At 52.9% G+C, this 71,326-nt stretch overlaps 3 protein-coding genes and 1 pseudogene across 3 annotated transcripts in view; 2 read left to right on the plus strand and 2 right to left on the minus strand.

Moving 5' to 3' along the window:
• The first annotated feature begins 1,308 nt into the window (after positions 1-1,308).
• On the plus strand, positions 1,309-18,913 carry ptrhd1 (peptidyl-tRNA hydrolase domain containing 1). The gene is made up of 2 exons (XM_070870978.1): positions 1,309-1,574; positions 18,576-18,913. The coding sequence occupies exons 1-2, from the start codon at positions 1,371-1,373 to the stop codon at positions 18,744-18,746; spliced, it is 375 nt and encodes a 124-aa protein (XP_070727079.1). The 5' UTR covers positions 1,309-1,370; the 3' UTR covers positions 18,747-18,913.
• A 9,211-nt stretch (positions 18,914-28,124) lies between these two features.
• LOC139244112 (RNA-binding protein FUS-like) lies at positions 28,125-35,654 on the minus strand (annotated as a pseudogene).
• Positions 35,655-49,731: 14,077 nt separating this feature from the next.
• LOC139244113 (fibril-forming collagen alpha chain-like) lies at positions 49,732-54,117 on the plus strand. Its single transcript, XM_070870984.1, has 3 exons — positions 49,732-49,772; positions 51,388-52,387; positions 52,501-54,117. The coding sequence occupies exons 1-3, from the start codon at positions 49,732-49,734 to the stop codon at positions 54,115-54,117; spliced, it is 2,658 nt and encodes an 885-aa protein (XP_070727085.1).
• A 2,795-nt stretch (positions 54,118-56,912) lies between these two features.
• Positions 56,913-71,326, minus strand: part of LOC139244114 (nuclear receptor coactivator 1-like) — a 73,361-nt gene continuing 58,947 nt past the window's right edge. Inside the window, exons 14-20 of the mRNA XM_070870985.1 lie at positions 69,754-69,922; positions 68,556-68,858; positions 65,477-65,572; positions 64,134-64,500; positions 60,792-60,966; positions 57,956-58,133; positions 56,913-57,857 (exon numbers count right to left, since the gene is read on the minus strand). Coding sequence (XP_070727086.1) covers positions 57,690-57,857; positions 57,956-58,133; positions 60,792-60,966; positions 64,134-64,500; positions 65,477-65,572; positions 68,556-68,858; positions 69,754-69,922 — 1,456 coding nt within the window. The 3' untranslated portion in view covers positions 56,913-57,689. The remainder of the gene's footprint in view (positions 57,858-57,955; positions 58,134-60,791; positions 60,967-64,133; positions 64,501-65,476; positions 65,573-68,555; positions 68,859-69,753; positions 69,923-71,326) is intronic.

Raw genomic sequence — 71,326 nt, forward strand, 5'->3', positions numbered from 1 at the left:
GAGCCTGGGGATCAGAGAGAGAGAGAGAGAGCCCGGGGATCAGAGAGAGAGAGAGAGAGAGAGCCCGGGGATCAGAGAGAGAGAGAGAGAGAGAGAGAGAGCCTGGGGATCAGAGAGAGAGAGAGAGAGCCCGGGGATCAGAGAGAGAGCACGTGGTGAGGGGGTCCCGGGGGGACTTGATGGCTTATGGTGTTGTGGCGTACAGTGTTGGGGGGTATGGTGTTGCGGGGAAGTTGGAAGAGTGTCGGGGATGAGGGGATCCGAGATGAGGAGTCGAGGTTGGGGGCTCAGGGATGAGGGGGTCCAGAGGTTGTGGTCGAGGGATGAGGGGGATCCTGGGCTGGCTGCCAGTTGAGTGGGTCCGGGGTGAGGGGGGTCTGAGTTTGGGGGGCTCCGGGGTGCAGAATGGACTCTGACCCTGTGCCTTGTTTCCCCCAGGCTCAGTGTGAGCGGATGACCTCTGACCCTCTGCCTTGTTTCCCCCAGGCTCAGTGTGAGCGGATGACCTCTGACCCTCTGCCTTGTTTCCCCCCCAGGCTCAGTGTGAGCGGATGACCTTGTGCCTTGTTTCCCCCAGGCTCAGTGTGAGCGGATGACCTCTGACCCTGTGCCTTGTTTCCCCCAGGCTCAGTGTGAGCGGATGACCTCTGACCCTGTGCCTTGTTTCCCCCAGGCTCAGTGTGAGCGGATGACCTCGGACCCTGTGCGTTGTTTCCCCCAGGCTCAGTGTGAGTGGATGATCTCTGACCTTGTGCCTTGTTTCCCCCAGGCTCAGTGTGAGCGGATGACCTCTGATCCTGTGCCTTGTTTCCCCCAGGCTCAGTGTGAGCGGATGACCTCTGACCCTGTGCCTTGTTTCTCCCCCAGGCTCAGTGTGAGCGGTTGACCTCTAACCCTGTGCCTTGTTTCCCCCAGGCTCAGTGTGAGCGGATGACCTCTGACCCTGTGCCTTGTTTCCCCCAGGCTCAGTGTGAGCGGATGACCTCTGACCCTGTGCCTTGTTTCCCCCCAGGCTCAGTGTGAGCAGATGATCTCTGACCCTGTGCCTTGTTTCCCCCCCAGGCTCAGTGTGAGCAGATGGCCTCTGACCCTGTGCCTTGTTTCCCCCCCAGGCTCAGTGTGGCGGATGACCTCTGACCCTGTGCCTTGTTTCCCCCCAGGCTCAGTGTGGCGGATGACCTCTGACCCTGTGCCTTGTTTCCCCCCAGGCTCAGTGTGGCGGATGACCTCTGACCTTGTGCCTTGTTTCCCCCCCAGGCTCAGTGTGAGCGGATGACCTCTGACCATGTGCCTTGTTTACCCCCAGGCTCAGTGTGAGCGGATGACCTCTGACCCTGTGCCTTGTTTCCCCCCAGGCTCAGTGTGAGCAGATGGCCTCCCCTGGTCCTGCGCCCCGTCTGGTGCAGTATGTGGTGGTGCGAGGAGACCTGCAGCGAGGCCTGGGCTGGCCCCTCGGAGCGCTCCTGGCCCAGGCCTGCCATGCCTGCACTGCGGCCATCCACCTGTTCTACCCCGACCCTGACACACAGACGTACCTGCGGGAGCTCGATACCATGCACAAGGTGGTGCTGGAGGTGAGACAGGAGCGGGGTGGTCACTGCATTACTGCATTTTTGAACAATGGAGCAAGGGAGAGATGGAGGGGCGATACATCCAACGATAAAAGTAAGAGCAGGTGGTGACGGCTAATGGGCCCTTGGTTTGATGCAGGGTGCTGAATTTGGACAAGATTTACGTCCCAATTGCTGCGTTGTGTGGAGATCTGGCACTCCATTATCATCGAATGGTTACAGCACAAGAGGCCATTCGGCCCGTTGAGCCTGTGTCGACACTCTGCAAGAGCACCTCAGCCAGTCCCACTCCCCCGCCCTTACCCCATAGCCCTGCATATTTTTTTCTTTCAGGTACTTATCTAACTCTCTTGTGAAAGCCACGATTGAGTCTGTCTCCAGCACCCTCTCGGGCAGCGCATTCCAGATCCTAACCACTCGCATAAAGACATAGAAACATAGAAAATAGGTGCAGGAGTAGGCCATTCGGCCCTTCGAGCCTACACCGCCATTCAATGAGTTCATGGCTGAACATTCAACTTCAGTACCCCATTCCTGCTTTCTCGCCATACCCCTTGATCCCCCTAGCAGTAAGGACCTCATCTAACTCCTTTTTGAATATATTTAGTGAATTGGCCTCAACAACTTTCTGTGGTAGAGAATTCCACAGGTTCACCACTCTCTGGGTGAAGAAGTTCCTCCGCATCTCGGTCCTAAATGGCTTACCCCTTATCCTTAGACTGTGACCCCTGGTTCTGGACTTCCCCAACATTGGGAACATTCTTCCTGCATCTAACCTGTCTAACCCCGTCAGAATTTTATATGTTTCTATGAGGTCCCCTCTCATTCTTCTGAACTCCAGTGAATACAAGCCCAGTTGATCCAGTCTTTCTTGATAGGTCAGTCCCGCCATCCCGGGAATCAGTCTGGTGAACCTTCGCTGCACTCCCTCAATAGCAAGAATGTCCTTCCTCAAGTTAGGAGACCAAAACTTTACACAATACTCCAGGTGTGGCCTCACCAATGCCCTGTACAACTGTAGCAACACCTCCCTGCCCCTGTATTCAAATCCCCTCGCTATGAAGGCCAACATGCCATTTGCTTTCTTAACCGCCTGCTGCACCTGCATGCCAACCTTCAATGACTGATGTACCATGACACCCAGGTCTCTTTGCACCTCCCCTTTTCCTAATCTGTCACCATTCAGATAATAGTCTCTCTCTGTTTTTACCACCAAAGTGGATAACCTCACATTTATCCACATTATACTTCATCTGCCATGCATTTGCCCACTCACCTAACCTATTCAAGTCGCTCTGCAGCCTCACAGCATCCTCCTCGCAGCTCACACTGCCACCCAACTTAGTGTCATCCGCAAATTTGGAGATACTACATTTAATCCCCTCATCTAAATCATTAATGTACAGTGTAAACAGCTGGGGCCCCAGCACAGAACCTTGCGGTACCCCACTAGTCACTGCCTGCCATTCTGAAAAGTACCCATTTACTCCTACTCTTTGCTTCCTGTCTGACAACCAGTTCTCAATCCATGTCAGTACACTACCCCCAATCCCATGTGCTCTAACTTTGCACATCAATCTCTTGTGTGGGACCTTGTCGAACGCCTTCTGAAAGTCCAAATATACCACATCAACTGGTTCTCCCTTGTCCACTCTACTGGAAACATCCTCAAAAAATTCCAGAAGATTTGTCAAGCATGATTTCCCTTTCACAAATCCATGCTGACTTGGACCTATCATGTCACCTCTTTCCAAATGCACTGCTATGACATCCTTAATAATTGATTCCATCATTTTACCCACTACCGATGTCAGGCTGACCGGTCTATAATTCCCTGTTTTCTCTCTCCCTCCTTTTTTAAAAAGTGGGGTTACATTGGCTACTCTCCACTCGATAGGAACTGATCCAGAGTCAATGGAATGTTGGAAAATGACTGTCAACGAATCCACTTTTTCCAAGGCCACCTCCTTAAGTACTCTGGGATGCAGTCCATCAGGCCCTGGGGATTTATCGGCCTTCAATCCCATCAATTTCCCCAACACAATTTCCCGGCTAATAAGGATTTCCCTCAGTTCCTCCTCCTTACTAGATCCCCCGACCCCTTTTATAACCGGAAGGTTGTTCGTGTCCTCCTCAGTGAATACTGAACCGACGTTTTTCCTCATGTCGCCTTTGGTTCTTTTGCCAAACACCTTAAATCTGTATCCTCTGGTTCTCAACCCTTCTGCCAATGGGAACAGTTTCTCTCGATCTACTCTGTTCAGACCCCTCATGATGTTGAACACCTCGATCAAATCTCCTTTCGACCTTCTCTGCTCTACATAAGAACATCAGAAATAGGAGCAGGAGTTGGCCATATTTCCCCTCGAGCCTGCTCCGCCATTCAATAAGATCATGGCTGATCTGATCCTGGGCTCAGCGCCACTTCCCTGCCCGCTCCCCATAACCCTTTACTCCCTTATCGCTTAAAAATCTGTCATCTCCACCTTATGCAATGTCCCAGCCTCCACAGCTCTCTGGGGCAGAGAATTCCACAGATTTACAACCCTCTGAGAGAAGAAATTCCTCCTCATTTCAGTTTTAAATGGGTGGCCCCTTATTCTAAGACCATGCCCCCTAGTTCTAGATTCCGCCATTAAGGGGAAACATCCTCTCTGCATCCACCTTGTCAAGCCCTCTCATTATCTTATATGTTTCAATAAGATCACCTCTCATTCTTCTGAACTTCAATGAGTATAGGCCCAACCTACTCAACCTATCTTCATAAGTCAACCCCCTCATCCCCGGAATCAACCGAGTGAACCTTCTCTGAACTGCCTCCAATGCAAGTATATCCTTCCTTAAATAAGGAGACCAAAACTGTACGCAGTACTCCAGGTGTGGCCTCACCAATACCCTGTACAGTGTAGCAGGACTTCTCTGCTTTTATACTCTATCCCCCTGACAATAAAGGCCAACATTCCATTTGCCTTCCTGATCACTTGCTGTACCTGCATACTAACTGTTTGTGTTTCATGCACAAGAATGCAATTTCTCTCCATTTAAATAATAATTTGATTTTTTTCTGCCAAAGTGCATGACCTCACATTTTCTCACATTATACTCCATCTGTCAGATGTTTGCCCACTCACTTAGCCTGTCTATATCCCTTTGCAGATTTTTTTTGTGTCCTCACAACTAACTTTCCCACCCACCTTTGTATCATCAGCAAACTTGGCTACATTACACTCGGTCCCTTCATCCAAGTCATTAATATAGATTGTAAATAGTTGAGGTCCCAGCACTGATCCCTGTGACACCCCACTAGTTACAGTTTGACAACCGGAAAATGACCCATTGATCCCTGTTTTCAACTCTCTGTTTTTTGTTAGTTAGCCAATTCTCTATCCAACTCTCAGCTTTTATCTTATGCAGTAACATTTTATGTGGCACCTTACAATGTCTTCTGGAAATCCAAATACACCACATCCACTGGTTCCCCTTACCCACCCTGTTCATTACATCCTCAAAGAACTCCAGCAAATTTGTAAAAAATGATTTCCCTTCATAAAACCATGCTGAGTCTGTCCCACTACTGCTTCCTTAATAATGGACTCCAGCATTTTCCCAACCACAGATGTTAGGCTAACTGGTCTATAGTTTCCTGCTTTCTGTCTGCCTCCTTTTTTAAACAGGGGCGTTACATTTCCAGTTTTCCAATCCGCTGGGACCGCCCCAGAATCCAGGGAATTTTGGTAGATTACAACCAATGCATCCACTATCCCTGCAGCCACTTCTCTTAGGACCCTAGGATACAAGCCATCAGGTCCAGGGGACTTGTCCACCTTTAGTCCCATTATTTTACCCAGTACTACTTCTTTAGTGATAGTGATTGTATTCAGTTCCTCCCTCCCTATAGTCCCAATGATTATCCATTATTGGGATGTTTTTAGTGTCTTCCACCATGAAGACCAATACAAAATATTTGTTCAACGTCTCTGCCATTTCCCTATTTTCCATTAATTCCCCAGTCTCATCTAAAGGATCAACATTTACTTTAGCCACTCTTTTCCTTTTTATATACCTATCAAAATTCTTATTATATGTTTATATATTTATTGCTAGTTTACTTTCATAATCTATCTTCCCTCTCTTTATTATTTTTTTAGTCATTCTTTGCTGGTTTTTAAACATTTCCCAATCCTCTGGCCTCCCACTAATCTTGGCCACTTTGTGTGCATTGTTTTCAATTTGATACCATCCTTTACTTCCTTAGTTAGCCACGGATAGTTCTCCCTTCTCTTACAGTCTTTCCTTCTCACTGGAATATATTTTTGTTGAGAGTTATGAAATATCTCCTTAAATGTCTGCCACTGCTTATCAACCATCTTACACTTTAATCTATTTTCCCTGTTCACTTTAGCCAACTCTGCCTTTATACCTTTGTAATCGCCTTTATTTAAGATCAGGACACTGGTTTGAGATCCAACTTTATCACCCTCCAACTGAATTTGAAATTCAACCATGCTATGATCACTCTTTCCTAGAGGATCCTTTACTTGGAGATCATTTATTAATCCTGTCTCATTACACAGTACCAGATAAGAATATAAGAAATAGGAGCAGGAATAGGCCATACGGCCCCTCAAGCCTGCTCCGCCATTTAATACGATCATGGCTGATCTGATCATGGACTCAGATCCATTTCCCTGCCCGCTCCCCATAACCCTTTATCCCCTTATCGGTTAAGAAACTGTCTATTTCTGTCTTAAATTTATTCAATGACCCAATTTCCACAGCTCTCTGGGGCAGCGAATTCCACAGATTTACAACCCTCTGAGAGAAGAAATTTCTCCTCATCTCAGTTTTAAATGGGCGGCCCTTTATTCTGAGATTATGACCCCTAGTTCTAGTCTCCCCCATCAGTGAAAACTGTCCCTTTAATCCATTGGCTTCATCTTTGCTGGCAAACCTATTATGTGGCACTTTGTTAAACGCCTTTTGGAATTCCATGTACATCACGTCAACCCCATTACTCTCATCAACCCTCTCTGTTACCTCATCAAAAAACTCAAGTTGGTTTAACAAATCCGTGCTAGCTTTCGGTAATCAATCCACACTTGTCCAAGTGACTGTTAATTTTGTCCCAGATTATTGTTTCTCAAAGTTTCCCCACTACTGAGGTTAAACTGACCGGTCTATAGTTGCTGGGTTTATCTTTACATCCTTTTTTGAACATGGGTATAACATTTGCAATTCTCCTGCCCTCTGGCACCTCCCCCGTATCAAAGGAGGATTGGAAGATTAGGGCCAGTACCTCCGTGATTTCTTCATGTACCTCTTTATCAATTCTTATCCCATCCAGCATTTCCTCTACCTCCTCCTTTACTATGTCAGTGGTGAAGACAGATGTAAAGTTCTCAGCCGTCCCCTCTGCCTCCGTGTTGGCCCCTAATCGGCCCCACCCCTCTTATTACCTGTTTATTTACATGCCTATAGAAGACTTTTGGATTCTCTTTTATGTTAGTTGCCAGTCTATTCACACACCCTCTCTTTGCCCCTCTTATTTCCTGTTTCACTTCCCCTCTGAACTTTCAATACTCAGCCTGGTTCGCACTTGTATTCTCGACTTGTTATCTGTCATACGTGCTCTTTTTCTGCTTTATCTTACTCTATCTCTTATGTCATCCAGGAAACTCTGACTTTAGTTACCCTACCTTTCCCTCGCGTGGAAATGTACCTCGACTGTACCTGAACCATCTCCTCTTCAAAGGCAGCCCATTGTTCCATTACAGTTTTGCCTGACAATCTTTGATTCCAGTTTATCCGGGCCAGATCCATTCTCATCCCACTGAAATTGGCCTTCCTCCAATTAAGTATTTTTACTCTCGATTGTTCTCCCCCACCCGCCCCGTACAGCTGAGCCACCTGTGGTGCCGTAGACTTGGCTCTGCTTGTACTAGTTGGTGGCCTGTAGAGTTCACCGAGTAATGTGATGCCACCTCTATTGTTCCTTAACTCTAGCCCCTCCAGGACGTCCTCTCTCTCCAACACTGGAACATTCTCGTAACCAATACTGCCACACCACCTCCTATCCTTCCTTCCCTATCGTTCCTGAACACCCTATATTCAGGAATATTTAATCCCCAATCCTGCCCCGTTTTGAGCCAGATATTATTGCCACATTATATTCCCATGTGGCTACTTGTGCCTGCAGCTCACCAGCTTGTTTACTATGTTTTGTGAGTTCACAGACATACACTGTAAACCTATCTTAGACCTTCCTGTCTCCAGATGCTGCCTGACCCCCTGAGATTTCCAGCATTTTCTGTTTTTATTTCAGATTCCAGCATCCACAGTATTTTTCTTTTGTATTCTCTTAGTCTGACCCCACCTAATACAGCACTATTTCTTTAGTGCTACCTCTCCCAGCCCTTTGTGCCCTTTATTCCCCCTTTATAATGCTACACCCTGGTTCCCATCTCCCTGCCAAGCTAGTTTAAACCCTCCCCAACAGCACTAGCAACCGCCCCCCCCCACGAGGATACTGGTCCCGGTGCTGTTGAGGTACAACCTGTCCGGCCTGTACAGGTCCCACCTCCCCCCAGAAGCGGTCCCATTGCCTCAGGAATCTAAAGCTCTCCCTCCTGCACCATCTCTCCAGCCAGGTATCCATCTGCTCTATCCTCCTGGTTCTGTACTCACTAGCTCGTGGCACCGGGAATAATCCGGAGAGTACTACCTTTGAGGTCCTACTTTTTAATCTCTCTCCTAGCTCCCTAAACTCTGCCTGCAGGACCTCATCCCTCTTCCTACCTCTGTCATTGGTCCCGATGTGGACCACGACCTCTGGCTGTTCACCCTCTCCCCCCAGAATGCCCTGCAGCCGCTCATGACATCCTTGACCCTGGCACCAGGGAGGCAACGTACCATCCTGGAGACATGTCTGCGGCTGCAGTAACGCCTGTCTCCTCCCCTGACTATCGAATCCCCTACCACTATAGCTCTTCCATTCTTCCTCCCCTCCCCCTGTGCAGCTGAGCCACCCGTGGTGCCGTGGACTTGGCTCTGACTGATCCCCAGAGGAAACATGGCCCTCACCAGTACTCAGATCAGAATACCGGTTGGAGAACGAGATGCACTCAGGTGATTCCTGCACTACCTGCCTGCTCCTCCTCAGTTCTCTGCCAGTCACTGATTCTCTCTCTCTGCCTGCGCACTCCTTAGCTGCGCTGTGACTACCCCTCCTGAAATGTGCTATCCACGTCGCTCTCAGCCTCACCGATACACCGCAGTGACTCCAGCTCCTGCTCAAGTTCTGAAACCCGGAGCTCGACCTCCTCCAGCTGACCACACTGCCTGCACACGTGGCCGTCCAGGACATGGGAAATGTCCTGGAGTTCCCACATGGCCCAGGATCGAGGGGCCCTACCATTTCTTTATTTAGTCGACTTTAATTAACTTCACAGAAACCGAAGACTAAGTTGTATCTAATTCACGTTATTAACATAATACAGTATTAACAGTTACCAATCTCCAAATTTCTGCTTAATCCCTAACCAGCTATTTAACCCGGGCCCCTAACATGAAGAGCAAAAAAGAATAGAGCCTTAGAATGGGGACAGTGAGGAGTCACTGGAGCAGGACCAGGAATCAGAGCTGATCATGGACAGAACGGTACAAAAGACTGAGGCATTTTTCACCAGAGCAGGGAGTATCACACAATCCGTTTCTTGCCACTGACTCCAGCCGTCTCCCTGACCATTGTCTGAGGCTGAGCCAGACGCTTCGCAACAAAAGCGTCCTGGAGTTGAGCTCCCGATCCCTATCCTCTCAATCAACAAGACCACCGACTTCCGCCTGGGTAATATCACCATCTCCGGCCCTGCCTCAGTTCACAGGATTACACGGGATATACGGCACAGAAACAGGCCATTCGGCCCAACCAGTCCATGCCGGCGTTTATGCTCCACTCGAGCCTCCTCCCGTCTTTCCTCATCTAAATCTAGCAGCATAACCCTTCTCCCCCATACGCTTGTCCAGCCTCTCCTTAAATACATCGATACTATTCGCCTCAACCCCTCCCTGTGGCAGTGAGTTCCACATTCTCACCACTCTCTGGGTAAAGAAGTTCCTTCTGAATTTCCTATTGGATTTTTTGGTGATGATCTTAGAAACATAGAAATTTACAGCACAGAAGGCGGCCATTCCGGCCCATCGTGTCCGTGCCGGCCGACAAAGAGCCACACGGTCCTCGGTCAGCAGCCCTGAAGGTTACATATAAACTTATGAACAATGACGGAAAGGCAAAGAGCACCCAGCCCAACCAGTCCGCCCCACACAACTGCGACACCCCTTACATTGAAACATTCTACACTCCACCTCAACCGGAGTCATGTGATCTCCTGGGAGAGGCAAAAACCAGATAAAAACCCAGGCCCATTTAGGGAGAATAAATCTGGGAAAATTCCTCTCCAACCCATCCAGGTGATCGACACTAGTCCAGGAGATCACCCTGGCCGTATTCTATTCCCTGCAGTACTTACCATTATATCTGCTCTGTCCAACAAAAGGTCATCCAGTCTAATCCCAATTACCAGCTCTAGGTCTGTAACCCTGCAGGTTACTGCACTTTAAGTGCACATCCAACCATCTCTTAAAAGTGGTGAGGGTTTCTGCATCCACCACTCTTCCAGGCAGCGAGTTCCAGATCCCCACAACCCTCTGTGTAAAGAAGCCCCCCCTCAAATCCCCTCTAAACCTTCCACCAACCACCTTAAAACTATGCCCCCTCGTAATAGACCCCTCCACCAATGGAAATAGACCCTTACTATCCACTATGTCCAGGCCCCTCATAGCCAGGTCGCTCATTGCAGTGCGGGCAGGCACAGCAGGAGGGGCGAGGGGGTGGCGAGAGTTTGTAGATGGGATGTGACCGGGGCCCAGAAGAGGAGTGAGTCTGGGGCCCAGAAGAGGAGTGAGTCTGGGGCCCAGAAGAGGAGTGAGTCTGGGGCCCAGAAGAGGAGTGAGTCTGGGGCCCAGAAGAGGAGTGAGTCTGGGGCCCAGAAGAGGCGAAGTCCCAGGGGCAGCATGGCCCAGCCCACACTGCGATATGTGTGCACGCACTCAGTCCGTGCAGCAGAGCTGATCTCCTGTCTGGGTTAACCCTTGCCACTGGACCAAGACCTCGCTCTGTCAAGCCCGTGTGGTGGCTGGTGTGCAACGGTCACCCCATGTTAAAACAATCCACCCACAGGCATCTTCCACCCTTCAGGATGTAGTTCGGGATCCGGAATATTAGGTCCTTCATTGAAACACCTGTGAACTCATCCCTTTTTGGCATGGAAGCAAGTCATCCTCACTTCGAGGGACTGCCTATGATATGATGATCCAGGCCCCTCAATATATTGTACACCTCGATGAGGTCTCCTCTCAACCTCCTCTGTTCCACTGAGAACAAACCCAGCCTATCCAATCTGTCCTCATAACTAAGATTCTCCATTCCAGGCAGCATCCTAGTAAATCTCCTCTGCACCCTCTCTAGTGCAATCACGTCCTTCCTATAATACGGCGACCAGAACTGCACGCAGTACTCCAGCTGTGGCCTAACCAAAGTATTATACAATTTAAGCACAACCTCCCTGCTCTTATATTCTATGCCTCGGCCAATAAAGGCAAGTATTCCGATTGCCTTCTTAACCACCTTATCCTCCTGGCCTGCTACTTTCAGGGATCTGTGAACAAGCACTCCAAGGTCCCTCTGTTCAGCTACACTATTAAGTGGCCTACCGCTTAATGTGTATACCCTTTCCTTATTAGCCTTCCCAAAGTGCATCACCTCACACTTCTCTGAATTAAATTCCATTTGCCACTGCTCTGCCCACCTGACCAGTAGATTGATATCCTCCTGCAACCCATGACTTTCCTCTTCATTATCAAACACACAGACAATTTTATATTCATGGCCTCTAGTTATACTCTTCCCCACAAGTGGAAACATTCTCTCTGTATCCATTCGATCAAACCTTTCATCATTTTAAAGACCTCTATTAGGTCACCCTTCAGCCTTTTTTCAAGAGAAAAGAGACCCAGCCTGTTCATCCTTTCCCGATATGTATACCCTCACATTTCTGGTACCATCCTTCTCTGCACCTCTCCAGTGCCTCTATATCCTGTTTATAATATGGTGACCAGAACTGTACGCAGTGCTCAGTGGTCTAACCAAGGTTTAGTATAACTTCCCGACTTTTCAATTCTACCCCTCCAGAAATAAACCCTAGTGCTGGGTTTGCTTTTTATGACCTCGCTAACCTGTGTCACAACGTTTAGTGATTTGTGTATTTGTATCCGAGATCCCATTGTTCCTCTATCCCACCCAGACTCCACCCTCCCAGTAATAAGTGACCTCCCTATTCTTCCTACCAAAATATAATACCTCACATTTATCTGTGTTGAACTTCATTTGCCAATTATATGCCCATTCTGCAAGTTTATTAATGTTCATTTTCTGCTGAAACCCTCATCCATGTTTTTTGTTGGCTCTAGACGTAACTATCCCAACGCACTCCTGCCCAGCATTCCGCATTCCATTCTCCAAAAACTCCTAACTCGCACCGAGTCCCGCTCACCCATCACCCCCCGTACTGACCCGTGTCCTAACCCGCACCGAGTCCCACTCACCCATCACCCCCCCGTACTGACCCGTGTCCTGACCCGTGTCCTAACCCGCACCGAGTCCCGCTCACCCATCACCCCCCGTACTGCCCCGTGCCCTAACTCGCACCGAGTCCCGCTCACCCATCACCTCCTATACTGTCCCGTGTCCTAACTCACACCCAGTCCCGCTCACCCATCACCCCCTGTGCTCGCTGCCCCCGTGTCCTAACTCACACCCAGTCCCACTCACCCATCACCCCCTGTGCTCACTGTCCCGTGTCCTAACTCACACCCAGTCCCGCTCACCCATCACCCCCTGTGCTCACTGCACCGTGTCCTAACTCACACCCAGTCCCGCTCACCCATCACCCCCTGTGCCCACTGACCCCGTGTCCTAACTCACACCCAGTCCCGCTCACCCATCACCCCCTGTGCTCACTGCACCGTGTCCTAACTCACACCCAGTCCGCTCACCCATCACCCCCTGTGCCCACTGACCCCGTGTCCTAACTCACACCCAGTCCCACTCACCCATCACCCCCTGTGCTCACTGCCCTGCATTGGCTCCCGGTTAAGCAACTCCACGATTTTAAAATTCTCATCCTTATTTACAAATCCCTTTGGCCCTCGCCCCTCCCTATCTCTGTAATCTCCTACAGCCCACAATCCCCCGAGATGTCTGCGCTCCTCTAATTCTGCCCTCCTGAGCAGCCCCGATTTTAATTGCTGAACTATCGGTGGATGTGCCTTCAGGTGCCTGGGCCCCAAGCTCTGGAACTCCCTCCCTGAACCTCTCCGCCTTGCTCTCCTTCTTTAAGACGCTCCTTAAAACCTATGTCTTTGACCAAGCTTCTGGTCACCTGTCCTAATATCTCCTTATGTGGCTCGGTGTCACATTTTGTTCGAATGCTGCTCTGAAGCACCGTGGGACATTTAATCCTGGTAAAGGTGTTATATAAATACAAGGGGCTCTAAACGGGAATTTCAAAATTGTGTAAATAACGAGGGAATGTTTCCACCGAGGTTTTACTGACCAGGGAATGTTGTATTTATTACAAGCCACAGAAACTTTAACAACATTTTAAAGAGAATTCGATAAAGATTTGAAAAGGAAGAATATAACAGCACACGGGGTTAAGGACAGGGAAATGGGGTTTGAGCAGAGAGCCGAGTTCAGCACCGACACTGACACAGCTGAGGTGGGCTGAATGGCCACCTGCACAGTAATCTCTGGTGCTGCTGACTTTGTTCGAGAAGGTGCAGTTTTAGAAGCACCGTAACATTCTAACGTGTATTCATCTGCTACTAAAATGTAGGCACCTGTCCATTTAAGACTAAATAGTCTCTTTACTGATGAGTAAAAATTAAGTTCAGATGGAGGTCAACGAAGAAGTGTCCGACAGGGCTGTGGAGTCCTGCTCCTGGACATTGCCCTTCTGCAAATGGCTGAGTGTGACAGAAGTCATCACTTGGGCCGAATTGGAGATATACGGCACCCAGAGGAAAAGTGACCTCAGAAACGTGCTCCACAGAGACACCCACTGGCCAGAGCCTGCAACCACACCATGACAGAAAGCTGTTTACATTGTTTACATAGGCAGTTTCAATCTTACAATTTGGCATAAAGGCATGCTCGAACATCTGACAAGGTGTTGGGCAAAATGTGAGCGTCTTCACACATTTGCACTCCCACTCCCGGACACACTCCCACTCCCGGACACACTCCCACTCCCGGACGCACTCCCACTCCCAGACACACTCCCAGACACACTCCCACTCCCGGACACACTCCCACTCCCGGACACACTCCCACTCCCGGACACACTCCCACTCCCAGACACACTCCCGGACACACTCCCACTCCCGGACACACTCCCACTCCCAGACACACTCCCGGACACACTCCCACTCCCGGACACACTCCCACTCCCGGACACACTCCCACTCCCGGACACACTCCCACTCCCAGACACACTCCCACTCCCGGACACACTCCCACTCCCAGACACACTCCCGGACACACTCCCACTCCCAGACACACTCCCAGACACACTCCCACTCCCGGACACATTCCCACTCCCGGACACACTCCCACTCCCAGACACACTCCCACTCCCGGACACACTCCCAGACACACTCCCACTCCCATAGAAACATAGAAAATAGGTGCAGGAGCAGGCCATTCAGCCCTTCTAGCCTGCACCGCCATTCAATGAGTTCATGGCTGAACATGAAACTTCAGTACCCCCTTCCTGCTTTCTCGCCATACCCCTTGATTCCCCCGAGTAGTAAGGACTTCATCTAACTCCCTTTTGAATATATTTAGTGAATTGGCCTCAACTACTTTCTGTGGTAGAGAATTCCACAGGTTCACCACTCTCTGGGTGAAGAAGTTTCTCCTCATCTCGGTCCTAAATGGCTTACCCCTTATCCTTAGACTGTGACCTCTGGTTCTGGACTTCCCCAACATTGGGAACATTCTTCCTGCATCTAATCTCTCTAAACCCGTCAGAATTTTAAACGTTTCTATGAGGTCCCCTCTCATTCTTCTGAACTCCAGTGAATACAAGCCCAGTTGATCCAGTCTTTCTTGATAGGTCAGTCCCGCCATCCCGGGAATCAGTCTGGTGAATCTTCGCTGCACTCCCTCAATAGCAAGAATGTCCTTCCTCAAGTTAGGAGACCAAAACTGTACACAATACTCCAGGTGTGGCCTCACCAAGGCCCTGTACAACTGTAGCAACACCTCCCTGCCCCTGTATTCAAATCCCCTCGCTATGAAGGCCAACATGCCATTTGCTTTCTTAACCGCCTGCTGTACCTGCATGCTAACCTTCAATGACTGATGTACCATGACACCCAGGTCTCGTTGCACCTTCCCTTTTCCTAATCTGTCACCATTCAGATAATAGTCTGTCTCTCTGTTTTTACCACCAAAGTGGATAACCTCACATTTATCCACATTATACTTCATCTGCCATGCATTTGCCCACTCACCTAACCTATCCAAGTCGCTCTGCAGCCTAATAGCATCCTCCTCGCAGCTCACACTGCCACCCAACTTAGTGTCATCCGCAAATTTGGAGATACTGCATTTAATCCCCTCGTCTAAATCATTAATGTACAATGTAAACAGCTGGGGCCCCAGCACAGAACCTTGCGGCATCCCACTAGTCACTGCCTGCCATTCTGAAAAGTCCCCATTTACTCCTACTCTTTGCTTCCTGTCTGACAACCAGTTCTCAATCCACATCAGCACACTACCCCCAATCCCATGTGCTTTAACTTTGCACATTAATCTCTTGTGTGGGACCTTGTCGAAAGCCTTCTGAAAGTCCAAATATACCACATCAACTGGTTCTCCTTTGTCCACTTTACTGGAAACATCCTCAAAAAATTCCAGAAGATTTGTCAAGCATGATCTCCCTTTCACAAATCCATGCTGACTTGGACCTATCATGTCACCATTTTCCAGATGCACTGCTATGACATCCTTAATAATTGATTCCATCATTTTACCCACTACTGAGGTCAGACTGACCGGTCTATAATTCCCTGTTTTCTCTCTCCCTCCTTTTTTAAAAAGTGGGGTTACATTGGCTACCCTCCACTCCATAGGAACTGATCCAGAGTCAATGGAATGTTGGAAAATGACTGTCAATGCATCCGCTATTTCCAAGGCCACCTCCTTAAGTACTCTGGGATGCAGTCCATCAGGCCCTGGGGTTTTATCGGCCTTCAATCCCATCAATTTCCCCAACACAATTTCCCGACTAATAAAGATTTCCCTCAGTTCCCCCTCCTTACTAGACCCTCTGACCCCTTTTATAACCGGAAGGTTGTTTGTATCCTCCTTAGTGAATACCGAACCAAAGTACTTGTTCAATTGGTCTGCCATTTCTTTGTTCCCCGTTATGACTTCCCCTGATTCTGACTGCAGGGGACCTACGTTTGTCTTTACTAACCTTTTTCTCTTTACATACCTATAGAAACTTTTGCAATCCACCTTAATGTTCCCTGCAAGCTTCTTCTCGTACTCCATTTTCCCTGCCCTAATCAAACCCTTTGTCCTCCTCTGCTAAGTTCTAAATTTCTCCCAGTCCCCAGGTTCGCTGCTATTTCTGGCCAATTTGTATGCCACTTCCTTGGCTTTAATACTATCCCTGATTTCCCTAGATAGCCACGGTTGAGTCACCTTCCCTTTTTTATTTTTACGCCAGACAGGAATGTACAATTGTTGTAATTCATCCATGCGGTCTCTAAATGTCTGCCATTGCCCATCCACAGTCAACCCCCTAAGTATCATTCGCCAATCTATCCTAGCCAATTCACGCCTCATACCTTCAAAGTTACCCTTCTTTAAGTTCTGGACCATGGTCTCTGAATTTACTGTTTCATTCTCCATCCTAATGCAGAGATCCACCATATTATGGTCACTCTTCCCCAAGGGGCCTCGCACAATGTGATTGCTAGTTAATTCTCTCTCATTACACAACACCCAGTCTAAGATGGCCTCCCCCCTAGTTGGTTCCTCAACATATTGGTCTAGAAAACCATCCCTTATGCACTCCAGGAAATCCTCCTCCACCGTATTGCTTCCAGTTTGGTTAGCCCAATCTATGTGCATATTAAAGTCACCCATTATAACTGCTACACCTTTATTGCATGCACCCCTAATTTCCTGTTTGATGCCCTCCCCAACATCCCTATTACTGTTTGGAGGTCTGTACACAACTCCTACTAACGTTTTTTGCCCTTTGGTGTTCTGCAGCTCTACCCATATAGATTCCACATCATCCAAGCTAATGTCTTTCCTAACTATTGCATTAATCTCCTCTTTAACCAGCAATGCTACCCCACCTCCTTTTCCTTTTATTCTATCCTTCCTGAATGTTGAATACCCCTGAATGTTGAGTTCCCAGCCCTGATCATCCTGGAGCCACGTCTCTATTATTTATTAACATCTATTTGCACAATTAATTCATCCACGGATACTCCTTGCATTAAGACACAAAGCCTTCAGGCTTGTTTTTTTAACACCCTTTGTCCTTTTAGAATTTTGCTGTACAGTGGCCCTTTTTGTTCTTTGTCTTGGGTTTCTCTGCCCTCCACTTTTCCTCATCTCCTTTCTGTCTTTTGCTTTTGCCTCCTTTTTGTTTCCCTCTGTCTCCCTGCATTGGTTCCCATCCCCCTGCCATATTAGTTTAAATCCTCCCCAACAGCACTAGCAAACACTCCCCCGAGGACATTGGTTCCGGTCCTGACCAGGTGCAGACCGTCCGGTTTATACTGGTCCCACCTCCCCCAGAACCGGTTCCAATGCCCCAGGAATTTGAATCCCTCCCTTCTGCACCACTGCTCAAGCCACGTATTCATCTGCGCTATCCTGCGATTCCTACTCTGACTAGCATGTGGCACTGGTAGCAATCCTGAGATTACTCCCAGACACACTCCCAGACACACTCCCACTCCCAGACACACTCCCGGACACACTCCCACTCCCGGACACACTCCCACTCCCGGACACAATCCCACTCCCGGACACACTTCCACTCCCAGACACACTCCCAGACACACTCCCACTCCCGGACACACTCCCACTCCCGGACACACTTCCGGACACACTCCCACTCCCGGACACACTCCCACTCCCAGACACACTCCCGGACACACTCTCCCACTCCCAGACACACTCCCGGACACACTCCCACTCCCGGACACACTCCCACTCCCAGACACACTCCCACTCCCGGACACACTCCCACTCCCGGACACAATCCCACTCCCGGACACAATCCCACTCCCAGACACACTCCCGGACACACTCCCACTCCCGGACACACTCCCACTCCCGGACACACTCCCACTCCCGGACACACTCCCACTCCCGGACACACTCCCGGACACACTCCCACTCCCGGACACACTCCCACTCCCGGACACACTCCCAGACACACTCCCACTCCCAGACACACTCCCACACATTTACACTACCACACCCAGACAGTCACTCTCTCCCATGCTCTCTCTCTCCCGCGTGCGCTCTCTCCCACGCGCTCTCTCGTGCTCTCTCTCACGCTCTGTCGCGCGCTCGCTCTCGCGCACTCCCTCACACGTACACATTCCCTCACGCTCTCTCTCGCACACGCTCTCTCTCGCACACTCACGTTCACGCTCACTCTGACACGCTCACTCTTACACACACACACACATTCACACCTTTACTTGGTATTGTCCACAGGGAGTTGAGCCCAAGTAGGGTTAGAGGGAGCGGATGAGACCGTTTGAAGCGATTGCTATCCAGGCTGACGGGGCAGGATTGTCCTTTCCATCCCCAAAGGTTGCGACTAATTTTCTGTTTCAATGCAGGTGGCGGATGAACAGACTCTGACCAACCTTTCCCAAACACTGAGAGATGCCGGTGTCCATCACAAGCTCTGGATTGAACAGCCAGAGAACATTGCCACCTGCCTGGCCCTCAAACCCTACCCTAAAGACCAGGTGCAGAAACTGCTAAAGACACTGAAGCTGCTGAAGTGACCCGGATCGAAGGACCACCTCCCCCCCGACCCTCGACCCTCCTCCCGACCCTCCTCCCCCCCGACCCTCCTCCCCCCACCCTCCTCCCCCCCGACCCTCGACCCTCCTCCTCCCGACCCTCCTCCCCCCCGACCCTCCTCCCCCCACCCTCCTCCCCCCACCCTCCTCCCCCCCGACCCTCAACCCTCCTCCTCCCGACCCTCCTCCCCCCGACCCTCCTCCCCCCACCCTCCTCCCCCCCGACCCTCCTCCTCCCGACCCTCCTCCTCCCGACCCTCCTCCCCCCACCCTCCTCCCTCCCGACCCTCCTCCTCCCGACCCTCCTCCTCCCGACCCTCCTCCTCCCGACCCTCCTCCCCCCCGACCCTCCTCCCCCCACCCTCCTCCCCCCCACCCTCCTCCCCCCCACCCTCCTCCCCCCCGACCCTCCTCCCCCCCGACCCTCCTCCTGCCCCCCCGACCCTCGACCCTCCTCCCCTCGACCCTCCTCCCCCCCCACCCTCCTCCCCCCCGACCCTCCTCCCCCCCGACCCTCCTCCCCCCCGACCCTCCTCCCCCCGACCCTCCTCCCCCCACCCTCCTCCCCCCCGACCCTCCTCCCCCCCGACCCTCCTCCCCCCACCCTCCTCCCCCCCCACCCTCCTCCCCCCCGACCCTCCTCCCCCCCGACCCTCCTCCCCCCCGACCCTCCTCCCCCCCGACCCTCGACCCTCCTCCTCCCGACCCTCCTCCTCCCGACCCTCCTCCTCCCGACCCTCCTCCCCCCACCCTCCTCCCCCCCACCCTCCTCCCCCCACCCTCCTCCTCCCCCCCCGAACCTCGACCCTCCTCCCCCCCGACCCTCCTCCCCCTCGACCCTCCTCCCCCCCCCCACCCTCCTCCCCCCCGACCCTCCTCCCCCCCGACCCTCCTCCCCCCCGACCCTCCTCCCCCCACCCTCCTCCCCCCCGACCCTCCTCCCCCCCGACCCTCCTCCCCCCACCCTCCTCCCCCCCGACCCTCCTCCCCCCACCCTCCTCCCCCCCGACCCTCCTCCCCCCGACCCTCCTCCCCCCGACCCTCCTCCCCCCCGACCCTCCTCCCCCCCGACCCTCCTCCCCCCCGACCCTCCTCCCCCGACCCTCCTCCCCCGACCCTCCTCCCCCCCGACCCTCCTCCCCCCACCCTCCTCCCCCCCGACCCTCCTCCCCCCACCCTCCTCCCCCCCGACCCTCCTCCCCCCCGACCCTCCTCCCCCCCGACCCTCCTCCCCCCCGACCCTCCTCCCCCCCGACCCTCCTCCCCCCACCCTCCTCCCCCCCGACCCTCCTCCCCCCGACCCTCCTCCCCCCCGACCCTCCTCCCCCCCGACCCTCCTCCCCCCCGACCCTCCTCCCCCCCGACCCTCCTCCCCCCCGACCCTCCTCCTCCCGACCCTCCTCCTCCCGACCCTCCTCCCCCCCGACCCTCCTCCCCCCGACCCTCCTCCCCCCACCCTCCTCCCCCCGACCCTCCTCCCCCCCGACCCTCCTCCCCCCACCCACCTCCCCCCACCCTCCTCCCCCCCACCCTCCTCCCCCCCACCCTCCTCCCCCCCGACCCTCCTCCCCCCCACCCTCCTCCCCCCCGACCCTCCTCCCCCCCGACCCTCCTCCCCCCACCCTCCTCCCCCCCCACCCTCCTCCCCCCCACCCCTCCTCCCCCCCGACCCTCCTCCCCCCCGACCCTCCTCCTCCCCCCCGACCCTCCTCCCCCCCGACCCTCCTCCCCCCACCCTCCTCCCCCCCGACCCTCCTCCCCCCACCCTCCTCCCCCCACCCTCCTCCCCCCCGACCCTCCTCCTCCCCCCCCGACCCCCGACCCTCCTCCTGCCCCCCCGACCCTCGACCCTCCTCCCCTCGACCCTCCTCCCCCCCACCCTCCTCCCCCCCCCGACCCTCCTCCCCCCCCCGACCCTCCTTCCCCCCCCGACCCTCCTCCCCCCCCCGACCCTCCTCCCCCCCCCCGACCCTCCTTCCCCCCCCCGACCCTCCTCCCCCCCGACCCTCCTCCCCCCCCCCGACCCTCCTCCTCCCCCCCGACCCTCCTCCCCCCCCGACCCTCCTTCCCCCCCCCGACCCTCCTCCCCCCCCCCGACCCTCCTTCCCCCCCCCCGACCCTCCTTCCCCCCCCCCGACCCTCCTCCCCCCCGACCCTCCTCCCCCCCCGACCCTCCTTCCCCCCCCCCCCGACCCTCCTCCCCCCCGACCCTCCTCCCCCCCGACCCTCCTCCCCCCCCGACCCTCCTTCCCCCCCCCGACCCTCCTCCCCCCCCCGACCCTCCTTCCCCCCCCCCGACCCTCCTCCCCCCCGACCCTCCTCCCCCCCCGACCCTCCTTCCCCCCCCCGACCCTCCTCCCCCCCGACCCTCCTCCCCTCCCCCGACCCTCCTCCCCCCCCGACTCGCCTCCCCCCTGACTCGCCTCAGCCTGATCTGCCCTCTGACCCCCCCTCACACGAGGTTCCCATTGCATGTAACGAGGGACTGTGATGATCCGGGGCCATGGGTCTGAACCACAGCCTTCCCTGAGACAGGCCGCCTGACGTGTTTTATAAACATTGAATCAAGTGAATCAGTGCCGTGTGTCTGTTACATTCCACACCACTCCCATCCAGTGATCCGACATTCCTCCTCTCCCTCTCCCTCTCCCCTCCCCACACACAGCAGGGAAGGCCCAGGCTCTGTCCCCGGCCTGTGCTGATTGCCCAGTGTGGGACTGAGGCCGAGCACAGTGGGAGGGAACCACACTGTTCCATCACTGTGTCAGACAGTGTTTAAGGATACAATCGTGTTAATGGACTAACAATGTTGAAGCCGGAACATTAATCCAGACAGATGAGTTCCAATCCCACTGTGGCAGCTGGAGAATCTTGAATTCAGTTGAAAATAAATCTTCAGTGAAGAGCTGGTGTCGGGTCCAGCGAGCAGGATGCTGTCGGATTGTGATTAAAATCCCAACAGGGTTACTGTGTCCTGCCATCTTTACCCGGTCTGGTGTACACGTGACTCCAGTCCCACCCCAATGTTGTTGACTATTAACTGTCCTCGCAAGGCACTCTGTTCTGTCAAACCAGGCAGCTCATTTGGCTTCAACCTAGGCATCGAATCAGGATACAACACCCAGCCCAGTGGACCCTGCAAAGGCCTCATCACTAACATCTGGGGCCAGCATAAAAGTTGGGAGAGCTGCCCCACAGACGAGCAAAGAAACAGCCCAATAGTCATGTACGGCCTATCCCACTGGCAGGACAGCCCCACCACATACATCTGTCCCTGACAGCATTGGTAGCAGTGACCACCGCAGTCGTGGAGACAAAGTCCCATCTTCACACTGAGGACACTCTCCATCGTGTTGTGTGGCACTACCACCGTGCTAAATGGGATAGATTCAGAACAGATCTAACAGCTCAAAACCGAGCATCCATGAGGCACTGTGGGCCATCAGCAGCAGCAGAATTGTATTCCACCACAATCTGTAATCTCATGGCCCGGCATATCCCTCACTCTACCATTACCATCAAGCCAGAAGACCAACCCTGGTTCAATGAGGAGTGTACAGCAGCATCAGCTGTACCTCATGAATGAGGTACCCACCTGGTGAATCTACAACACAGGCCTACATTCATGAACAGAGCTCAGCGATCAAACAGATCAGATCAAAGTGCTGCATTTTTGCCACATTCAGTCATGAATAGTGGTGGACAACTAACGGGAGGAGGAGGCTCCATGAATATCCCCATCCTCAATGATGGCAGAGCCCAGCACGTGAGTGCAAAAGACGAGGCTATAGCGTTTGCAACCATCTTCAGCCGGAAGTGTCGAGTGGATAAGAACATCAGAATTAGGAACAGGAGTAGGCCATCGAGCCCCTCGAGCCTGCTCCGCCATTCAACAAGATCATGGCTGATCTGGCCGTGGACTCAGCTCCATTTACCCGCCCGCTCCCCGTAACCCTTAATTCCCTGATTGGTTAAAAATCTATCTATCTGTGATTTGAATACATTCAATGAGCTAGTCTCAACTGCTTCCTTGGGCAGAGAATTCCACAGATTCACAACCCTCTGGGAGAAGAAATTCCTTCTCAACTCGGTTTTAAATTGGCTCCCCCGTATTTTGAGGCTGTGCCCCCTAGTTCTAGTCTCCCCACCAGTGGAAACAACCTCTCTGCCTCTATCTTGTCTATCCCTTTCATTATTTTAAATGTTTCTATAAGATCACCCCTCATCCTTCTGAACTCCAACAAGTAAAGACCCAGTCTACTCAATCTATCATCATAAGGTAACCCCCTCATCTCCGGAATCAGCCTAGTGAATCGTCTCTGTACCCCCTCCAAAGCTAGTATATCCTTCCTTAAGTAAGGTGACCAAAACTGCACGCAGTACTCCAGGTGCGGCCTCACCAATGCCCTGTACAGTTGCAGCAGGACCTCCCTGCTTTTGTGCTCCATCCCTCTCGCAATGAAGGCCAACATCCCATTTGCCTTCCTGATTACCTGCTGCACCTGCAAACTAACTTTTTGGGATTCATGCACAAGGCCCCCCAGGTCCCTCTGCACCGCAGCATGTTGTAATTTCTCCCCATTCAAATAATATTCCCTTTTACTGTTTTTTTTTCCAAGGTGCATGACCTCACACTTTCTGACATTGTATTCCATCTGCCAAACCTTCGCCCATTCGCTTAACCTATCTAAATCTCTTTGCAGCCTTTCTGTGTCCTCTACACAACCCGCTTTCCCACTAATCTTTGTGTTATCTGCAAATTTTGTTACACTACACTCTGTCCCCTCTTCCAGGTCATCTATGTATATTGTAAACAGTTGTGGTCCCAGCACCGATCCCTGTGGCACACCACTAACCACCGATTTCCAACCCGAAAAGGACCCATTTATCCCGACTCTCTGCTTTCTGTTCGCCAGCCAATTCTCTATCCATGCTAATACATTTCCTCTGACTCCGCGTACCTTTATCTTCTGCAGTAACCTTTTGTGTGGCACCTTATCGAATGCCTTTTGGAAATTTAAATACACCACATCCATCGGTACACCTCTATCCACCATGCTCGCTATATCCTCAAAAAATTCCAGTAAATAAGTTAAACATGATTTCCCCTTCATGAATCTATGTTGCATCTGCTCGATTGCACTATTCCTATCCAGATGACCCGCTATTTCTTCCTTAATGATAGCTTCAAGCATTTTCCCCACTACAGATGTTAAACTAACCGGCCTATAGTTACCTGCCTTTTGTCTGCCCCCTTTTTTAAACAGAGGCGTTACATTAGCTGCTTTCCAATCCGCTGGTACCTCCCCAGAGTCCAGAGAATTTTCGTAGATTATAACGAATGCATCTGCTATAACTTCCGCCATCTCTTTTAATACCCTGGGATGCATTTCATCAGGACCAGGGGACTTGTCTACCTTGAGTCCCATTAACCTGTCCAGCACTATCCCCCTAGTGATAGTGATTGTCTCAAGGTCCTCCCTTCCCACATTCCTGTGACCAGCAATTTTTGGCATGGTTTTTGTGTCTTCCACTGTGAAGACCGAAGCAAAATAATTGTTTAAAGTCTCAGCCATTTCCACATTTCCCATTATTAAATCCCCCTTCTCATCTTCTAAGGGACCAACATTTACTTTAGTCACTCTTTTCCGTTTATATATCTGTAAAAGCTTTTACTGTCCATTTTTAAGTTTTGCGCAAGTTTACCTTCGTAATCTATCTTTCCTTTCTTTATTGCTTTCTTAGTCATTCTTTGTTGTCGTTTAAAATTTTCCCAGTCTTCTATTTTCCCACTAACCTTGGCCACCTTATACGCATTGGTTTTTAATTTGATACTCTCCTTGATTTCCTTGGTTATCCACGGCTGGTTATCCCTTCTCTTACCGCCCTTCTTTTTCACTGGAATATATTTTTGTTGAGCACTATGAAAGAGCTCCTTAAAAGTCCTCCACTGTTCCTCAATTGTGCCACCGTTTAGTCTGTGTTCCAGTCTACTTTAGCCAACTCTGCCCTCATCTCACTGTAGTCCACTTTGTTTAAGCATAGTACGCTCGTTTCTGACACAACTTCCTCCTACCCTCAATCTGTATTACAAATTCAACCATACTGTGATCACTCATTCCGAGAGGATCTTTTACTAGGAGATCGTTTATTATTCCTGTCTCATTACACAGGACCAGATCTAAGATAGCTTGCTCCCTTGTAGGTTCTGTAACATACTGTTCTAAGAAACAATCCCGTATGCATTCTATGAATTCCTCCTCCAGGCTACCCCGTGTGATTTGATTTGACCAATCGATATGTAGGTTAAAATCCCCCATGATTACTGCTGTTCCTTTTTCACATGCCTCCATTATTCCCTTGATTATTGCCCTCCCCACCGTGAAGTTATTATTTGGGGGCCTATAAACTACACCCACCAGTGACTTTTTCCCCTTACTATCTCTAATCTCCATCCACAGTGATTCAACATTTTGTTCATTAGAGCCAATATCGTCTCTCACAACTGCCCTGATATCATCCCTTATTAACAGAGCTACCCCACCTCCTTTCCCTTCTTGTCTATCTTTCCGAATTGTCAGATACCCCTGTATGTTTAATTCTCAGTCTTGGCCACCCTGCAACCACGTTTCTGTAATGGCCACCAAATCATACCCATTTGTAATGATTTGTGCCGTCAACTCATTTACTTTATTTCGAATGCTGCGTGCGTTTAGGTAGAGTGTTTTAATACTAGTTTTTAAACCATGATTTTTAGTTTTGACCCCTCCTGCAGCCCCTTTACATTCAGTGGCCCTTTTTGTTTTTTGCCTTGGGTTTCTCTGCCCTCCACTTTTACTCATCTCCTTTCTGTCTTTTGCTTTTGTCTCCTTTTTGTTTCCCTCTGTCTCCCTGCATTGGTTCCCATCCCCCTGCCATATTAGTTTAACTCCTCCCCAACAGCACTAGCAAACACTCCCCCTAGGACATTGGTTCCGGTCCTGACCAGGTGCAGACCGTTCGGTTTGTACTGGTCCCACCTCCCCCAGATCCATATCCTTCCACTGAGGGCCCCACCATCGCAGAAGCCAGTCTTCAGCCAATTCGATTCACTCCACGTGAGATCAAGAAACGGCTGAGCGCACTGATACAGCAAAGGCTCTGGGCCCCGGCAACATCCCGGCTGTTGTGCTGAAGACTTGTGCTCCAGAACTAGCCGCGCCTCTAGCCAAGCTGTTCCAATACAACTACAACACTGGCATATACCCAACAATGTGGGAAACTGCCCAGGTATGTCCTGTCCACAAAAAGCAGGACACATCCAATCCAACCAATTACTGCCTCACCAGCAAACAACTTGCATTTAAAAAGCACCTTTAATGCAGTAAAACATCCCAAGGTGCTTCACAGGACTATTATGAGACAAAATTTGACACTGAGCCACATAAGGAGAAATGAGGGCAGGTGACCAAAAGCTTGGTCAAAGAGGTCGGTTTTAAGAAGTGTCTTAAAGGAGGTAAGAGAAGCGGAAAGGCTTAGGCAGGGAATTCCAGAGCTTAGGGCCTAGACAACAAAAGGCATGGCACCAATGGTTGAGCGATCATAATCAAGGGGCAGAATTCGAGGAGCGCAGACATCTCGAGGGAGTGGTTGTGGGGCTGGAGGAGATTACAGAGATAGGGAAGTCCGAGGCAAGGCCGTGGAGAAATTTGAACACAAGGATGAGAATTTTAAAAGAAGTGTTGCTGGATCGGGAGCCAATGTAGGTCAGCGAGCACAGGGGATGATGAGTGAATGGGACTTGGTGTGAGTTAGGACATGGGCAGCAAGAGTTTTGGATGAAATGAAGATTGTAAGATGGAGGCCGACCAGGAGAGCATTGGAAGAGTCGATTCAAGGCAGCATTTGATGGAATGTGACACCAAGGACCCCTTGTAAAAGCGAATGGCTGGAGTCACACCCAGCACGGAGGAAGCCCCAGGATATTGTGCAGGGGTTCCTCAGTCAGTGCCCTCGGCCCAAGCAGCTGTTTCATAAATGTGCTGAGCGTTTCTGTCTCCACCACCCTTCAGGCCGTCAGTTCCAGACCCCTTCCACTTGCCGCTTTTCATTCCCTAAAACTAAGTCCAGAACCGCCCCCTCCCATGTTGGGCTTGCTACGTACTGGCTAAAAAAGTTCTCCTGAATGCATTTTAGGAATTCCACACCCTCTATACCCTTCACACTAATTCTATCCCAGTTAATATTTTAGGGTAGTTGAAATCCCCTACTGTTACTTTGCTCTAACAAGCTGCTGGTACATTATGATTTGTGTAAGCGTCTAGTATAGGTTTTGCACTTCTCAGAAATTTGCCTACATATTTGCTCTATCTCCCACCAACCTTGCCACCCATGAGGGGGCTAACCTTGTCAATCTCTTCCCCGTCCAACTCATCCCTCCAAGCGTTGACCCTATGGATGCAGGCTATCAACTATCACCAATCCTCTCCGCATCTCCTTGCATAATATCCGTTCACTTGTGAACAAGGCCCTTGTCTTCCATGAGCTTAGCGTGGATGATGGCATCTACATCATGGCCCTGACAAAAACCTGGCTGAGGGATGATGACACATTACCTTTAAATGAAGCCTTGCCCCCCCCCCCCCCGGCTATACCTTCCACCAGCTCCGCTGGGCAGGGCCACATTGTCCGTATGCCCGACATGAGACTCCCAAAGCAAGCGCTCTACTCGCAACTCCTTCACAGCAAGTGAGCCCCAGGTGGGCAGAGGAAACGTTACAAGGGCACCCTCAAAGCCTCCCTGATAAAGTGCAACATCCCCACTGACACCTGGGAGTCCCTGGCCAAAGACCACCCTAAGTGGAGGAAGTGCATCCGGGAGGGCGCTGAGCACCTCGAGTCTCGTCGCCGAGAGCATGCAGAAAGCAAGCGCAGGCAGCGGAAGGAGCGTGCGGCAAACCTGTCCCACCCTCCCTTTCCCTCAACCACTGTCTGTCCCACCTGTGACAGGGTCTGTGGCTCTCGTATTGGACTGTTCAGCCACCCGAGAACTCACTTTTAGAGTGGAAGCAAGTCTTCCTCGATTTCGAGGGACTGCCTACGATGATGATGATACCTTCCCCCACTTGCCCCGCCCAGACCGCCATGGTGACGGTGTGGCTCTCATCATCAAATTACATCTTTTTTTTTTAAATTAAAAATTCATTTTAATCTTTGTCTTCAAATACATACTGTGAAAAAGTACATTACATTGCATCAATGTTAAAGCACCGCTAAAGCAAAAAAGAAAAACATCTTGTTCCCAGCATGCTTTCAGTAAGGCCTATCACGTCGATCGGATCTGTCATCACTTCTTTCTCCGCCCATTTTTCCAGAGACACCTTAACCACAATCACCACCTCTGCCTCCACGGAATCCCCCAGGGCCTCGCAATCCCCCAGGGCCTCGCAATCCCCCAGGGCCTCGCAATCCCCCAGGGCCTCGCAATCCCCCAGGGCCTCGCAATCCCCCAGGGCCTCGCAATCCCCCAGGGCCTCGCAATCCCCCAGGGCCTCGCAATCCCGCAGGGCCTCGCAATCCCCCAGGGCCTCGCAATCCCCCAGGGCCTCGCAATCCCCCAGGTCCTCGCAATCCCCCAGGGCCTCGCAATCCCCCAGTGCCTCGCAATCCCCCAGGGCCTCGCAATCCCCCAGGGCCTCGCAATCCCCCCCTTCCATGATGCTCACCACCATCGGCTCTGGCCGTTTTGCACTGGTTGCATTCATTTCTCCAAGCAAAGTTGACATTACTACATGTCGGATTCGGGCAAGCTCAGTCGTCACCTCTTGGAGCTCCAACTTGAAAACCACGGCCACCATGTCCTCTGCCCATATTACATAGAAAATAGGTGCAGGAGTCGGCCATTCGGCCCTTCTAGCCTGCACCGCCATTCAATGAGTTCATGGCTGAACATGCAACTTCAGTACCCCATTCCTGCTTTCTCACCATACCCCTTGATCCCCCTAGTAGTAAGGACTTCATCTAACTCCTTTTTGAATATATTTAGTGAATTGGCCTCAACTACTTTCTGTGGTAGAGAATTCCACAGGTTCACCACTCTCTGGGTGAAGAAGTTTCTCATCATCTCGGTCCTAAATGGCTTACCCCTTATCCTTAGACTGTGACCCCTGGTTCTGCACTTCCCCAACATTGGGAACATTCTTCCTGCATCTAACCTGTCTAACCCCGTCAGAATTTTAAACGTTTCTATGAGGTCCCCTCTCATTCTTCTGAACGCCAGTGAATACAAGCCCAGTTGATCCAGTCTTTCTTGATATGTCAGTCCCGCCATCCCGGGAATCAGTCTGGTGAACCTTCACTGCACTCCCTCAATAGCAAGAATGTCCTTCCTCAGGTTAGGAGACCAAAACTTTACACAATACTCCAGGTGTGGCCTCACCAAGGCCCTGTACAACTGTAGTAAGACCTCCCTGCCCCTGTACTCAAATCCCCTCGCTATGAAGGCCAACATGCCATTTGCTTTCTTAACCGCCTGCTGTACCTGCATGCCAACCTTCAGTGACTGATGTACCATGACACCCAGGTCTCGTTGCACCTTCCCTTTTCCTAATCTGTCACCATTCAGATAATAGTCTGTCTCTCTGTTTTTACCACCAAAGTGGATAACCTCACATTTATCCACATTATACTTCATCTGCCATGCATTTGCCCACTCACCTAACCTATCCAAGTCGCTCTGCAGCCTCATAGCATCCTCCTCGCAGCTCACACTGTCACCCAACTTAGTGTCATCCGCAAATTTGGAGATACTACATTTAATCCCCTCATCTAAATCATTAATGTACAATGTAAACAGCTGGGGCCCCAGCACAGAACCTTGCGGTACCCCACTAGTCACTGCCTGCCATTCTGAAAAGTACCCATTTACTCCTACTCTTTGCTTCCTGTCTGACAACCAGTTCTCAATCCATGTCAGCATACTACCCCCAATCCCATGTGCTCTAACTTTGCACATCAATCTCTTGTGTGGGACCTTGTCGAACACCTTCTGAAAGTCCAAATATACCACATCAACTGGTTCTCCCTTATCAATTCCAGAAGATTTGTCAAGCATGATTTCCCTTTCACAAATCCATGCTGACTTGGACCTATCATGTCACCTCTTTCCAAATGCACTGCTATGACATCCTTAATAATTGATTCCATCATTTTACCCACTACCGATGTCAGGCTGACCGGTCTATAATTCCCTGTTTTCTCTCTCCCTCCTTTTTTAAAAAGTGGGGTTACATTGGCTACCCTCCACTCTATAGGAACTGATCCAGAGTCAATGGAATGTTGGAAAATGACTGTCAGTGCATCCGCTATTTCCAAGGCCACCTCCTTAAGTACTCTGGGATGCAGTCCATCAGGCCCTGGGGATTTATCGGCCTTCAATCCCATCAATTTCCCCAACACAATTTCCCGACTAATAAGGATTTCCCTCAGTTCCTCCTCCTTACTAGACCCTCTGACCCCTTTTATATCCGGAAGGTTGTTTGTGTCCTCCTTAGTGAATACCGAACCAAAGTACTTGTTCAATTGGTCTGCCATTTCTTTGTTCCCCGTTATGACTTCCCCTGATTCTGACTGCAGGGGACCTACGTTTGTCTTTACTAACCTTTTTCTCTTTACATATCTATAGAAACTTAATGTTCCCTGCAAGCTTCTTCTCGTAGTCCATTTTCCCTGCCCTAATCAAACCCTTTGTCCTCCTCTGCTGAGTTCTAAATTTCTCCCAGTCCCCAGGTTCGCTGCTATTTCTGGCCAATTTGTATGCCACTTCCTTGGCTTTAATACTATCCCTGACTACCACTTCCATGACCACCTCTGCCACCTCATACAAACTCTGATCACCTTGTTGCATTATGTTTGATTATATTTCCTTGGAATGGCTTTCCATCAAACCAATCAATTGCTGCTTTTGCTGATGGTGGGTCATCAATTTGTGCAAAATTAAAGCACAGTAATGTACTGACGTGGATAGAGAACTGGTTGGCAGACAGGAAGCAGAGAGTCGGGATAAACGGGTCCTTTTCAGAATGGCAGGCAGTGACTAGTGGAGTGCCGCAGGGCTCAGTGCTGGGACCCCAGCTATTTATAATATACATCAATGATTTAGATGAAGGAATTGAGTGTAATATCTCCAAGTTTGCAGATGACACTAAGCTGGGTGGCGGTGTGAGCTGTGAGGAGGATGCTAAGAGGCTGCAGAGTGACTTGGACAGGTTAGGTGAGTGGGCAAATGCATGGCAGATGCATTATAATGGGGATAAATGTGAGGTTATCCACTTTGGTGGCAAAAACACAAAGGCAGAATATTATCTGAATGGCGGCAGATTAGGAAAAGGGGAGGTGCAAAGAGACCTGGGTGTCATGGTACATCAGTCATTGAAAGTTGGCATGCAGGTACAGCAGGCGGTGAATAAGGCAAATGGTATGTTGGCCTTCATAGCGAGAGGATTTGAGTAGAAGAGCAGGGAGGTCTTACTGCAGTTGTACAGGGCCTTAGTGAGGCCTCACCTGGAATATTGTGTTCAGTTTTGGTCTCCTAATCTGAGGAAGGACGTTCTTGCTATTGAGGGAGTGCAGCGAAGGTTCACCAGACTGATTCCTGGGATGGCTGGGCTGACATATGAGGAGAGACTGGATCGACTGGGCCTTTATTCACTGGAGTTTAGAAGGATGAGAGGGGATCTCATAGAAACATCTAAAATTCTGAAGGGACTGGACAGGCTAGATGCAGGAAGAACATAGTCATCTCCTAAACTCTGCTGGCCATAGTTCTCATGAGGTGGATGATACTAAGTTGAGTGGCTGTAACTCGGTTGGCTTGTCTGGGTACAACATTCTGTCTCAGATTTTGAGCCACAGCTGCTATGGGAATCTGAATGCTGTCCATAACTTCCATACGTCTGTTGCTGTCCGTAACTTCCATACGTCTGTTGCTGTCTGTAACTTCCATACGTCTGTTGCTGTCCGTAACTTCCATACGTCTGTTGCTGTCTGTAACTTCCATACGTCTGTTGCTGTCCGTAACTTCCATACGTCTGTTGCTGTCCGTAACTTCCATACGTCTGTTGCTGTCCGTAATTTCCATACGTCTGTTGCTGTCTGTAACTTCCATACGTCTGTTGCTGTCCGTAACTTCCATACGTCTGTTGCTGTCCGTAACTTCCATACGTCTGTTGCTGTCTGTAACTTCCATACGTCTGTTGCTGTCTGTAACTTCCATACGTCTGTTGCTGTCCGTAACTTCCATAAGTCTGTTGCTGTCCGTAACTTCCATACGTCTGTTGCTGTCTGTAACTTCCATACGTCTGTTGCTGTCTGTAACTTCCATACGTCTGTTGCTGTCCGTAACTTCCATACGTCTGTTGCTGTCTGTAACTTCCATACGTCTGTTGCTGTCCGTAACTTCCATACGTCTGTTGCTGTCCGTAACTTCCATAAGTCTGTTGCTGTCCGTAACTTCCATACGTCTGTTGCTGTCTGTAACTTCCATACGTCTGTTGCTGTCTGTAACTTCCATACGTCTGTTGCTGTCCGTAACTTCCATACGTCTGTTGCTGTCTGTAACTTCCATACGTCTGTTGCTGTCCGTAACTTCCATACGTCTGTTGCTGTCCGTAACTTCCATAAGTCTGTTGCTGTCCGTAACTTCCATACGTCTGTTGCTGTCCGTAACTTCCATACGTCTGTTGCTGTCCGTAACTTCCATACGTCTGTTGCTGTCCGTAACTTCCATACGTCTGTTGCTGTCCGTAACTTCCATACGTCTGTTGCTGTCCGTAACTTCCATACGTCTGTTGCTGTCCGTAACTTCCATACGTCTGTTGCTGTCCGTAACTTCCATACGTCTGTTGCTGTCCGTAACTTCCATACGTCTGTTGCTGTCCGTAACTTCCTTACGTCTGTTGCTGTCCGTAACTTCCATACGTCTGTTGCTGTCCGTAACTTCCATACGTCTGTTGCTGTCCGTAACTTCCATACGTCTGTAACTTCCATACGTCTGTAACTTCCATACGTCTGTTGCTGTCCGTAACTTCCATACGTCTGTTGCTGTCTGTAACTTCCATACGTCTGTTGCTGTCCGTAACTTCCATACGTCCGTAACTTCCATACGTCTGTTGCTGTCCGTAACTTCCATACGTCTGTTGCTGTCCGTAACTTCCATACGTCTGTTGCTGTCCGTAACTTCCATACGTCTGTTGCTGTCCGTAACTTCCATACGTCTGTTGCTGTCCGTAACTTCCATACGTCTGTTGCTGTCCGTAACTTCCATACGTCTGTTGCTGTCTGTAACTTCCATACGTCTGTTGCTGTCTGTAACTTCCATACGTCTGTTGCTGTCCGTAACTTCCATACGTCTGTTGCTGTCTGTAACTTCAATACGTCTGTTGCTGTCCGTAACTTCCATACGTCTGTTGCTGTCCGTAACTTCCATAAGTCTGTTGCTGTCCGTAACTTCCATACGTCTGTTGCTGTCTGTAACTTCCATACGTCTGTTGCTGTCTGTAACTTCCATACGTCTGTTGCTGTCCGTAACTTCCATACGTCTGTTGCTGTCTGTAACTTCCATACGTCTGTTGCTGTCCGTAACTTCCATACGTCTGTTGCTGTCCGTAACTTCCATAAGTCTGTTGCTGTCCGTAACTTCCATACGTCTGTTGCTGTCTGTAACTTCCATACGTCTGTTGCTGTCTGTAACTTCCATACGTCTGTTGCTGTCCGTAACTTCCATACGTCTGTTGCTGTCCGTAACTTCCATACGTCTGTTGCTGTCCGTAACTTCCATACGTCTGTTGCTGTCTGTAACTTCCATACGTCTGTTGCTGTCCGTAACTTCCATACGTCTGTTGCTGTCCGTAACTTCCTTACGTCTGTTGCTGTCCGTAACTTCCATACGTCTGTTGCTGTCCGTAACTTCCATACGTCTGTTGCTGTCCGTAACTTCCATACGTCTGTTGCTGTCCGTAACTTCCATACGTCTGTTGCTGTCTGTAACTTCCATACGTCTGTAACTTCCATACGTCTGTTGCTGTCCGTAACTTCCATACGTCTGTTGCTGTCCGTAACTTCCATACGTCTGTTGCTGTCCGTAACTTCCATACGTCTGTTGCTGTCCGTAACTTCCATACGTCTGTTGCTGTCCGTAACTTCCATACGTCTGTTGCTGTCAGTAACTTCCATACGTCTGTTGCTGTCTGTAACTTACATACGTCTGTTGCTGTCTGTAACTTCCGTACGTCTGTTGCTGTCCGTAACTTCCATACGTCTGTTGCTGTCCGTAACTTCCATACGTCTGTTGCTGTCCGTAACTTCCATACGTCTGTTGCTGTCCATAACTTCCGTACGTCTGTTGCTGTCGGTAACTTCCATACGTCTGTTGCTGTCTGTAACTTCCATACGTCTGTTGCTGTCTGTAACTTCCATACGTCTGTTGCTGTCTGTAACTTCCATACGTCTGTTGCTGTCCGTAACTTCCATACGTCTGTTGCTGTCCATAACTTCCATACGTCTGTTGCTGTCCATAACTTCCATACGTCTGTTGCTGTCCATAACTTCCATACGTCTGTTGCTGTCTGTAACTTCCATACGTCTGTTGCTGTCCGTAACTTCCATACGTCTGTTGCTGTCAGTAACTTCCATACGTCTGTTGCTGTCCGTAACTTCCATACGTCTGTTGCTGTCAGTAACTTCCATACGTCTGTTGCTGTCCGTAACTTCCATACGTCTGTTGCTGTCCGTAACTTCCATACGTCTGTTGCTGTCAGTAACTTCCATACGTCTGTTGCTGTCCGTAACTTCCATATGTCTGTTGCTGTCCGTAACTTCCATACGTCTGTTGCTGTCCGTAACTTCCATACGTCTGTTGCTGTCCATAACTTCCATACGTCTGTTGCTGTCCGTAACTTCCATACGTCTGTTGCTGTCCGTAACTTCCATACGTCTGTTGCTGTCCGTAACTTCCATACGTCTGTTGCTGTCCGTAACTTCCATACGTCTGTTGCTGTCAGTAACTTCCATACGTCTGTTGCTGTCTGTAACTTACATACGTCTGTTGCTGTCTGTAACTTCCGTACGTCTGTTGCTGTCCGTAACTTCCATACGTCTGTTGCTGTCGGTAACTTCCATACGTCTGTTGCTGTCTGTAACTTCCATACGTCTGTTGCTGTCTGTAACTTCCATACGTCTGTTGCTGTCTGTAACTTCCATACGTCTGTTGCTGTCCGTAACTTCCATACGTCTGTTGCTGTCCATAACTTCCATACGTCTGTTGCTGTCCATAACTTCCATACGTCTGTTGCTGTCCATAACTTCCATACGTCTGTTGCTGTCCGTAACTTCCATACGTCTGTTGCTGTCCATAACTTCCATACGTCTGTTGCTGTCTGTAACTTCCATACGTCTGTAACTTCCATACGTCTGTTGCTGTCCGTAACTTCCATACGTCTGTTGCTGTCGGTAACTTCCATACGTCTGTTGCTGTCCGTAACTTCCATACGTCTGTTGCTGTCTGTAACTTCCATACGTCTGTTGCTGTCCGTAACTTCCATACGTCTGTTGCTGTCCGTAACTTCCATAAGTCTGTTGCTGTCCGTAACTTCCATACGTCTGTTGCTGTCTGTAACTTCCATACGTCTGTTGCTGTCCGTAACTTCCATACGTCTGTTGCTGTCCGTAACTTCCATACGTCTGTTGCTGTCCGTAACTTCCATACGTCTGTTGCTGTCTGTAACTTCCATACGTCTGTTGCTGTCCGTAACTTCCATACGTCTGTTGCTGTCCGTAACTTCCTTACGTCTGTTGCTGTCCGTAACTTCCATACGTCTGTTGCTGTCCGTAACTTCCATACGTCTGTTGCTGTCCGTAACTTCCATACGTCTGTTGCTGTCCGTAACTTCCATACGTCTGTTGCTGTCTGTAACTTCCATACGTCTGTAACTTCCATACGTCTGTTGCTGTCCGTAACTTCCATACGTCTGTTGCTGTCCGTAACTTCCATACGTCTGTTGCTGTCCGTAACTTCCATACGTCTGTTGCTGTCCGTAACTTCCATACGTCTGTTGCTGTCCGTAACTTCCATACGTCTGTTGCTGTCAGTAACTTCCATACGTCTGTTGCTGTCTGTAACTTACATACGTCTGTTGCTGTCTGTAACTTCCGTACGTCTGTTGCTGTCCGTAACTTCCATACGTCTGTTGCTGTCCGTAACTTCCATACGTCTGTTGCTGTCCGTAACTTCCATACGTCTGTTGCTGTCCATAACTTCCGTACGTCTGTTGCTGTCGGTAACTTCCATACGTCTGTTGCTGTCTGTAACTTCCATACGTCTGTTGCTGTCTGTAACTTCCATACGTCTGTTGCTGTCCGTAACTTCCATACGTCTGTTGCTGTCCATAACTTCCATACGTCTGTTGCTGTCCGTAACTTCCATACGTCTGTTGCTGTCCATAACTTCCATACGTCTGTTGCTGTCCGTAACTTCCATACGTCTGTTGCTGTCCATAACTTCCATACGTCTGTTGCTGTCTGTAACTTCCATACGTCTGTAACTTCCATACGTCTGTTGCTGTCCGTAACTTCCATACGTCTGTTGCTGTCGGTAACTTCCATACGTCTGTTGCTGTCCGTAACTTCCATACGTCTGTTGCTGTCCATAACTTCCATACGTCTGTTGCTGTCTGTAACTTCCATACGTCTGTAACTTCCATACGTCTGTTGCTGTCGGTAACTTCCATACGTCTGTTGCTGTCCGTAACTTCCATACGTCTGTTGCTGTCCGTAACTTCCATACGTCTGTTGCTGTCGGTAACTTCCATACGTCTGTTGCTGTCCGTAACTTCCATACGTCTGTTGCTGTCCGTAACTTCCATACGTCTGTTGCTGTCCATAACTTCCATACGTCTGTTGCTGTCTGTAACTTCCATACGTCTGTTGCTGTCGGTAACTTCCATACGTCTGTTGCTGTCCATAACTTCCATACGTCTGTTGCTGTCGGTAACTTCCATACGTCTGTTGCTGTCCGTAACTTCCATACGTCTGTTGCTGTCCGTAACTTCCATACGTCTGTTGCTGTCCATAACTTCCATACGTCTGTTGCTGTCTGTAACTTCCATACGTCTGTTGCTGTCCGTAACTTCCATACGTCTGTTGCTGTCCGTAACTTCCATACGTCTGTTGCTGTCCGTAACTTCCATACGTCTGTTGCTGTCCGTAACTTCCATACGTCTGTTGCTGTCCGTAACTTCCATACGTTTGTTGCTGTCCGTAACTTCCATACGTCTGTTGCTGTCCGTAACTTCCATACGCCTGTTGCTGTCCGTAACTTCCATACGCCTGTTGCTGTCCGTAACTTCCATACGCCTGTTGCTGTCCGTAACTTCCATACGTCTGTTGCTGTCCGTAACTTCCATACGTCTGTTGCTGTCTGTAACTTCCATATGTCTGTTGCTGTCTGTAACTTCCATACGTCTGTTGCTGTCTGTAACTTCCATACGTCTGTTGCTGTCCGTAACTTCCATACGTCTGTTGCTGTCCGTAACTTCCATACGTCTGTTGCTGTCTGTAACTTCCATATGTCTGTTGCTGTCTGTAACTTCCATACGTCTGTTGCTGTCTGTAACTTCCATACGTCTGTTGCTGTCCGTAACTTCCATACGTCTGTTGCTGTCTGTAACTTCCATACGTCTGTTGCTGTCCGTAACTTCCATACGTCTGTTGCTGTCCGTAACTTCCATACGTCTGTTGCTGTCTGTAACTTCCATACGTCTGTTGCTGTCCGTAACTTCCATACGTCTGTTGCTGTCTGTAACTTACATACGTCTGTTGCTGTCTGTAACTTCCATACGTCTGTTGCTGTCCGTAACTTCCATACGTCTGTTGCTGTCTGTAACTTACATACGTCTGTTGCTGTCCGTAACTTCCATACGTCTGTTGCTGTCCGTAACTTCCATACGTCTGTTGCTGTCTGTAACTTCCATACGTCTGTTGCTGTCCGTAACTTCCATACGTCTGTTGCTGTCCGTAACTTCCATACGTCTGTTGCTGTCTGTAACTTACATACGTCTGTTGCTGTCTGTAACTTCCATACGTCTGTTGCTGTCCGTAACTTCCATACGTCTGTTGCTGTCCGTAACTTACATACGTCTGTTGCTGTCCGTAACTTCCATACGTCTGTTGCTGTCCGTAACTTCCATACGTCTGTTGCTGTCTGTAACTTCCATACGTCTGTTGCTGTCCGTAACTTCCATACGTTAGTTGCTCTCCATAACTTCCATACGTCTGTTGCTGTCTGTAACTTCCATACGTCTGTTGCTGTCTGTAACTTCCATACGTCTGTAACTTCCATACGTCTGTTGCTGTCCGTAACTTCCATACGTCTGTAACTTCCATACATCTGTTGCTGTCTGTAACTTCCATACGTCTGTAACTTCCATACGTCTGTTGCTGTCCGTAACTTCCATACGTCTGTTGCTGTCATTAACTTCCATACGTCTGTTGCTGTCCGTAACTTCCATACGTCTGTTGCTGTCCGTAACTTCCATAAGTCTGTTGCTGTCCGTAACTTCCATACGTCTGTTGCTGTCTGTAACTTCCATACGTCTGTTGCTGTCCGTAACTTCCATACGTCTGTTGCTGTCTGTAACTTCCATAAGTCTGTTGCTGTCTGTAACTTCCATACGTCTGTTGCTGTCTGTAACTTCCATACGTCTGTTGCTGTCTGTAACTTTCATAAGTCTGTTGCTGTCCGTAACTTCCATACGTCTGTTGCTGTCTGTAACTTCCATACGTCCGTAACTTCCATACGTCTGTTGCTGTCCGTAACTTCCATACGTCTGTTGCTGTCTGTAACTTCCATACGTCCGTAACTTCCATACGTCTGTTGCTGTCCGTAACTTCCATACGTCTGTTGCTGTCTGTAACTTCCATACGTCTGTTGCTGTCTGTAACTTCCATACGTCTGTTGCTGTCCGTAACTTCCATACGTCTGTTGCTGTCCATAACTTCCATACGTCTGTTGCTGTCCGTAACTTCCATACGTCTGTTGCTGTCCGTAACTTCCATACGTCTGTTGCTGTCCATAACTTCCATACGTCTGTTGCTGTCTGTAACTTCCATACGTCTGTAACTTCCATACGTCTGTAACTTCCATACGTCTGTTGCTGTCCGTAACTTCCATACGTCTGTTGCTGTCTGTAACTTCCATACGTCTGTTGCTGTCCGTAACTTCCATACGTCTGTTGCTGTCCGTAACTTCCATACGTCTGTTGCTGTCTGTAACTTCCATACGTCTGTTGCTGTCTGTAACTTCCATACGTCCGTAACTTCCATACGTCTGTTGCTGTCCGTAACTTCCATACGTCTGTTGCTGTCCGTAACTTCCATACGTCTGTTGCTGTCCGTAACTTCCATACGTCTGTTGCTGTCCGTAACTTCCATACGTCTGTTGCTGTCTGTAACTTCCATATGTCTGTTGCTGTCCGTAACTTCCATACGTCTGTTGCTGTCTGTAACTTCCATACGTCTGTAACTTCCATACGTCTGTAACTTCCATACGTCTGTTGCTGTCCGTAACTTCCATACGTCTGTTGCTGTCCGTAACTTCCATACGTCTGTTGCTGTCTGTAACTTCCATACGTCTGTTGCTGTCTGTAACTTCCATACGTCTGTTGCTGTCTGTAACTTCCATACGTCTGTTGCTGTCTGTAACTTCCATACGTCTGTTGCTGTCTGTAACTTCCATACGTCTGTTGCTGTCCGTAACTTCCATACGTCTGTTGCTGTCTGTAACTTCCATACGTCTGTAACTTCCATACGTCTGTTGCTGTCCGTAACTTCCGTACGTCTGTTGCTGTCTGTAACTTCCATACGTCTGTTGCTGTCCGTAACTTCCATACGTCTGTTGCTGTCTGTAACTTCCGTACGTCTGTTGCTGTCTGTAACTTCCATACGTCTGTTGCTGTCTGTAACTTCCATACGTCTGTTGCTGTCCGTAACTTCCGTACGTCTGTTGCTGTCTGTAACTTCCATACGTCTGTTGCTGTCTGTAACTTCCGTACGTCTGTTGCTGTCCGTAACTTCCGTACGTCTGTTGCTGTCCGTAACTTCCATACGTCTGTTGCTGTCCGTAACTTCCATACGTCTGTTGCTGTCTGTAACTTCCGTACGTCTGTTGCTGTCCGTAACTTCCGTACGTCTGTTGCTGTCTGTAACTTCCATACGTCTGTTGCTGTCCGTAACTTCCATACGTCTGTTGCTGTCTGTAACTTCCGTACGTCTGTTGCTGTCCGTAACTTCCGTACGTCTGTTGCTGTCTGTAACTTCCGTACGTCTGTTGCTGTCTGTAACTTCCATACGTCTGTTGCTGTCCGTACGTCTGTGCTCCTGCTCCTCTGGCACTTTCTCCCCCTTTGAGCATCTCACCTTATTCCACCCGCTCCCCTTCCTTCTCCATCACCCATCCAAGTACCATAAACATGATAATACCGATGTTCCTTCACTACTTTCCTCCCCCTGCCTCTGCACCGAACGATTTCTCATCCTTGGTGATTTCAAACACCATTTCAATTCATCATATAAAGGAAAAGAGCGGCTAAAGTAAATGTTGGTCCCCAGAGGGTGAGACTGGGGAATTAATAATAGGGAACAGGGAACAGGCAGAGACGTTGAACAAATATTTTGTATTGGTCTTCACTGTAAAAGACACTAAAAACATCCCAATAATGGATAATCATTGGGACTATAGGGAGGGAGGAACTTCATACAATCACTATCACTAAAGAAGTAGTACTGGGTAAAATAATGGGACTAAAGGTGGACAAGTCCCCTGGACCTGATGCTGCATCCTAGGGTCTTAAGAGAAGTAGCTACAGAGATAGTGGATGCATTGGTTGTAATCTACCAAAATTCCCTGGATTCTGGGGAGGGCCCAGCGGATTGGAAAACTGCAAATGTAACGCCCCTATTTAAAAAAGGAGGCAGACAGAAAGCAGGAAACTATAGACCAGTTAGCCTAACATCTGTGGTTGGGAAAATGTTGGAGTCCATTATTAAAGAAGCAGTAGCAGGACATTTGGAAAAGCAAAATTCGGTCAGGCAGAGTCAGCATGGATTTATGAAGGGAAATCATGTTTGACAAATTTGCTGGAATTCTTTGAGGATGTAACGAGCAGGGTGGATAAAGGGGAACCAGTGGATGTGTATTTGGATTTCCAGAAGGCATTCGATAAAGTGCCACATGAAAAGTTACTGCAAGATAAAAGTTCACGGGGTTGGAGAATTGGCTAACAGAAAACAGAGAGTCGGGATAAATGGGTCATTTTCCAGTCGGCAAACAGTGACTAGTGGGGTGCCACAGGGATCAGTGCTGGGACCTCAACTATTTACAATCTATATTAATGACTTGGATGAAGGGAGCGAGTGTAATGTAGCCAAGTTTGCTGATGATACAAAGATGGGCGGGAAAGCAAGTTGTGAGGAGGACACAAAAAATCTGCAAAGGATATAGACAGGCTAAGTGAGTGGGCAAATATTTGGCAGATGGACTATAATGTGAGAAAATGTGAGGTTATCCACTTTGTCAGAAATAATAGAAAAGCAAATTATAATTTAAATGGAGAAAAATTGCAAAGTGCTGCAGTACAGAGGGACCTGGGGGTCCTTGTACATGAAACACAAAAAGTTAGTCTGCAGGTACAGCAAGTGATCAGGAAGGTCAATGGTATCTTGGCCTTTATTGAAAAGGGGATAGAGTATAAAAGCAGAGAAGTCCTGCTACAGTTATACAGGGTATTGGTGAGGCCACACCTGGAGTACTGCGTGCAGTTTTGGTCTCCATATTTAAGGAAGGATACACTTGTATTGGAGGCAGTTCAGAGAAGGTTCACTCGGTTGATTCCAGGGATGAGGGGTTGACTAATGAGGAAAGGTTGAGGAGGTTGGGCCTCTACACATTGGAGTTCAGAAGAATGAGAGGCGATCTTATCAAAACTTAGAAGATAATGAGGGGGCTCGACAAGGTGGATGCAGAGAGGATATTACCACTCACAGGGGAAACTAAAACTAGAGGGCACAGTCTTAGAATAAGGGGCCGCCCATTTAAAACTGAGATGAGGAGGAATTTCTTCTCTCTGAACGTTGTAAATCTGTGGAATTCTCTGCCCCAGAGAGCTGTGGAGGCTGGGTCATTGAATATATTTAAGACAGAGATAGACAGATTTTTGAGCGATAAGGGAGTGACGGGTTATGGGGAGCGGGCGGGGAAGTGGAGCTGAGTCCATGATCAGATCGGCCGTATGGCCTACTCCTGCTCCTATTTCTTATGTTCTTATACTCTCCTCTGAGTTCACTAGTCTCCTGACTGGCCTTAATCTATCCCTCCATATGAACTCCTCAACCCATCTTCACGGCCACCCCTCGACCTTGCCAACTCTCGTGGCCTCACTATTCCTACTGTATCAATTTACAGATAAGGCCATCGCTGACCATTTCCTCGTATCACTCTCCACCTACATCCCCCTTTCCCAACCCAACCCTACCTCATTCTGCATTCGTTCCTGGAAAAACTCTCTCCCGACTCTCTGACAACTGCACTTATGATCTCCCAACTGTCCAGCCTTTGACCCTCCATTCACCACGACATTACTGCAGCTACTGATCTGCTCAACCACACCCTCACCATCACCTTTGATGCCCTAGTCCCTGTTAAAACAATTCTCTCTCTCTCTCTCACCCTGGCCGTTCCCCCTGGTACAGCCCTGATCTTAGCTCCCTTAAGTCCAAGGGACACAGATTTGAACGGATTTGGCGGACAACTGGTTTAGCCATTCACCGCCAGATCTGGCTGGATCACATGAAGCATTATCGGGTCCTGCTCACTATTCCAGAATCATTTTGGAATGCATAGATAACACCCAGCTACTATTCTCCACTGCTAACCGTCTTCTTAACCCCCTCTCCCCTGTCTCCACCCTCACCTCCAACAATAAGTGTGAGGAGCTCATGCACTTCTTTGTCTCAAAGATTGAAACCACCCGATCAGCTGCCTCTGCCCCTTCCCTTCCTTCCCCTAGCCCACCCGGCCAAACTTCCTCTGAGGCTCCCCCGGCCCTCGCCCTGACCTCACATCTCTCTCCAGTTTCTCTCCGATCTCCCCGCATGAACTCTCCGAGCACATCCTGTCCATGAGACCCACTTCCTGCTCCCTCGACCCTATTCCCACCAAACTGCTGACAACCCAACTTCCCTTTCTGGCTCCCATGTTAGCCGACATTGTGAACGGTTCTCTGTCCTCAGTACTGTTCCCCCTCTCCCTCAAATCTGTCATCATCACCCCTCTCCTCAAAAAACCAACCCTCGATCCCTCCGTCCTTGCAAACTACCGCCCCATCTCAAACCTTCCTTTCCTCGCCAAAGTCCTTGAACATGTTGTCGCCTCCCAAATCCGTGCCCATCTTTCCCGCAATTCCATGTTTCAATTCCTCCAATCCGGTTTCTGAACCTGCCTCAGGACCGAAACGGCTCTCATCAAAGTGACAAACGGCATCCTGTGTGACTGTGACCGGGGTAAACTCTCCCTCCTCGTCCTTCTCGACCTGTCTGCAGCCTTTCACACGTTGACCACTCCGTCCTCCTCCAACACCTCTCCACCATCGTCCAGCTGGGTGGGACTGCACTCGTCTGGTTCCATTCTTATCCATCTAATCGTAGCCCGAGAATCTCCTGCAATGGCTTCTCTTCCCGCTCCCACATCGTTACCCCTGGTGTCCCCCAGGGATCTATCCTTGGCCCCTCCTATTTCCCATCTACATGTTGCCCCTCGGTGACATCATCCGGAAACACAGCGTCAGTTTCCACATGTACACTGAGACACCCAGCTCTACCTCACCCCCACTTCTCTCCACCCCTCCTCAGTCTCTAAATTGTCAGACTGCGTGTCCCACATCCAGTTCTGGATGATCAGAAATTTCCTCCAATAGAATATTGGGAAGACCGAAGCCATTGTTTTCGGTCCCCGCCACAAACTGCGTTCCCTAGCCACTGACTCCATCCCTCTCCCCAACCTCTGTCTGAGGCTGAACCAGACTGTTCACAACCTTGGCGTTATATTTGATCCTGAAATGAGCTTTCGACTACATATCCGCAGCATAACTAAAACCGCCTATTTCCACCTCCGTAACATCGCTCATTCCACCCCTGCCTCAGCTCTTCTGCTGTTGAAGCCCTCATCCATGCCTTTGTTACCTCTAGCCTTGACTATTCCAATGCACTCCTGGCTGGCCTCCCAGATTCTACCCAACGTAAGCTAGAGCTGATCCAAAACTCGGCAGCCCGTGTCCTAACTCGCACCAAGTCCCGCTCACCCATCACCCCCTGTGCACCACTTTGAGTACTGTTGAGGGGGATGACTCATCAGGGGAGGGCAGCAGCAGCCAAGTTCATGGCACCGTGGCTGGCTCTGCTGCACAGGAGGGCAGGAAAAAGAGTGGGAGAGCGATAGTGATCGGGGATTCAATTGTAAGGGGGATAGATAGGTGTTTCTGCGGCCGTAACCGAGACTCCAGGATGGTATGTTGCCTCCCTGGTGCAAGGGTCAAGGATGTCTCGGAGCGGGTGCAGGACATTCTGAAAAGGGAGGGTGAACAGCCAGTTGTCGTGGTGCACATTGGTACCAATGACATAGGTAAAAAAAGGATGAGGTCCTATGAGGCGAATTTAAGGAGCTAGGAGCTCAATTAAAAAATAGAACCTCAAAAGTAGTAATCTCAGGATTGCTACCAGGGCCATGTGCTAGTCAGAGTAGGAATCGCAGGATAGCTCAGAAGAATACGTGGCTTGAGGAGTGGTGCAGAAGGGAGGGATTCAAATTCCTGGGGCATTGGAACCGGTTCTGAGGGAGGTGGGACCAGTACAAACTGGACGGTCTGCACCTGGGCAGGACCGGAACCAATGTCCTAGGGGGAGTGTTTGTTAGTGCTGTTGGGGAGGAGTTAAACTAATATGGCAGGGGGATGGGAACCTATGCAGGGAGACAGAGGGAAATAAAAAGGAGGCAGAAGCAAAAGATAGAAAGGAGATGAGTAAAAGTGGAGGGCAGAGAAACCCAAGGCAAAAAACAAAAAGGGCCACTGTACAGCAAAATTCTAAAGGGACAAAGTGGGTTTAAAAAAAGACAAGCCTGAAGGCTCTGTACCTCAATGCGAGGAGTATTCGGAATAAGGTGGACGAATTAACTGCGCAGATAGCAGTTAACGGATATGATGTAATTGGCATCACGGAGACATGGCTCCAGGGTGACCAAGGCTGGGAACTCAACATCCAGGGGTATTCAACATGTAGGAAGGATAGACAGAAAGGAAAAGGAGGTGGGGTGGCGTTGCTGGTTAAAGAGGAAATTAATGCAATTGTAAGGAAGGACATTAGCCTGGATCATGTGGAATCGGTATGGCTGGAGCTACGGAATAACAAAGGGCAGAAAACGCTAGTGGGAGTTGTGTACAGAACACCAAACAGTAGTAGTGAGGTTGGGGACAGCATCAAACAAGAAATTAGGGATGTGTGCAATAAAGGTACAGCAGTTATCATGGGCAACTTTAATCTACATATAGATTGGGCTAACCAAACTGGTAGCAATGTGGTGGAGGAGGATTTCCTGGAGTGTATTAGGGATGGTTTTCTAGACCAATATGTCGCGGAACCAACTAGAGGGATAGCCATCCTAGACTGGGTGATGTGTAATGAGAAAGGACTAATTAGCAATCTTGTTGTGCGAGGCCCCTTGGGGAAGAGTGACCATAATATGGTGGAATTCTTTATTAAGATGGAGAGTGACAAAGTTAATTCAGAGACTAGGGTCCTGAACTTAAAGAAAGGTAACTTCAACGGTATGAGACGTGAATTGGCTAGAATATACTGGCGAATGAATCTTAAAGGGTTGACGGTGGATAGGCAATGGCAAACATTTAAAGATCACATGGATGAACTTCAGCAATTGTACATCCCTGTCTGGAGTAAAAATAAAATGGGGAAGGTGGTTCAACCGTGGCTAACAAGGGAAATTAGGGATAGTGTTAAATCCAAGGAAGAGGCATATAAATTGGCCAGAAAAAGCAACAAACCTGAGGACTGGGAGAAATTTAGAATTCAACAGAGGAGGACTAAGGATTTAATTAGGAGGGGGAAAATAGAGTTCGAGAGGAAGCTTGCAGGGAACATAAAAACTGACTGCAAAAGCTTCTATAAATATGTGAAGAGAAAAAGATTAGTGAAGACAAACGTAGGTCCCTTGCAGTTGGATTCAGGTGAATTTATAATGGGGAACAAAGAAATGGCAGACCAATTGAACAAATACTTCGGTTCTGTCTTCACAAAGGAAGATACAAATAACCTTCCGAAGGTATTAGGGGACAGTGGGTCTCGTGAGAAGGAGGAACTGAAGGATATCCTTATTAGTCGGGAAATTGTGTTCGGGAAATTGATGGGATTGAAGGCCGATAAATCCCCGGGGCCTGATAGTCTGCATCCCAGAGTACTTAAGGAAGTGGCCATAGAAATAGTGGATGCATTGGTGATCATTTTCCAACAGTCTATCGACTCGGGATCAGTTCCTATGGACTGGAGGGTAGCTAATGTAACACCACTTTTTAAAAAAGGAGGGAGAGAGAAAACGGGTAATTATAGACCGGTTAGCCTGACATCAGTAGTGGGGAAAATGTTGGAATCAATCACTAAGGATGAAATAGCAGCGCATTTGGAAAGCAGTGACAGGATCGGTCCAAGTCAGCATGGATTTATGAAAGGGAAATCATGCTTGACAAATCTTCTGGAATTTTTTGAGGATGCAACTAGCAGAGTGGACAAGGGAGAACCAGTGGATGTGGTGTATTTGGACTTTCAAAAGGCTTTTGACAAGGTCCCACACAAGAGATTGGTGTGCAAAATTAAAGCACATGGTATTGGGGGTAATGTACTGATGTGGATAGAGAACTGGTTGGCAGACAGGAAGCAAAGAGTCGGGATAAACGGATCCTTTTCAGAATGGCAGGCAGTGACTAGTGGGGTGCCGCAGGGCTCAGTGCTGGGACCCCAGCTATTTACAATATACATTAACGATTTGGATGAAGGAATAGAGTGTAATGTCTCCAAGTTTGCAGATGACACTAAACTGGGTGGCGGTGTGAGCTGTGAGGAGGACGCTAAGAGGCTGCAGGGTGACTTGGACAGGTTAGGTGAGTGGTCAAGTGCATGGCAGATGCAGTATAATATGGATAAATGTGAGGTTATCCACTTTGGGGGCAAAAACACGAAGGCAGAATATTATCTGAATGGCGGCAGATTAGGAAAAGGGGAGGTGCAATGAGACCTGGGTGTCATGGTACATCAGTCATTGAAAGTTGGCATGCAGGTACAGCAGGCAGTGAAGGCGGCAAATGGTATGTTGGCCTTCATAGCTCGGGGATTTGAGTATAGGAGCAGGGAGGTCTTACTGCAGTTGGTGAGGCCTCACCTAGAATATTGTGTTCAGTTTTGGTCTCCTAATCTGAGGAAGGACCTTCTTGCTATTGAGGGAGTGCAGCGAAGGTTCACCAGACTGATTCCCGGGATGGCAGGACTGACATATGAGGAGAGACTGGATCGATTGGGCCTGTATTCACTGGAGTTTAGAAGGATGAGAGGGGATCTCATAGAAACATATTAGATTCTGACGGGATTGGACAGGTTAGATGCGGGAAGAATGTTCCCGATGTTGGGGAAGTCCAGAACCAGGGGACACAGTCTAAGGATAAGGGGTAAGCCATTTAGGACCGAGATGAGGAGAAACTTCTTCACCCAGAGAGTGGTTAACCTGTGGAATTCCCTGCTGCAGAGAGTTGTTGAGGCCAGTTCATTGGATATATTCAAGAGGGAGTTAGATATGGCCCTTACGGCTAAAGGGATCAAGGGGTATGGAGAGAAAGCAGGAAAGGGATACTGAGGGAATGATCAGCCATGATCTTATTGAATGGTGGTGCAGGCTCGAAGGGCCGAACGGCCTACTCCTGGACCTATTTTCTATGTTTCACTGACCTACATCGGCTCCCGGTTAAGCAACGCCTCGATTTCAAAATTCTCATCCTTGTTTTCAAATCCCTTTATAGCCTTGCCCCTCCCTATCTCTGTAATCTCCTTCATTAATAATAAAGCAAATCTTACAATATGCTGATCCAGCTGTTGTCCGCTGGTTTTCTGGGATGTGCTGAGGTTTACTGGGGCCCTACAGGTCTGTGTAATAATGCACCCCTGCTTTCAGTGCAGTACCGAGGGAGTGCCACACTGTCAGAGGTGGTCATCTGCTGCTGGTTCCGGTAAAGATCGCATCACCATTTGAAGAGTTCTTAAGAGTGTCCTTCTCAACATCCCTCCCTCAACTAACCGCGGATTAACTGGTCACTCACAACCTGGCTCTCTGCCGACATCTTACTGTGCACAAAATGCCCGCCCTCTTCCCCCAGGTAAGTGACTCAGTGTATGTGCAGACAAACAGTGGTGTCGGGGTTATTGTACTGGACTAGCAAGACAGGTCATGAGGTCAAATCCCAACATGGAATATAAAAGCCAAGAGATAATGAGCCTATATAAAGACTTACATTTATATAGCGCCTCTCACAACCTCCGGATGTCTTAAGGCACTTTACAGCCAATGAAGTATTTTGGGAGTGTAGTTACTGTTGTAATGTGGGAAATGCAGCAGCCAATTTGTGCACAGCAAGCTCCCACACATAGCACTGTGATAATGACAGGTAAACTGTTTTTGTTATGTTGATTAAGAGATAAATATTGGCCAGGACACCGGGGATAACTCCCTGCTTTTCTACGAAATCGTGCCATGGGATCTTTTACATCCACCCGAGAGAGCAGACGGCACCTCAGCACTGCACTCGAGAGCAAGCTGAGAATTTTGCGCTCCAGTCCGTCCCTGGAGTGGGACCTGAACCTACAACTTCTGACTCAGGAGGTGAGTGTGCTGCCCACTAACTCCACACTCGATATTGAGGCTTTACAGAGTACAGCAGTTTCACCAGGATGCTGCTTGGTCGAAGGAAATACAAATCTGAAGACAGATTTGAGAAATGGGGGTTTTTTTGTAACCCAGTTGGTTGGTGTGATGAGTGGTGTCCCCAGGGATAGCGTTTCACTATATTCATTAATGATTTGGATGAAGGAATAGAGAGTTGTATATCCAAGTTAGCAGGAACAGTAAATAGTGCAGATAGGGGCAGGGCGTTACAAAGGGACATTTGACAGATTGAATGGACAAAACTGGCAAATCAAGTTCAGTAACTTCCATTTAATATGGTAAAATGTCCCAAGGTGCTTCACAGGAGCATCATCAACATCATTTCACACCGAGACACACAAGGACAGTTGTTTAAATAGAGAGAAAGGGATAGACCGAGTAATTACAGACCAGTCAGCCTAACCTCAGTGGTGGACAATTATTGGAAAAAATCCTGAGGGACAGGATAAATCTACATTTAGAAAGACAAGGATTAATCAAGGACAGTCAGCACGGATGTGTTAAGGGAAGGTCGTGTCAGACTAACTTGATTGAATTTTTTGATGAGGTAACCAGGAGGGTCGATGAGGGCAGTGTGTATGATGCAGTGTATATGGATTGTAGCAAAGCTTTTGATAAGGTCCCACATGGCAGACTGGTCACAAGTTAAAGCCCCTGGGATCCAGGGCAAAGTGACAAAGTGGATCCAAAATTGTCTCAGAGGCAGGAAGCAAAGGGTAATGGGTGATGGGTGTTTGTGTGACTGGAAGGATGTTTCTAGTGGGGTTCCGCAGGGCTCAGTACTGGGTCCCTTGCTTTTTGTGGTATATATCAATGATTTAAACTTGAATACAAAGGGTATGATTAAAAAGTTTGCAGATGATACTAAAATCGGCTGTGTGGTTGATAATGAAGAAGAAAGCTGTGGAAGATATCCGTGAACTGGTCAGGTGGGCAGAACAGTGGCAAATGGAATTTAATCTGGAGAAGTGTGAGGTAATGCATTTGGGGAAGACTAACAAGGAAAGGGAATACACATTAAATGGTAGGACACTGGGAAGTGTAGAGGAACAGAGGGACCTGGGAGTGCAGGTCCACAGATCCCTGAAGGTAGGACAGGTAGGTTAAGGCGGCATACGGAATACTTGCCTTTATGGAATCCAAGAGCAGAGAGGTTATGCTTGAACTGTATAAAACACTGGTTAGGCCACAGCTGGAGTACTGCGTGCAGTTCTGGTCACCACATTACAGGAAAGATGTGATTGCACTGGAGAGGGTAGAGAGGAGATTACGAGGATGTTACCAGGACTGGAGAATTTTAGCTATGAGAAAAGATTGGATAGGCTGGGGTTGTTTTCTTTAAAACAGAGGAGGCTGAGGGGAGACCTGATTGAGGTGTATAAAGTATGAGGGGCCTAAATATAGAGTGGATAGGGAGGACATATTCCCGTTACAGAGGGGTCAATAACCAGGGGGCATAGATTTAAAGTAATTGGCGGGAGGTTTATAGGGGATTTGAGGGAAGATTTCTTCATCCAGAGGCCTGTGGGGGTCTGGATCTCACTGAAAGGGTGGTAGAGGCAGAAACCCTCATAGCATGTGCACTTGGAAGTTCTGTAACCTGCAGGGCGACAGAGCGAGAGCTGGATAGCGGGATGAGGGTGGATAGCGGGATGAGGGTGGATAGCTGTCGCTCAGCGCGGACATGATGGGCCGAATGGCCTCCTTCTATGCTGTAAATTTCTGTCAGATGACCAAAAGCTTGGTCAAAGAGGTAGGTTTGAAGGAGAGGCGGAGAGGTTTAGAGAGGAAATTGCAGAGCTTAGGGCGGAGTGATTAAATTAGGGGATGTCCAAGAGGCTGGAATTGAAGGGCTGAGACCTTAGAGGGTTGTAGGGGCTGGAGGAGGTTACAGAGATAGGGAGGGGTGTAGGAGATGAGGAGGTTACAGAGATAGGGAGAGGTGTAGGGGCTGGAGGAGATTACAGAGATAGGGAGGGATGTAGGGGGCTGGAGGAGATTACAGAGATAGGGAGGGGTACAGGGGCTGGAAGTTACAGAGATAGGGAGGGATGTAGGGGGCTGGAGGAGATTACAGAGATAGGGAGGGGTACAGGGGCTGGAAGTTACAGAGATAGGGAGGGATGTAGGAGATGAGGAGGTTACAGAGATCGGGAGGGATGGAGGAGATGAGGAGGTTACAGAGATAGGGAGGGATGTAGGGGCTGGAGGTTGTTACAGAGATAGGGAGGGGTGTAGGAGATGAGGAGGTTACAGAGATAGGGAGGGGTGTAGGGGCTGGAGGTTGTTATAGGGAGGGGTGTAGGGGCTGGAGGGGGTTACAGAGATAGGGAGGGGTGTAGGGGCTGGAGGTTGTTACAGAGATAGGGAGGGGTGTAGGGGCTGGAGGAGGTTACAGAGATAGGGAGGGATGTAGGGGCTGGAGGGGGTTACAGAGATAGGGAGGGATGTAGGGGCTGGAGGTTGTTACAGAGATAGGGAGGGGCAAGGTCATGGAGGCATTTGAAAACAAGGTTGAAAATGTTAAAATTGAGGTGTTGCCAGACTGGGAGTCAATGCTGGTCAACAAGGACCCGGGGCGAGCGGGGACCCGGGGCGAGCGGGGAGGGGGACCCTCGGCGAGCGGGGACTCGGGGCGAGCGGGGACTCGGGGACAGCGGGGACTCGGGGCGAGCGGGGACTCGGGGCGAGCGGGGACTCGGGGACAGCGGGGACTCGGGGCGAGCGGGGACTCGGGGCGAGCGGGGACTCGGGGACAGCGGGGACTCGGGGACAGCGGGGACTCGGGGCGAGCGGGGAGGGGGACCCTCGGCGAGCGGGGACTCGGGGCGAGCGGGGACTCGGGGACAGCGGGGACTCGGGGCGAGCGGGGAGGGGGACCCTCGGCGAGCGGGGACTCGGGGCGAGCGGGGACTCGGGGCGAGCGGGGACTCGGGGCGAGCGGGGACTCGGGGCGAGCGGGGACTCGGGGCGAGCGGGGACTCGGGGGGAGCGGGGAGGGGGACCCTCGGCGAGCGGGGACTCGGGGCGAGCGGGGACTCGGGGCGAGCGGGGAGGGGGACCCTCGGCGAGCGGGGACTCGGGGCGAGCGGGGACTCGGGGCGAGCGGGGACTCGGGGCGAGCGGGGACTCGGGGACAGCGGGGACTCGGGGACAGCGGGGACTCGGGGCGAGCGGGGAGGGGGACCCTCGGCGAGCGGGGACTCGGGGCGAGCGGGGACTCGGGGCGAGCGGGGACCCGGGGCGAGCGGGGACTCGGGGCGAGCGGGGACTCGGGGCGAGCGGGGACTCGGGGCGAGCGGGGACTCGGGGCGAGCGGGGACTCGGGGACAGCGGGGACCCGGGGCGAGCGGGGACTCGGGGGGAGCGGGGACTCGGGGACAGCGGGGACCCGGGGCGAGCGGGGAGGGGGACCCTCGGCGAGCGGGGACTCGGGGCGAGCGGGGACTCGGGGCGAGCGGGGACCCGGGGCGAGCGGGGACTCGGGGCGAGCGGGGAGGGGGACCCTCGGCGAGCGGGGACTCGGGGCGAGCGGGGACCCGGGGCGAGCGGGGACCCGGGGCGAGCGGGGAGGGGGACCCTCGGCGAGCGGGGACTCGGGGCGAGCGGGGACTCGGGGACAGCGGGGACTCGGGGACAGCGGGGACTCGGGGACAGCGGGGACTCGGGGACAGCGGGGACTCGGGGCGAGCGGGGACTCGGGGACAGCGGGGACTCGGGGACAGCGGGGACTCGGGGCGAGCGGGGAGGGGGACCCTCGGCGAGCGGGGACTCGGGGCGAGCGGGGACTCGGGGCGAGCGGGGACTCGGGGCGAGCGGGGAGGGGGACCCTCGGCGAGCGGGGACTCGGGGCGAGCGGGGACTCGGGGCGAGCGGGGACTCGGGGCGAGCGGGGACTCGGGGCGAGCGGGGACTCGGGGCGAGCGGGGACTCGGGGCGAGCGGGGACTCGGGGACAGCGGGGACCCGGGGCGAGCGGGGACTCGGGGACAGCGGGGACTCGGGGCGAGCGGGGACTCGGGGCGAGCGGGGACTCGGGGCGAGCGGGGACTCGGGGCGAGCGGGGACTCGGGGACAGCGGGGACTCGGGGCGAGCGGGGACTCGGGGACAGCGGGGACTCGGGGCGAGCGGGGACTCGGGGACAGCGGGGACTCGGGGCGAGCGGGGACTCGGGGCGAGCGGGGACTCGGGGCGAGCGGGGACTCGGGGCGAGCGGGGACTCGGGGACAGCGGGGACTCGGGGCGAGCGGGGAGGGGGACCCTCGGCGAGCGGGGACTCGGGGCGAGCGGGGACTCGGGGCGAGCGGGGACTCGGGGGGAGCGGGGACCCGGGGCGAGCGGGGACTCGGGGACAGCGGGGACTCGGGGACAGCGGGGACCCGGGGCGAGCGGGGACTCGGGGCGAGCGGGGACTCGGGGCGAGCGGGGACTCGGGGTGAGCGGGGAGGGGGACCCTCGGCGAGCGGGGACTCGGGGCGAGCGGGGACTCGGGGTGAGCGGGGAGGGGGACCCTCGGCGAGCGGGGACTCGGGGACAGCGGGGACTCGGGGGGAGCGGGGACTCGGGGACTCCTCGGGGCGAGCGGGGACTCGGGGCGAGCGGGGAGGGGGACCCTCGGCGAGCGGGGACTCGGGGCGAGCGGGGACTCGGGGCGAGCGGGGACTCGGGGCGAGCGGGGACTCGGGGACAGCGGGGACTCGGGGTGAGCGGGGAGGGGGACCCTCGGCGAGCGGGGACTCGGGGCGAGCGGGGAGGGGGACCCTCGGCGAGCGGGGACTCGGGGCGAGCGGGGACTCGGGGACAGCGGGGACTCGGGGTGAGCGGGGAGGGGGACCCTCGGCGAGCGGGGACTCGGGGACAGCGGGGACTCGGGGGGAGCGGGGACTCGGGGACTCCTCGGGGCGAGCGGGGACTCGGGGACAGCGGGGACTCGGGGGGAGCGGGGACTCGGGGCGAGCGGGGACTCGGGGACAGCGGGGACTCGGGGCGAGCGGGGACTCGGGGACAGCGGGGACTCGGGGGGAGCGGGGACTCGGGGACTCCTCGGGGACAGCGGGGACTCGGGGCGAGCGGGGAGGGGGACCCTCGGCGAGCGGGGACTCGGGGCGAGCGGGGACTCGGGGCGAGCGGGGAGGGGGACCCTCGGCGAGCGGGGACTCGGGGCGAGCGGGGACTCGGGGCGAGCGGGGACTCGGGGACAGCGGGGACTCGGGGACAGCGGGGACTCGGGGCGAGCGGGGAGGGGGACCCTCGGCGAGCGGGGACTCGGGGTGAGCGGGGAGGGGGACCCTCGGCGAGCGGGGACTCGGGGCGAGCGGGGACTCGGGGCGAGCGGGGACTCGGGGCGAGCGGGGACTCGGGGACAGCGGGGACTCGGGGACAGCGGGGACTCGGGGACAGCGGGGACTCGGGGACAGCGGGGACTCGGGGCGAGCGGGGAGGGGGACCCTCGGCGAGCGGGGACTCGGGGTGAGCGGGGAGGGGGACCCTCGGCGAGCGGGGACTCGGGGCGAGCGGGGACTCGGGGACAGCGGGGACCCGGGGCGAGCGGGGAGGGGGACCCTCGGCGAGCGGGGACTCGGGGCGAGCGGGGAGGGGGACCCTCGGCGAGCGGGGACCCGGGGCGAGCGGGGACTCGGGGGGAGCGGGGAGGGGGACCCTCGGCGAGCGGGGACTCGGGGCGAGCGGGGACTCGGGGGGAGATGGGACCCGGGACTCGGGGGGAGATGGGACTCGGGGCGAGCGGGGACTCGGGGCGAGCGGGGACTCGGGGCGAGCGGGGACTCGGGGGGAGATGGGACTCGGGGACAGCGGGGACTCGGGGCGAGCGGGGACTCGGGGGGAGCTGGGACTCGGGGGGAGGGGGACCCGGGACTCGGGGCAGCAGAGTTCTGGATGAGTGCAGGTTTATGGAGCATGTTGGAATGGTCTAGTGTAGAGCTAACAAAGGCACGGATGGGGGTCCCAGCAGCGGATGAGCGGAGGCAGGACTGGAGTCAGGCGATGTTACGGAGGAGGAAGGAGGTGAGTCTTGGTGAAGGTGATGAGAAGGGGTCGGAAGCTTATCTTGGGAACATAAACCCAAGGTTACAAATGGCGTGGTTCAGCCTCAGTCAGTTGCGAGGGAGGGGGATGTGGTTCAGTGTGGGGTCATCCACTTTGAACCCAAGAAAGGAAGATGAGAGTCATTTGTAACTGGGGAGAAGCTGGGAACTGGGGAAATGGCCAAGTCCAGAAATCACTCAAAGCTGGTGGGCAGGTACAACAATAATTCAACTGGCTGCTGGAATGTTGGCCTTTATCTGGGGGGCTGGAATACAAAGGGTAGAATTTGTTTGTTATATAAAGCTCTGCTCAGACCCGTATCCGGACACTGCGTTCAGTCTGGGCCCCCCGCAGAGGATATATCGGCCTCGGAGCAGCGCAGAGACACCACATCGATACCGGGGCTGAAAGGATTAAATGAGGACAGACAGCACAGACTGGGCCTGTGTTCGAGTGTAGAGGGTTAAGGGGTGATCAGATGGAGGAGGTTGAAATGTTAACAGGATTGGATTTGATCGTGCTAACCTCTCCCCATTTCCTCGAGAGAGAGAGAGAGAGAGAGAGAGAATGTATAAATGGACATTTTTCAGCAAAAGACTCACACACACACTGAACAGCCAGACTCAGACTTTTATTCACAGCTTGTAATTAAGTGTTGGATAAACTGTTAGAGTACAAGAGAAGCAAATGTTAGTTAAACTCCTCTGGCTGCTGTTTATTCAGAGGATTCACTTTAAATACAGCAAAAAACATATTCATAAACTCTCATTATTTGAAGACATTGCCTGCGCAGTCAGATTTCCTGCACCATTTATATGTAAAAAATTAAATCCATTTTACCCGCAAACAATCCCGGTTCTCCATTCTCTGTACACTGAGCGAAACGTCTTATTAAATCATCTAGAACTAATTAAAAGGTCCGAGACCAGGGAGACTCCCACCTCAGGAATCTTGCAGGAGAAATACACATTACAACTGAAAGATCCAATCAGACCGGGTTACTGCAATGACCATCGCCCTGCACAGCCAATCAGACCGGGTTACTGCAATGACCATCGCCCTGCACAGCCAATCAGACCGGGTTACTGCAATGACCATCGCCCTGCACAGCCAATCAGACCGGGTTACTGCAATGACCATCGCCCTGCACAGCCAATCAGACCGGGTTACTGCAATGACCATCGCCCTGCACAGCCAATCAGACCGGGTTACTGCAATGACCATCGCCCTGCACAGCCAATCAGACCGGGTTACTGCAATGACCATCGCCCAGCACAGCCAATCAGACCGGGTTACTGCAATGACCAATGCCCTGCACAGCCAATCAGACTGGGTTACTGCAATGACCATCGCCCTGCACAGCCAATCAGACCGGGTTACTGCAATGACCATCATCCAGCACGGCCAATCAGACCGGGTTACTGTGATTAACATGCTGTCTGATCGGACTTAAAGTCATTCCCGGGATGTGGGTGTCACTGACAAGGCCGGCATTTATTGCCCATCCCTAATTGCCCCTGGAGGTGGTGGTGAGCCCCCTTCTTGAACCGCTGCAGTCCGTGTGATGAAGGTGCTCCCACAGTGCTGTTAGGGAGGGAGTTCCAGGATTGTGACCCAGCGACGATGAAGGAACGGCCGATATATTTCCCAGTCGGGATGGTGTGTGACTGGGAGGTGCTGGTGCTGATCACCGGACGGACTGGGGTGGGGGCGGGTGTCTGGACAGAGAGGGTGCCCAGTTGGTGGAGCTCATGGTGTTTGCTGACCTCGATCACAAGTCTCTCTCCCGGCTCAGCAAGTTTATCGATTTACCAAGTCAGGTGACAACGGAACGTGCCGCCCCCCCCACCACTTCTCTTACACCACCCCCACCCCCCAGGGCACCCTGCTCCCCTAGGGTGCTGCTCCACTCATGGGCACCACCCACTCCCTGGGCATCATTCCCTCAAAGGGCACTAATCCACCCAACCTCGCATTCACACTCCCTGAGCACTACCCCCCTCCCACCTCCCCCGGCCCCCCAACACAGGGCAGTCCTGCTCACCTGAAACATCACCCCACCCACCAACGGGTGTCGGCCCCACCCACAGAGCCGCACTTGTGACAGTGTCTCTCCGCAGGCAGCTCAGCGCACTGACTGTCCCAGGACCATCAATAGAACCGAGAGCTTCCAGAACGGAGAAACATTCGGAACAAGAGCGCAACATCCCAGAAATATTTAGACAAAAATAATCTACTTTGGACTGTCGAATCTTAAATACAATGCCGTGTTTAACATAGCGTTCTCAGTGCCTGTCAGACCAAGAACTCTTCTCTACAAATACTTCACATCCTCAGCCACGAATTATTGCTTCCATTGTGTCCTCGATTTTCCTGTCTCACCCCTGAATGATAGAAAGCTGGGACTATATTACAGAGAGGGAGGGGTGTGGGTTAGCTTGGAGTAAACTGCAGCCAGGGACAATGTTGAGTGCTTGGCTGTATGCTGACGTGGATTTTGTTTCTGTAAGTGTTGCGTTGCGGGTCTGTCCCACGCGCACAGTCTGTCGCGATCCTCTCGCCTCACGCCTGCCTTATGCTACACTGCTCTCACCTTCACCCTGCTGGCCTGTAGCTGCTCCTCCTCCAGCCCAGAGTTCCCGAGCTAATGGCGAGGGCTCCTGTACAGGTCTGACACCGTCCGTACCCCAACAAGAGGCAGAGAGGAAATATGGAGCAGTTTTCAATAGTCGTCTGTCACTACTGCAGAACCTGTTTACTGTCTGAATCAGTGCAGTTTGTTCATTCTTCCCCAACACCACTCACTCTGTCAGCAGTTGTTGAAGGAGGCTCTTCTGCTGGGCCTGTGGAGTCTGCGCACTGGCCAGGCTCTTGTGGGACCCCAAAGGGCTCGGCTGGTTCAAGTAATTGTCTCCACCGACCACATTCACTGTACACTGGACGTCAGCAAACACCTGGACCTGTTGTACCTGTTGGGGGAGGGAGAGCATGAGTCAACGCCTGGACACTGAGCAACAGAGCCCGGACAGGACTGTCCAACCCCCAGGGCCCTCACTCAGCCACTTACCTGCTCCGGGCACATTGAACTGATTGAAGGCAGCGGCAGGGTCCCCACGTGCATCTGTCCTGATACCTGGCTCAGGTTACTGCCGGAGCCAGGCCTGCTGTCCATCGACACCGTGATACTCATCTTATTGTACATCCCCACACTGCCTGTCTGCTGCTGTCCAGTCCGTGAGAACACACTGCAATCCAAGAGCATTGGGTCACACACACAGTGTCAGGGACAGGGGGGGGGGAGCAGGGGGGGGGGGGGGGACAGGAGCGGGGAGGGGGGGGACACGAGCAGGGAGGGGGGGGGGGGGACAGGAGCGGGGAGGGGGGGGGGACAGGAGCGGGGAGGGGGGGGACACGAGCAGGGAGGGGGGGGGGGGGGGACAGGGAGGAGCGGGGGATGGGGAGTTTGGGACAGGGACGAGCGGGGGATGGGGAGTTCGGGACACGGACGAGCGGGGGAGGGGGAGTTTGGGACAGGGACGAGCGGGGGATGGGGAGTTCGGGACACGGAGGAGCGGGGGATGGGGAGTTTGGGACACGGACGAGCGGGGGATGGGGAGTTCGGGACACGGAGGAGCGGGGGATGGGGAGTTCGGGACACGGAGGAGCGGGGGATGGGGAGTTTGGGACACGGACGAGCGGGGGATGGGGAGTTTGGGACAGGGATGAGCGGGGGATGGGGAGTTTTGGACACGGACGAGCGGGGGATGGGGAGTTTGGGACACGGACGAGCGGGGGATGGGGAGTTCGGGACAGGGACGAGCGGGGGATGGGGAGTTTGGGACACGGACGAGCGGGGGATGGGGAGTTTGGGACAGGGACGAGCGGGGGATGGGGAGTTTGGGACAGGGATGATCGGGGGATGGAGAGTTCGGGACACGGACGAGCGGGGGATGGGGAGTTTGGGACAGGGACGAGCGGGGGATGGGGAGTTTGGGACAGGGATGATCGGGGGATGGGGAGTTTGGGACAGGGACGAGCGGGGGATGGGGAGTTCGGGACAGGGACGAGCGGGGGATGGGGAGTTTTGGACACGGACGAGCGGGGGATGGGGAGTTCGGGACAGGGATGAGCGGGGGATGGGGAGTTTGGGACAGGGAGGAGCGGGGGATGGGGAGTTTGGGACAGGGACGAGCGGGGGATGGGGAGTTTTGGACACGGACGAGCGGGGGATGGGGAGTTCGGGACAGGGACGAGCGGGGGATGGGGAGTTTTGGACACGGACGAGCGGGGGATGGGGAGTTCGGGACAGGGACGAGCGGGGGATGGGGAGTTCGGGACAGGGATGAGCGGGGGATGGGGAGTTCGGGACACGGACGAGCGGGGGATGGGGAGTTTGGGACACGGACGAGCGGGGGATGGGGAGTTTGGGACAGGGATGAGCGGGGGATGGGGAGTTTTGGACACGGACGAGCGGGGGATGGGGAGTTTGGGACACGGACGAGCGGGGGATGGGGAGTTCGGGACAGGGACGAGCGGGGGATGGGGAGTTTGGGACACGGACGAGCGGGGGATGGGGAGTTTGGGACAGGGATGAGCGGGGGATGGAGAGTTCGGGACACGGACGAGCGGGGGATGGGGAGTTTGGGACAGGGACGAGCGGGGGATGGGGAGTTTGGGACAGGGATGATCGGGGGATGGGGAGTTTGGGACAGGGACGAGCGGGGGATGGGGAGTTCGGGACAGGGACGAGCGGGGGATGGGGAGTTTTGGACACGGACGAGCGGGGGATGGGGAGTTCGGGACAGGGATGAGCGGGGGATGGGGAGTTTGGGACAGGGAGGAGCGGGGGATGGGGAGTTTGGGACAGGGACGAGCGGGGGATGGGGAGTTTTGGACACGGACGAGCGGGGGATGGGGAGTTCGGGACAGGGACGAGCGGGGGATGGGGAGTTTTGGACACGGACGAGCGGGGGATGGGGAGTTCGGGACAGGGACGAGCGGGGGATGGGGAGTTCGGGACAGGGATGAGCGGGGGATGGGGAGTTCGGGACACGGACGAGCGGGGGATGGGGAGTTTGGGACACGGACGAGCGGGGGATGGGGAGTTTTGGACACGGACGAGCGGGGGATGGGGAGTTCGGGACAGGGACGAGCGGGGGATGGGGAGTTCGGGACAGGGATGAGCGGGGGATGGGGAGTTCGGGACACGGACGAGCGGGGGATGGGGAGTTTGGGACAGGGACGAGCGGGGGATGGGGAGTTTGGGACAGGGATGATCGGGGGATGGGGAGTTTGGGACAGGGATGAGCGGGGGATGGAGAGTTCGGGACACGGACGAGCGGGGGATGGGGAGTTTGGGACAGGGACGAGCGGGGGATGGGGAGTTTGGGACACGGACGAGCGGGGGATGGGGAGTTTGGGACAGGGATGAGCGGGGGATGGGGAGTTCGGGACACGGACGAGCGGGGGATGGAGAGTTCGGGACAGGGATGAGCGGGGGATGGGGAGTTCGGGACAGGGATGAGCGGGGGATGGGGAGTTCGGGACAGGGATGAGCGGGGGATGGGGAGTTCGGGACAGGGACGAGCGGGGGATGGGGAGTTTGGGACAGGGATGAGCGGGGGATGGGGAGTTTGGGACAGGGATGAGCGGGGGATGGGGAGTTTGGGACAGGGATGAGCGGGGGATGGGGAGTTTGGGACAGGGACGAGCGGGGGATGGGGAGTTTGGGACACGGATGAGCGGGGGATGGGGAGTTTGGGACAGGGATGAGCGGGGGATGGGGAGTTTGGGACAGGGATGAGCGGGGGATGGGGAGTTTGGGACACGGACGAGCGGGGGATGGGGAGTTTGGGACAGGGATGAGCGGGGGATGGGGAGTTCGGGACAGGGATGAGCGGTACCTGCTGTTTCCCGAGGGCTCTCGCTGCCACACCTTCCCTTCAGGTGTCTGGAATGCCGCTGTTGTCGGAACTTTTTGCAGCATGGGACTGTGGGCTCGCTGGATGAGCGGAGACAGCGATGGGCTGCTGGGGCTGGGAGCCGAAGCAATGGACGTGTCTCCCTGTTGGGACAACGCTGGAGAAGAATCGGTAAAGAATTGGTACGGGTTAGAAATTGTCAGAGTAAAAGCAACACTTAGAAACAATAATCAGGACAAAATTAAGTCACTTGGATAGGGGTGGATTAATGAAGGAAAGCCAGCACGGATTGGTTAAGGCAAATCATATTTAACCAAGTTGAGAGTTTTTTGATGAGGTAACAGAGAGGGTTGATGAGGACAATGTGGTCGACGTGGTGGACATGGAATTCCAAAAGGCGTTTGATAAAGTGCCACATAATCGGCTTGCAGCAAAGTAGAAGCCCTAAAAGGGACAGGGGCAGTATGGATAGGGGATTGTCTCAGTGACAGGAAACAGAGAGTAGTGGGGAACAGTTGTTTCTGGGACTGGGGGAAGGTATACAGTGGTGTTCCCCAGGGGTCGGGACTGGGACCACTGCTTTTCCTGATATATATTAATGACCTGGTTGTGGGTGTACAGGGCACAATTTCAAAATTTACAGATGACACAAAACTTGGAAGTATAGTGAACAGTGAGGAGGATAGTGATAGACTTCAGGAAGACAGACAGGCTGGTGGGATGGGCGGGCACGGGGCAGATGGAATTTAACGCATAAAAGTGCAAAGTGAAATCTTGTTCGAATGAATGAGGAGAGGAAATATAAATTAAAGGATACAATCCTAAAGCAGGTGCAGGAACAGAGAGACCTGGGGGTATGTGCCCACAAATCACTGAAGGTGGCAGGGCAAGTTGAGAAATGATTCTTTACCCAGAGAGTGGTGAGAATGTGGAACTCTCTGCCACAGGGAGGGGTTGAGGCGAATAGTATCGATGTATTTAAGGGGAGGCTGGACAGGCGTATGGGGGAGAAGGGAACAGAGGGTTATGGTGATGGGGAGAAGGGAAGAGAGGGTTATGGTGATGGGGAGAAGGGAAGAGAGGGTTATGGTGATGGGGAGAAGGGAAGAGAGGGTTATGGTGATGGGGAGAAGGGAAGAGAGGGTTATGGTGATGGGGGAGAAGGGAAGAGAGGGTTATGGTGATGGGGGAGAAGGGAACCGAGGGTTATGGTGATGGGGAGAAGGGAATAGAGGGTTATGGTGATGGGGAGAAGGGAATAGAGGGTTATGGTGATGGGGGAGAAGGGAACCGAGGGTTATGGTGATGGGGAGAAGGGAACAGAGGGTTATGGTGATGGGGGAGAAGGGAACCGAGGGTTATGGTGATGGGGGAGAAGGGAACCGAGGGTTATGGTGATGGGGGAGAAGGGAACCGAGGGTTATGGTGATGGGGGAGAAGGGAACCGAGGGTTATGGTGATGGGGAGAAGGGAACAGAGGGTTATGGTGATGGGGAGAAGGGAAGAGAGGGTTATGGTGATGGGGGAGAAGGGAAGAGAGGGTTATGGTGATGGGGGAGAAGGGAACAGAGGGTTATGGTGATGGGGGAGAAGGGAAGAGAGGGTTATGGTGATGGGGGAGAAGGGAAGAGAGGGTTACGCTGATAGAGTTAGATGAGGAAAGACAGGTGGAGGCTGGAGTGGAGTATGGACTGGTTGGGCCCAATAGCCTATTTCTGTGCCGTATATACGATGGAATCTATGTAAGCAGTTAAAAAAGCTTATGTGATCCTGGGCTTCATAAATAAGAGGCATCGAGTACAAAAACAAGGAAGTTATGATGGACCTGTATAAAACACTGGTTCAGCCTCAACTGGAGTATTGTGTCCAATTCTGGGCACCACACTTTAGGAAGGATGTGAAGGCCTGAGAGAGGGTGCAGAAAAGATTTACGAGAATGGTTCCAGGGATGAGGGACTTCAGTGACGGGGACAAACTGGAGAAGCTGGGGTTGTTCTCCTTGGAACAGAGAAGGTTGAGAGATTTGATCGAGGTGTTCAAAATCATGAGGGGTCTGGACAGAGTAGATCGAGAGAAACTGTTCCCATTGGTGGAGGGGTCAGGAACCAGAGGACACAGATTTCAGGTGATTGGTAGAAGAACCAAAGGCGACATGAGGGAAAACGTTTTTACACAGCGAGTGGTTAGGATCGGGAATGCACGGCCTGAGAGAGTGGTGGAGGCAGACTCAATCAGTGCTTTCACAAGGGAATTGGATAAAAATTGCAGGGTTACGGGGAAAGGGTGGGAGAAGGGAGTGGGACTGGCTAAGGTGCTCTTGCAGAGAGCCGGCACAGGCTCGACGGGCCGAATGGCCTCCTTCTGTGCTGTAACTGTTCTGTGATTCTGAACACATCTCTCAGTAACCACCAGAGCAGGAACCCTGGCTGATTTCCCCTCTCTCTAACCCAGGGGTCAGTGGGCAGTGATCAGGGGCAGGAACCCTGGCTGATTTCCCCTCTCTCTAACCCAGGGGTCACAGGGCAGTGATCAGGAGCAGGAACCCTGGCTGATTTCCTCTCTCTCTAACCCAGGGGTCACAGGGCAGTGATCAGGAGCAGGAACCCTGGCTGATTTCCCCTCTCTCTAACCCAGGGGTCACTGGTCAGTGATCAGGGGCAGGAACCCTGGCTGATTTCCCCTCTCTCTAACCCAGGGGTCACAGGGCAGTGATCAGGAGCAGGAACCCTGGCTGATTTCCTCTCTCTCTAACCCAGGGGTCACTGGTCAGTGATCAGGAGCAGGAACCCTGGCTGATTTCCCCTCTCTCTAACCCAGGGGTCACTGGGCAGTGATCAGGGGCAGGAACCCTGGCTGATTTCCTCTCTCTCTAACCCAGGGGTCACTGGGCAGTGATCAGGAGCAGGAACCCTGGCTGATTTCCCCTCTCTCTAACCCAGAGGTCACTGGGCAGTGATCAGGGGCAGGAACCCTGGCTGATTTCCCCTCTCCCTCTAACCCAGGGGTCACAGGGCAGTGATCAGGAGCAGGAACCCTGGCTGATTTCCTCTCTCTCTAACCCAGGGGTCACTGGGCAGTGATCAGGAGCAGGAACCCTGGCTGATTTCCCCTTTCTAACCCTTGGCCCGTTCCCCCTCCTCCTTCCCCCACCCCCCGCCCCCCCCCCTCCGTCCCCTCTCCTCCTCCCCCCCCCCCGTCCCCTCTCCTCCTTCCCCCCCCCCGCCCCCCCCCCTCGTCCCCCCTCCTCCTTCCCCCCCTCCCCCCCCTCGTCCCCCCTCCTCCTCCCCCCCCCTCCCCCCCTCCCCCGAGGCTGCGGTGTCCTACCCGAGGTGGGGTACTGGAAGATATTGTGCTGGATCTGGGGGATGGGTGTGGCCCTGGGCGGAGGCCCGGTGTTAGCCAACAGCCCTGTGGCCACGTTCCCTGTCGATCCATGGAGAGAGCTGTGAGAGCTGGGCTGTGGCTCACTGCTGAAGGGGCTGCTTGGTGCGGGCGGGTTCCCTGGGGTGGTGCTGTAGCTGGCTGGGTAGGGGACCTGTGGAGGAGGGCTGCGAGTCAGGCAGGGTCCAGGGCTCGTTGGGACGTGCTGCGTCATCAGCAAGGCTCGCTGCTGTATCATCTGTCGCTGGCGGTGCTGCTGGCTGATGTATTCCCGCTGTCGCTGGGCAACCATCTGAGCATTGAGGGGGCCCTGGGGAGAGAGCGGACAAACGGTAAGAGTCTGACACAATACAGCTCACATACCTGCTCCAAACCCCACCACATCATCACTGCACCTATTGTGTGCACCCGGGGGGCGCGGGACCCAGAGGCATTTCCATGTGGTCATATGTAGCTGGGGGGGACCCCAAGTTATGTGACTTTTTAAAAATTTGTTCCTGGGATGTGCCCATCCCTAATTGCCCCTGGAGGTGGTGGTGAGCTCCTTCTTGAACCGCTGCAGTCCGTGTGGTGAAGGTGCTCCCACAGTGCTGTTAGGGAGGGAGTTCCAGGATTGTGACCCAGCGACGATGAAGGAACGGCCGATATATTTCCCAGTCAGGATGGTGTGTGACTGGTAGGGGAACGTGGAGGTGGTGGTGTTCCCATGGACCTGCTGCCCTTGTCCTTCTAGGTGGTAGAGGTCGCGGGTTTGGGAGGTGCTGTTGAAGAAGCCTTGGCGAGTTGCTGCAGTGCATCTTGTAGATGGTGCACACTGAAGCCAGGGGGCGCCGGTGGTGGAGGGAGTGAGTGTTGAAGGTGGTGGAGGGAGTGAGTGTTGGAGGTGATGGAGGGAGTGAGTGTTGGAGGTGATGGAGGGAGTGAGTGTTGGAGGTGGTGGAGGGAGTGAGTGTTGGAGGTGGTGGAGGGAGTGAGTGTTGGAGGTGTTGGAGGGAGTGAGTGTTGGAGGTGGGGGATGGGGGGCCAACATCTCAGGAATGAATAAATAAAAGAGATGGCCCTCGGTTCCCCCAGTGCTGCTCCTGGCATGTTTTTCTGCGTGGTGCACTGAGCCAGCGTCATGTACCTGAGCGGACCCCATGGTATCTGTAAGCGTTGGGTACCTATATGGTGCAGTCCATGGGATCTGAGAGGGTGTCACAGCCTACTGCGGGTGCACCATGACATCTGCAAGCGCGCTGGTACATGCCTGGAACCCCACGGGATCACACAGTGTGCTTACGTACCTGGGCAGGGATTTGCTGCATCCCAGAACGCACACCCATCCCCATCGGAACCGCTCCTCCCAACTGACCCATCGCAGCCTGTCGATTCTGGAGCATCTGTAGAGACAGCAGTGTGAGCGGGGCAACAACTGGAGCAGGGTCACAACTCACACTGTGAGCGGGGCAACAACTGGAGCAGGGTCACAACTCACACTGTGAGCGGGGCAACAACTGGAGCAGGGTCACAACTCACACTGTGAGCGGGGCAACAACTGGAGCAGGGTCACAACTCACACTGTGAGCGGGGCAACAACTGGAGCAGGGTCACAACTCACACTGTGAGCGGGGCAACAACTGGAGCAGGGTCACAACTCACACTGTGAGCGGGGCAACAACTGGAGCAGGGTCACAACTCACACTGTGAGCGGGGCAACAACTGGAGCAGGGTCACAACTCACACTGTGAGCGGGGCAACAACTGGAGCAGGGTCACAACTCACACTGTGAGCGGGGCAACAACTGGAGCAGGGTCACAACTCACACTGTGAGCGGGGCAACAACTGGAGCAGGGTCACAACTCACACTGTGAGCAGGGCAACAACTGGAGCAGGGTCACAACTCACACTGTGAGCGGGGCAACAACTGGAGCAGTGTCACAACTCACACTGTGAGCGGGGCAACAACTGGAGCAGGGTCACAACTCACACTGTGAGCGGGGCAACAACTGGAGCAGTGTCACAACTCACACTGTGAGCGGGGCAACAACTGGAGCAGGGTCACAACTCACACTGTGAGCGGGGCAACAACTGGAGCAGTGTCACAACTCACACTGTGAGCAGGGCAACAACTGGAGCAGTGTCACAACTCACACTGTGAGCGGGGCAACAACTGGAGCAGTCTCACAACTCACACTGTGAGCGGGGCAACAACTGGAGCAGGGTCACAACTCACACTGTGAGCGGGGCAACAACTGGAGCAGTCTCACAACTCACACTGTGAGCGGGGCAACAACTGGAGCAGGGTCACAACTCACACTGTGAGCAGGGCAACAACTGGAGCAGGGTCACAACTCACACTGTGAGCAGGGCAACAACTGGAGCAGTGTCACAACTCACACTGTGAGCGGGGCAACAACTGGAGCAGTCTCACAACTCACACTGTGAGCGGGGCAACAACTGGAGCAGTGTCACAACTCACACTGTGAGCGGGGCAACAACTGGAGCAGGGTCACAACTCACACTGTGAGCGGGGCAACAACTGGAGCAGTCTCACAACTCACACTGTGAGCGGGGCAACAACTGGAGCAGGGTCACAACTCACACTGTGAGCGGGGCAACAACTGGAGCAGTGTCACAACTCACACTGTGAGCGGGGCAACAACTGGAGCAGTCTCACAACTCACACTGTGAGCGGGGCAACAACTGGAGCAGTCTCACAACTCACACTGTGAGCGGGGCAACAACTGGAGCAGTCTCACAACTCACACTGTGAGCGGGGCAACAACTGGAGCAGTCTCACAACTCACACTGTGAGCGGGGCAACAACTGGAGCAGGGTCACAACTCACACTGTGAGCAGGGCAACAACTGGAGCAGGGTCACAACTCACACTGTAAGCGGGGCAACAACTGGAGCAGGGTCACAACTCACACTGTGAGCGGGGCAACAACTGGAGCAGTCTCACAACTCACACTGTGAGCGGGGCAACAACTGGAGCAGGGTCACAACTCACACTGTGAGCGGGGCAACAACTGGAGCAGTCTCACAACTCACACTGTGAGCGGGGCAACAACTGGAGCAGGGTCACAACTCACACTGTAAGCGGGGCAACAACTGGAGCAGGGTCACAACTCACACTGTAAGCGGGGCAACAACTGGAGCAGTGTCACAACTCACACTGTGAGCGGGGCAACAACTGGAGCAGGGTCACAACTCACACTGTGAGCAGGGCAACAACTGGAGCAGTGTCACAACTCACACTGTGAGCGGGGCAACAACTGGAGCAGTGTCACAACTCACACTGTGAGCGGGGCAACAACTGGAGCAGGGTCACAACTCACACTGTGAGCAGGGCAACAACTGGAGCAGTGTCACAACTCACACTGTGAGCGGGGCAACAACTGGAGCAGTCTCACAACTCACACTGTGAGCGGGGCAACAACTGGAGCAGTCTCACAACTCACACTGTGAGCGGGGCAACAACTGGAGCAGTCTCACAACTCACACTGTGAGCGGGGCAACAACTGGAGCAGGGTCACAACTCACACTGTGAGCGGGGCAACAACTGGAGCAGGGTCACAACTCACACTGTGAGCGGGGCAACAACTGGAGCAGGGTCACAACTCACACTGTGAGCAGGGCAACAACTGGAGCAGTGTCACAACTCACACTGTGAGCGGGGCAACAACTGGAGCAGTCTCACAACTCACACTGTGAGCGGGGCAACAACTGGAGCAGTCTCACAACTCACACTGTGAGCGGGGCAACAACTGGAGCAGGGTCACAACTCACACTGTGAGCGGGGCAACAACTGGAGCAGGGTCACAACTCACACTGTGAGCGGCGCAACAACTGGAGCAGGGTCACAACTCACACTGTAAGCGGGGCAACAACTGGAGCAGGGTCACAACTCACACTGTAAGCGGGGCAACAACTGGAGCAGGGTCACAACTCACACTGTGAGCGGGGCAACAAGTGGAGCAGTCTCACAACTCACACTGTGAGCAGGGCAACAACTGGAGCAGGGTCACAACTCACACTGTGAGCGGGGCAACAACTGGAGCAGGGTCACAACTCACACTGTGAGCGGGGCAACAACTGGAGCAGGGTCACAACTCACACTGTGAGCAGGGCAACAACTGGAGCAGTCTCACAACTCACACTGTGAGCGGGGCAACAACTGGAGCAGGGTCACAACTCACACTGTGAGCGGGGCAACAACTGGAGCAGGGTCACAACTCACACTGTGAGCGGGGCAACAACTCCGGGGGGGTCTCCACACGGGGGGTCTCCACACGGGGGGCTCGGGGGGTCTCCACACGGGGGGTCTCCACACGGGGGGGCCGGGGGTCTCCACACGGGGGGGTCGGGGGGTCTCACTGACCTGCTGACCCTGTAGCCGCTGCTGTAGCTGTAGTCGGAGCTGGTTGGTGACAGTGGGTGAGCAGACTGCGGCCTGCCGTGGATGGAGCCCCGTGCTGGTGGGGTAAGCCCCTCGGGGCACTAGTTGGCCGGAGATGGGGCCGAACGTGAGCTGTTGCTGCTGGCCTGGTCCAGAGTACAGCCTGGCAACACCGGAGGCAGGAGCGGCAGGCGGGTAACCCAGCTGATACAAGCCAGACTTCGGCTCAGTCACCAGGTATGGCTGAGGCTGACCACGGTTCTGGAGCCGCTCCAGTTCTCCACTCTGCATCAAATGGAGCAAGAGAGAGGGAATTAAACACAACAGCACAAAGATAAGGTCAGAGACCGACAGACACCCCCAGCTTCCTGCCCGGAGCGCTTTCCATCAACACTCCCAGGGCAGGTACAGCACGGGGTTAGATACAGAGTAAAGCTCCCTCTACACTGTCCCATCAAACACTCCCAGGGCAGGTACACAGTTAGATACAGAGTAAAGCTCCCTCTACACTGTCCCATCAAACACTCCCAGGGTAGGTACAGGGGGTTAGATACAGAGTAAAGCTCCCTCTACACTGTCCCATCAAACACTCCCAGGGCAGGTACAGCACGGGGTTAGATACAGAGTAAAGCTCCCTCTACACTGTCCCATCAAACACTCCTGGGGCAGGTACAGCATGGGGTTAGATACAGAGTAAAGCTCCCTCTACACTGTCCCATCAAACACTCCCAGGGCAGGTACACAGTTAGATACAGAGTAAAGCTCCCTCTACACTGTCCCATCAAACACTCCCAGGGCAGGTACAGCACGGGTTAGATACAGAGTAAAGCTCCCTCTACACTGTCCCATCAAACACTCCCAGGGCAGGTACAGGGGGTTAGATACAGAGTAAAGCTCCCTCTACACTGTCCCATCAAACACTCCCGGGGCAGGTACACAGTAATACTCTGTAGCAGACGTTGATCAGAAGTTGGGCGGTATCCCTCACTACACCCCAGGAACAGTTGCACTGGTCACCCCGCCACGTGTGGGGACAGCCAGTGGGCTACAGATCAGGTGCCTGCGGGGGTATGGTTCGCACTGTCTGCAGAAGACCATCACCACACCATCCTGTGGCACTTGGATGGAGCTCGCAAGCTGAGGAGAGGTTGTGCGCGCTCACTGTTTGCCGCTGACTTGCCTGGATGAGTTTGTCGATGCCCAGGGCCCTGTCGATTTCCACCAGCTCCACCTCGTCTTTGGCACTCAGGAAGGACACGAGCTGCTCAAGGAGTGCCTTCTCATCGTTCCGTGCCTCGCTGCTAGTCGGAGGGCACAACAGCTCATCGAGCTGGGAGCTGAAGCCGGACCTGAGAGAGGAGCAGGGGAGCCAGTTATTGCTGCTCCTTTACACACACACACAGGGACACGCTTCCTGCAGGGGTCCCTGCACAACAGACACACACACACACACACACACACACACACACGGGGACACGCTTCCTGCAGGGGTCCCTGCACAGCAGACACACACACACACACACACACGCTTCCTGCAGGGGTCCCTGGACAGCAGACACACACACACACACACACACACACACACACAGGGACACGCTTCCTGCAGGGGTCCCTGCACAGCAGACACACACACACACACACACACACACGCTTCCTGCAGGGGTCCCTGGACAGCAGACACACACACACACACACACACAGGGACACGCTTCCTGCAGGGGTCCCTGGACAGCAGACACACACACACACACACACACACACACGGGGACACGCTTCCTGCAGGGGTCCCTGCACAACAGACACACACACACACACAGGGACACGCTTCCTGCAGGGGTCCCTGGACAACAGACACACACACACACACACACACACACAGGGACACGCTTCCTGCAGGGGTCCCTGGACAGCAGACACACACACACACACACACACACACAGGGACACGCTTCCTGCAGGGGTCCCTGGACAGCAGACACACACACACACACACACACACACACACGGGGACACGCTTCCTGCAGGGGTCCCTGGACAGCAGACACACACACACACAGGGACACGCTTCCTGCAGGGGTCCCTGGACAACAAACACACACACACACACACACACACAGGGACACGCTTCCTGCAGGGGTCCCTGGACAGAAGACACACACACACACACACACACAGGGACACGCTTCCTGCAGGGGTCCCTGGACAACAAACACACACACACACAGGGACACGCTTCCTGCAGGGGTCCCTGGACAGAAGACACACACACACACACACACACACACACACACAGGGACACGCTTCCTGCAGGGGTCCCTGGACAACAAACACACACACACACAGGGACACGCTTCCTGCAGGGGTCCCTGGACAGCAGACACACACACACACACACACACACACACACAGGGACACGCTTCCTGCAGGGGTCCCTGGACAGCAGACACACACACACACGCACACAGACACACACCTCCAACAGGGGTCCCTGGACAGCAGAGACACACACAAACACACACGGGGACACACCTCCAACAGGGGTCCCTGGACAGGAGACACACACACACACGCAGACAGAGACACACACACACGCAGACAGAGACACACACACACAGACAGAGACACACCACCAGGGGTTCCTGGACAGCAGACAGGAGTAGGAAGCCCAGCTGATTTAGCTCTCCTAACTCCAGCCCCCCCAGCAGCTAGCAGACAGACCAAGGCTCGAGTTCAGGACCATCCTGCTCCGTGTG

This window comes from Pristiophorus japonicus, unplaced genomic scaffold (genome assembly GCF_044704955.1).
Source record: "Pristiophorus japonicus isolate sPriJap1 unplaced genomic scaffold, sPriJap1.hap1 HAP1_SCAFFOLD_204, whole genome shotgun sequence".
In the NCBI taxonomy this organism is placed as follows: domain Eukaryota; kingdom Metazoa; phylum Chordata; class Chondrichthyes; family Pristiophoridae; genus Pristiophorus; species Pristiophorus japonicus.

Coding starts and splice junctions, on each gene's coding strand:
- ptrhd1 (XM_070870978.1), top strand. CDS start 1,371: ATGGCCTCCCCTGGTCCTGCGCCCCGTCTGGTGCAGTATGTGGTGGTG. Junction 1,575..18,575: donor TGCACAAGGTGGTGCTGGAG/GTGAGACAGGAG, acceptor GTTTCAATGCAG/GTGGCGGATGAACAGACTCT.
- LOC139244113 (XM_070870984.1), top strand. CDS start 49,732: ATGAAGAAGAAAGCTGTGGAAGATATCCGTGAACTGGTCAG. Junction 49,773..51,387: donor GATATCCGTGAACTGGTCAG/GTGGGCAGAACA, acceptor AGGTGTTGCCAG/ACTGGGAGTCAATGCTGGTC. Junction 52,388..52,500: donor GGGGCGAGCGGGGACCCGGG/GCGAGCGGGGAC, acceptor ACTCGGGGACAG/CGGGGACTCGGGGACAGCGG.